The sequence below is a fragment of the Malus domestica genome, chromosome 01, assembly GCF_042453785.1.
Source record: "Malus domestica chromosome 01, GDT2T_hap1".
Classification (NCBI taxonomy): Eukaryota; Viridiplantae; Streptophyta; class Magnoliopsida; order Rosales; family Rosaceae; genus Malus; species Malus domestica.
The window spans coordinates 25708303-25769250 of record NC_091661.1 but is presented as its reverse complement, the minus strand read 5'-3'; the positions used below and the strand labels follow the sequence as shown (position 1 = coordinate 25769250).

The following is a 60948-nucleotide window of genomic DNA, read 5'->3' as shown; positions in this document are numbered from 1 at the left end:
CCAACAGCAGTTCACGAAATGCTGAGCTTTATGGATGCTTACTTCAGATACAATCAGACAAAGATAAACAAACCATAGATGAAGGCAACATCCTTCGTTATCAACCGGGGTACGTGCTGTTACAAAATTATGCCATTGCATTTAAAAATGTAAGAGCAACATTCAAAGACTTGTCAACGAATCTTCAAAGAAAAGATCGAAGACAGTACGAAAATCATGTATGGAACCTGAAACACCCCAACCCTCTTTTATATTTTAAAATTGTTTTAAAACCTTAATTGGTGAGCCCGTGGGGCCCACCTTGTTTATTTTTTTTATGTTTTCTGATCTCTCTCTTCCTTCTTCTTCGTCTCTCTCCCCCGTAACTCTCCCTTAGCTCTCTCCTTCTCAGCTCTCCCATCTCTCTCTCCCTCAACCTCTCGCATCTCTCTCTTCCCCTGGACTCACTAGGACCGAGTCACCATCGAAGAGAGGCTCGCAACGAACCCCGGACCCTGCCCTGCGAGTTCGACGGCACAGAGTAAGCTCCGGCGAGCACCGCCCCTTTCGAGGCCATTTCCGGCCAAACCATAGCGAGTTGGCCGGCGTGTAAGGTATCAATCTCTTCGTCTCATCGAGTACTACAACTTTCCTTTTTGTTTCACTTAATTGCGTTGAGTATTGAAGAAGTTATACTCATTTGAATCTTACCCAGTTTCCGGCGAGTCTGACGGCTTTCGAGGCATTTTCCAGCCAAACCACGGCGAGTTAGACGTCGTGTGAGGTACCATTCTCTTAGTCTCTTCAAGGGCTACAACTTTCATTTTTGTCTTGCTTGATTTCGTTGAGTATTGACAAAGTTATGGCCATTTAAAGTTGGGTGGTTTTCCGGCCGAAATTCCGGCCTTCTCCTTCGACAAACCCAGGCCATCCGGCCTTTCCCTCTCCCTCGGGCCTTAGGCCCGTGTTGCCTTAGCCCAGTACCCTAACCCATTCAGTTTTTATTTTTAGTTATATGTTTTTAAAACCCAAAGGGCTCGGGCCCTAGTTTTGGTTGGCCTTGGGCCGGTTTTCAACCAAGGGCTTAAAGCCCTGATTTCTGTTAGGAGGCCTTAGGGCCTTGTGTAGTGTGTGTGTGTGTATGTTTATAGTATATGTATGTGTTTGGGCTTAAACCCAAACCCCTTTCCTAACCCTAAACCATTTTAACCCAAAACCTTAGAAATCCAAACCACCCATTTTCACCCTAAACCCTTTTAACCTTAGAACCCTAAAATCAAAACCCAATAAATCCTAATCCTATTTAACCTAAACCCTAATCCGGATTTCAAGCCTAAAACCCGTTAGACCTAATTTGACCGTTGACCTCCGGTCAACATTGACTTTAGAGTTGACTTTTCGGGTTTTCGTCCGGGACCCTTCTTAGGGTAATTCGACGTTCTGAATCCGTTTCCAACGTCCGTTTTCCCAAATTCAATTGCTATTATATAGTTTTATTAATTGGACCCTTTATGTGCTTAGGGGCAATATTGGTGACGTTAGTTGCGTGGCTCTTCGGCGGCTAAGTACTGTGAGTGGACCCCTTCAAAAGCATGTTTTAATAGTAGAAATGCATACATGAAATGCATGATTTAATGATTACGTTTTATGAAACGTTTTGAGATAACATGCTTACTGAGGTTACCTTGAATTATTACTATTTTTCCTATAACCCGTGTTCTTATAGAATATCTGATGGATGACGATATGATATTTAGAACATGTTTCGAACACCTCTTTATAGTAGTAGATGATGGATGACTTTATACTATGAAGTTGTTTTTCAATATATGTATGTTCAATGGTTTTGTACTTACCTAGTGGTCCTTTCCGCTACGGGACGTAGGGATAGATTCCGGTCCGTCCCGGGCGACGGTTTGGTGTTGGCATAGGGCCTGGAGTGTGTTTCCTCTGGCTATTTAGCACAGGGACGGGGAGCCGGCATGGGGCCTGAAGTGTATTTTCCTCTGACTGTCTGCTCAGAGACGGGGAGCCGGCATGGGGCCTGCAGGTTATCGGACAATTCACTAGTGATTATTATATATGAGTTATGATTTGAGATACTGCACATCATGCTAGGTTTCGGAAAACCTATGTTCATCATTATATATTTGTTTTCATAAACCTGGGGGTTAGTATATTGATAACTGTTTTATTATATATATATCAACTTGGTCCACTCATGTTTGTTTTGCGCCCCCTTCAGGATTTAGGATCGAGGCGTACAATCCCGACAATCAAGGCACTTCCGCATCGGCATTTTCGAGTCCTCTTGGTGTGTGACTCATTCTTTTATTCATTCCATTTTATATCATTCTTTTAGTGTTCTAGTTAGTTGTATGCTCTGAACACGTTCCTTAAATGCATATTCCTTATTCTTTTACATTTATAAGTTTTATCTATCCTTTATTTTCAGCAATTGCACTCAATAAATGGCTTTCGTCACCCTCGGGTGTCGGCCAGCACGTGACCATCCTGATATCCCGAGGATATCGGGATCGGGACGTGTCAGATTGGTATCAGAGCGTGGTTTGTTCAGAGCATACTTAGGGTTCTTTTCTATTCTCTTAAAGTGCTGGTTTTGACATCATTTGGATGTCACGACTTCCGGATTTTGTGCCAGTCGGTGCAGTTGTGTGAATCTCTCTCTGATTGAATTGTCACCTTCTTGTTGAAATTCAAGAATTCGTGTCGGGATTGTGCCTCATTGGTGACGTGTTTGAATCGTTGGACGACTTTCAGCATCGGATCAATACTCAACGACGTGTTTTAGAAATCTCAATTTGAGGAATTCTGGTTAAGACCAGCTGTAGATTTGAAATGGCGATGCCACTCTGCAACATGCGTTCCCTAGGAATTGCGAGCGGAGTCGGCTCTACATTGAAATCTTGAGAAACTCCTCAGTAGCAGACGTTATTCTCATCAATTTTCAAATTGAGTTGCAATTCTTGTTGTTGTTGTAGTTGGATTTGGATGATGAATATCCAGTTTTGTTTGGATAAACAGATTCCTTGAATTTCACCTGGGTTGGGTACCTGGTGGCAAACCCTAGTTCCTCGTCCGCGTACTTTTTGGCGAAGGTGAACTTAGTCTATTGTTTGCAGCCTAAATGTTTAGTCTTGTAATTTTCATTGTAATGGCTTGAGACTCTACCATGTTTATCATTGTACGAAGATCGAACTTTACTCTAAACTTCTCTGGACTCATTGAGCTTTGGTTTGCTTAAGAGCATCACTTTAAGGTAGCCAATCGTGTCACTGCATGCATACGCAGGTTGCTTTGTATCTTTCTTCTTCGTCATTCTGCTGATTCAGAGGTTCTATGTTTAATTTCTGAACTTTGAAACAACTCTCACAAAGTATTGTGAATCTCGTAATGTTTTTGACCTCGTCAAATCTTATTATCAGTTCTTAACTATCCTTGAGCTTAGCCCTATTTCCTTTTGGCTAAGAACCAGTTGACCATACTGTGATGATTTGCAAAATAATCAGAAACAATGACTCTATTTCTGCATCTTTATCTTCCTTCGCTTGTTGGTTCTCAATGTAAAATTGAATCATGCCGGAACAATATGAGCTTGTTCTTGGCGTGGTTTCTGGTTCAAATCCTGATTTCTTGTAATCTATCTTTTTATGGACTTGTTTTGATCCTCAAATTCTTGAGTATTCTTTTAGCCTTCTCGACATGGTTTCTCGCCTAACCAGTGAGAAATTCACAATCGATCGTTTCGGTGAAAGTGGGCACCCAGTTCGTGTTGATTCGGACATGAATGTTGGGAGCATAATCTTTTCACAAGCTTACCAGACTTACCATAAAAAATTCCATGTGGGTATGAGGTTTAAGCTGTATTTTGGTAAGAGACTGGTGAAGATTTTGGTGCAGAAGGTCAGCATATTGTATCACCATCTTACTAGAATTCATAGGCATCACATCGGTTATTTTCCAACTATATGTGTTCGCCTCAACGCACATTTCCACTGCTTCATTTTTGAACCTTATTATTGTGAGTACGTGGTTGTTAAAACATTTCTAGCAGATCTATTTGGTGCATTCTGAGATGGCACTACAGGACGGTCGAAGCGAGAATTGGATAATCTTTACACTTCTCTCGAAATGTGCGTGTTGTCTTTGGTTGTTAGGATGACCATTTGTGAGTCGTTCTTCTTTCCACCAACTTTGATCTTGTTTGACTTGAAATCTGCAACTAAGTAAAAATGGAGAGGTGGATTGAGCACTACAACAGTTCGTAAGAGATACTGCGTGTTGAAGAAGATGACTTCTCGTTTTCTGCTTGCTTGATTTGAGCTTTTGGGTCTACTACTAACATGGTAGCCACTTCTCTTGAATCCCAAGGTACAATTTTCAAATGGGTTCTTTACTGGTGAAATTCTGAAGTAGTTGGTCACATTTGGAAGAACTGAGAAGGATATGATGCTTGGTGCTGGATAGAGTTTTATGACGACAGTTTCTGTTTTGTTCGGTTTGGTGTATGGTACTTTTTACGACCTGGTACGATAGTTTTTCATGGAAAACACTGGTTGACTGAAAAGTCTTGCGAACTTGTATTTGGAGGATCGATCCTACGATATGTGAAATTGTACACCATTTGAGAAATTACTACTTGCCTATCGAGACAACAAATGTGAGGTCGATATTGCGGGCTGCGGACTGTGATATCGATAGCTTATTTGGTGGGTTCGTTAAGCAAGTGGGCAAGAAGATTCGTCTACAGCAGCTGATGCAGATTCAGAATTTGTATTTCTTGGGACTCGACCTAAAGGCACATCTATTCTCGGAATATATGACATTTCGAATTCTTGGGCGAGACCCACTCTCATTTTTCAGTTTTGGTTTTCAGTATAAGTATTTTAACTTCATTTACTCTAGTTAATTGTTTTGACGTTACAAATGTTTTTGGAAAAGTATTTCTATTTTCATTTTTAAGTTGATTCGAGTTTTTGAACTATATGTTAGTACATATCTATTTTGACGTTATCTGGCCTTAAGCTATTTTGTGTTTTCAACTTTATATTTTATTAAAGTATGTGTTCTATTTTTACACTGATGAAAAAAAAAAAAAAAGTTTGAGCCTGGAGGCACGAAAGATGGAATCATTGCAGCCGATCGCGACGGCGTGGCATTTTCCCTTTTGTGAAACCGCTCTTACTTGATCTCTTCGTTACATATATATATATTATTCTTCTTCCTATTTTCAAGTATTTTCGGTGTAGTATGTTGTTTTAAATTTCGAGGACGAAATTTTTTTATAAGGGTGGTAGATTAAAACACCCCAACCTTCTTTTATATTTTAAAATTGTTTTAAAGCCTTAATTGGTGAGCCCGTGGAGCCCACCTTGTTTATTTTTTTTATGTTTTCTGATCTCTCTCTTCCTTCTTCTTCGTCTCTCTCCCCCGTAACTCTCCCTTAGCTCTCTCCTTCTCAGCTCTCCCGTCTCTCTCTCCCTCAACCTCTCGCATCTCTCTCTTCCCCTGGACTCACTAGGACCGAGTCACCATCGAAGAGAGGCTCGCAACGAACCCCGGACCCTGCCCTGCGAGTTCGACGGCACGGAGTAAGCTCTGGCGAGCACCGCCCCTTTCGAGGCCATTTCGGCCAAACCACAGCGAGTTGGCCGGCGTGTAAGGTATCAATCTCTTCGTCTCGTCGAGTACTACAACTTTCCTTTTTGTTTCACTTAATTTCGTTGAGTATTGAAGAAGTTATACGCATTTGAATCTTACCCAGTTTCCGGCGAGTCCGACGGCTTTCGAGGCATTTTCCAGCCAAACCACGGCGAGTTAGACGTCGTGTGAGGTACCATTCTCTTCGTCTCTTCAAGGGCTACAACTTTCATTTTTGTCTTGCTTGATTTCGTTGAGTATTGACAAAGTTATGGCCATTTAAAGTTGGGTGGTTTTCCGGCCGAAATTCCGGCCTTCTCCTTCGACAAACCCAGGCCATCCGGCCTTTCCCTCTCCCTCGGGCCTTAGGCCCGTGTTGCCTTAGCCCAGTACCCTAACCCATTCAGTTTTTATTTTTAGTTATATGTTTTTAAAACCGAAAGGGCTCGGGCCCTAGTTTTGGTTGGCCTTGGGCCGGTTTTCAACCAAGGGCTTAAAGCCCTGATTTCTGTTAGGAGGCCTTAGGGCCTTGTGTAGTGTGTGTGTGTGTATGTTTATAGTATATGTATGTGTTTGGGCTTAAACCCAAACCCCTTTCCTAACCCTAAACCATTTTAACCCAAAACCTTAGAAATCCAAACCACCCATTTTCACCCTAAACCCTTTTAACCTTAGAACCCTAAAATCAAAACCCAATAAATCCTAATCCTATTTAACCTAAACCCTAATCCGGATTTCAAGCCTAAAACCCGTTAGACCTAATTTGACCGTTGACCTCCGGTCAACATTGACTTTAGAGTTGACTTTTCGGGGTTTTCGTCCGGGACCCTTCTTAGGGTAATTCGACGTTCTGAATCCGTTTCCAACGTCCGTTTTCCCAAATTCAATTGCTATTATATAGTTTTATTAATTGGACCCTTTATGTGCTTAGGGGCAATATTGGTGACGTTAGTTGCGTGGCTCTTCGGCGGCTAAGTACTGTGAGTGGATCCCTTCAAAAGCATGTTTTAATAGTAGAAATGCATACATGAAATGCATGATTTAATGATTACGTTTTATGAAACGTTTTGAGATAACATGCTTACTGAGGCTACCTTGAATTATTACTATTTTTCCTATAACCCGTGTTCTTATAGAATATCTGATGGATGACGATATGATATTTAGAACATGTTTCGAACACCTCTTTATAGTAGTAGATGATGGATGACTTTATACTATGAAGTTGTTTTTCAATATATGTATGTTCAATGGTTTTGTACTTACCTAGTGGTCCTTTCCGCTACGGGACGTAGGGATAGATTCCGGTCCGTCCCGGGCGACGGTTTGGTGTTGGCATAGGGCCTGGAGTGTGTTTCCTCTGGCTATTTAGCACAGGGACGGGGAGCCGGCATAGGGCCTGAAGTGTATTTTCCTCTGACTGTCTGCTCAGAGACGGGGAGCCGGCATGGGGCCTGCAGGTTATCGGACAATTCACTAGTGATTATTATATATGAGTTATGATTTGAGATACTGCACATCATGCTAGGTTTCGGAAAACCTATGTTCATCATTATATATTTGTTTTCATAAACCTGGGGGTTAGTATATTGATAACTGTTTTATTATATATATATCAACTTGGTCCACTCATGTTTGTTTTGCGCCCCCTTCAGGATTTAGGTTCGAGGCGTACAATCCCGACAATCAAGGCACTTCCGCATCGGCATTTTCGAGTCCTCTTGGTGTGTGACTCATTCTTTTATTCATTCCATTTTATATCATTCTTTTAGTGTTCTAGTTAGTTGTATGCTCTGAACACGTTCCTTAAATGCATATTCCTTATTCTTTTACATTTATAAGTTTTATCTATCCTTTATTTTCAGCAATTGCACTCAATAAATGGCTTTCGTCACCCTCGGGTGTCGGCCAGCACGTGACCATCCTGATATCCCGAGGATATCGGGATCGGGGCGTGTCAGAACCCGCCGCCCACTTATGCACCTTCCTTAAAAAAATCAAAATTATATATGGGTCCCGCCACTAACATAATAAAAAAAGTTAACCCAACTATTTTAACTCTCTTCACATCCTTCCCAAACTGATGAACCCAGAAGTCTGCAAAAAAAGCCATTTCTGCTATCTATATGAACTTGGGTCATGGCTAAAATAGTGCAGAAGATTTAGAAATTAAAAGTTACGATAATAAATTTATTGACATAAAAAAAATCTAAAGGGAAGGAACTCAGTCAGTGCTAAATGGGTTTGCTTCTTTAATTCCACACCAACAACGTCTCATCATCTCATGCCAGCAGAAGTTGATAAAGTAGATATAGAAGCCCATTAAATAACTAAAATTTTGGATAGAGAGAAACGTATCCGATTACACAGTTCACTTTTGGGGTTTAGAGAGTTTTTTCATGGATTTGTTACAACTTGGCTGCCATGGTTATCAATTTCAGAGAGGAGTGAAACAACTTGAATTTGGGAAGCATTGCTTCTGGTTTTCATCAGGCAGAGAGAAGACGGAGAGAAAAAGAAAAAAATATCAAGTTTAATTGTGATTTTTTTTTTAATTTTTTATTGTGTTAGTGGCGGAACCCATATGCAGCATTGGAATGTTTCAGAAAAGACTCATACGTGGGGGGAGACTCACATTTCCCTAAGAGAAATCATTATGGATTGGGAGCCGTGACCTTCAATCTAGAATAACGACCCGGATTCTCTGCTCCTTTTTTATCATACATTTCTATTTTCATCTTATTTGTGTGGTCACGATTAAGCTACGTCTTTTTATCTTTTTATTTCTATAAAAAAATTAATATAAAATGTTGACATGACTTAACCGTGATCACACAAACAAAGGTAGAATGGAAGTGTATGGGAAAAAACCAGCAGAGAATCCAGATCCCTAGAATAATGGTAAGTTTAGAAATATGAGTCCTTGACTTCTTGAAGATGATCATTGCACTTGGTCAATCCCACATAGGGTCACGGCCATAATGATAACACTAACAGTGTTAAATAATGGAGAATGTTTCCCTCCACAAAGTATCTTTGTTAGGTTCATTGAACTAAGCCTAGAATTTTTGCAAAGTTTCTTCTTTTTCAAGAATTTTTGCAAGGTTTTTTCTTGTAAAAACTCAGCTTCTCTGGTTCACAACTTGAGCTTTATTTCGCAGAGTGCATATATGGGGTTCTCGAGTATTATTATTAGTATCTGGCCAATTCTCATGCAACTGTTTCTTCTGATGGTTACTTCATCCTCCTTACATCTAGGAGGGAATGAGACGGATAGAAAGTCCTTGCTTGCATTTAAAGTTGAAATCGTGAATGATCCACTAGGCATTCTGAGCTCCTGGAATGAATCCCTCCACTTTTGTCAGTGGCAAGGCATTGCTTGTGGCCACAGACACCAGAGAGTCATCGTGCTGAACCTCCAATCAAGCCGGCTGAACGGCCAGCTATCTCCCCACATTGGAAACTTGAGCTTTCTCAGAACTTTAAACCTCCAAAACAACAACTTCAACAACACCATCCCTCAAGAAATTGGTCGTTTGTTCCGTCTACAACAACTACGCCTTGAAAACAACTCCTTCAGTGGTGATATTCCATTCAACATGTCACGTTGCTCTAACCTCCAAATACTTCGGATAGCTGAAAACCATCTTATGGGCAAAATTCCAACTGAAATTGGTTCCTTGTCCAAGCTTCAGGTACTTTTTTTAAGATACAACAATTTAAGCGGGGAAATCCCACCTTCTTTCGGAAATCTTTCTTCTCTCCAGGTGTTAGATGTGTCAGAAAATAATCTGCGTGGAGGTATTCCGAATAGCCTTGGCCAGTTGAAAAGATTAAAATTTCTTTCAGTGGGTCAAAATTATTTAAATGGTACCATCCCTCCCCCGATTTACAACCTCTCATCAATTACAGTCATTTCTGTGCATCTAAACGAACTGCATGGAACTCTTCCTCCTGGGTTGGGCCACACTATATTTCCAAACCTCCAAGAATTTTATTTCTGGTCCAACCAATTCAGTGGACCAATACCAAATTCAATCTCCAATGCCTCAAACCTCTTACTTTTTGCAATCTTATCCAATGAGTTTACTGGAAAAGTGCCTAGTCTAGCACGCCTATCAAATTTGTATTTGTTAACACTTGCCAATAACAATCTTGGAAATGATGAGGAAGGTGACTTGGATTTCATCTCTTCTCTAGTTAATTGCACCAAATTAACACAGTTTGATTTTAATGACAATAATTTTGGAGGAGTGCTACCTGAATCCATCAGCAATCTCTCAACAGAGCTCAATCAAATGGTATTTGGTCGTAACCGGATACGCGGAAGAATTCCCATTGGGATCGGAAATCTAATCAACTTAGAGGTAGTAGCCTCTGAGGGAAACCTACTGATAGGCACAATACCAAGTTCTATTGGTAAACTAAAAAGGTTGGACGCTCTGGATCTGAAGGAGAATAAACTATCAGGTACCATCCCATCTTCTATTGGAAATCTAACTTCATTGACCAAGTTGATTCTCAAGTCAAACAAGTTAGAAGGCAACATACCGGAAAGTCTCGGAGAATGCAGGAATCTGCTACTTTTACTTCTTTCCCAAAATAATCTTCGCGGTCAAATTCCTAAACAAGTTATTGGTTTATCATCCATGTCACAAATTTTGGATTTATCCAGCAACAAGCTTACTGGATCCATACCAATGGAGGTAAGCAACATGATGCATCTAGATTTCTTGGATGTTTCTTGCAATCGGTTATCTGGTGAGATTCCACAAAGCTTAGGGAGTTGTACAGGTTTGACAACTCTAAATCTCAGTGAAAACTCATTGCAGGGGACCATTCCTGAATCCTTGAGCTCTTTGAGAGGGATTGAGAATTTCGACCTCTCTCGCAACAACTTGTCTGGCATAATTCCCAGCTATTTGGCAAGTTTCCGCTTCTTGCTGAATTTGAACCTCTCATTTAATGATTTTGAAGGTGCATTACCAATGAAAGGAGTTTTCGAGAATACAAGTGCACTTTCTGTCACGGGAAACTCACGAATTTGTGGAGGTATACCTTCTTTAAGATTGCCCAAATGCGTCTCCAAGCATTCTAAGCAAGGCTTATCTTCTAGGCCGAAAATAATTATCTCAGCTGCTTGTGGGGTTGTTGGATTGAGTTTTGCAATTTTGTTTGTGATTCTTTACCGATCAAGAAAAACAAGACCACTGAAGTCAACATCAGGATCATCATTGGGGGTTTCACTTTTGAAGTTGTCCTACGGAGATCTCCTTAAAGCAACTGATGGGTTCTCTGCAACCAATTTGATCGGTGCTGGTAGTTTTGGGTCCGTATATAAGGGAATACTCGATCAGTATGAAGGAATAATTGTTGCAGTGAAAGTACTCAATCTTCAAAGTGCAAGAGCTTCCAAAAGTTTCACTGCTGAATGTGAAGCTCTGAGAACAATTAGGCATCGAAATCTTGTCAAGCTACTGACTGCTTGTTCAAGCATCGATTTTCAAGGGAATGATTTCAAAGCTTTGGTTTATGACTTCATGGTGAATGGAAGTCTCGAAGAATGGCTACATAATTCAGCTCAACGGGGCGACAATCCAACCAATTCGCAGAAAAATCTGGTTCTTATTCAGAGAGTAAACATTGCAATCGACGTAGCGTGTGCTCTGGATTATTTGCACAACCGCTCTCACATGCCAATAGTTCATTGTGATTTAAAGCCAAGCAACATTCTCTTGGATGGTGACATGACTGCATGTGTTGGTGATTTTGGTTTGGCAAGGTTCCTCCCAGAGGCTTCTTGTTCATTTCCTGTGCACGAAAGCTCTTCCAATGCAATAAAAGGCTCCATAGGCTATACTGCCCCAGGTAAATTTTTGTGACATATATATACACACACAAATGAGATTTCTTTTATTTTTAGCATTAATTTCTAAAGTCATACATAAAAAAATATCTCTGTTTTTGTGAAAATAAATACACACACACACACATATATTGTTTGTGCTTGCACGATGTTTCTGTTTATGAGTTTTTGAAGTCACACATAAGAACCTAGCTGTGTTTTTGTGTATATAACTTAGAGTATGGAATGGGAAGCAAGGTGTCAACATATGGTGACCTGTATAGCTACGGAATCCTGCTGTTGGAGATGATAACAAGCAAGAGGCCAACAGATGACATGTTTAAAGATGGTATGGACTTGCACAATTTTGTTAAGATGGCTCTACCAGAACGTGTCGAAGAAATATGTGATCCACTACTTGTTCAAATAGAAGAAAGCAGCAGCAGTACTAATCCCAGAAGTAATAGGGGGAATCAAGTCCCAAATGATCAAAGACAAAGGGTTGTGGAGTGCTTGACTTCCATTGCAAGAATAGGAGTTGCTTGTTCTGCGGCAATGCCGAGAGATCGAAGGGACATGAGCAATGTTGTCGCTGAGTTGTGTCTAACAAGGGATGTGCTAACTGGAACAAGGAGGCCTAGAGAGCATCTGTGATCACGGCCGAATTAGTGAATCCCATGACAGTGCTTGTATGTTTCATTGTGATATTCTTAATGATGACGATGAGGAGTGGAACGAGTGAAGTGAACTTTTTGCAATTGTTTTTATGTATGTTTAAATGTTCTTATTAAATATGTAATTTTTCTTATTTGCATTACCATAATCTAAGTCCTGCATCCATGACTGAGTCCTCCAGCAAAACTAATAACAATCAGTTTTCGAAGTCCTCCAGCAAACAGGCCCTAAAGTTTTCTTAGGTTTCGAAGTCGTTTCTAGAAATTTTTCATAGTGAAGATTGGAGCGATTTCAGAGGGCTAGTTTAGTCTTGAACGTGTGGGCACTGGCATATGCAGATTTGTCTAAGAAATATCAAACCAAAACAAAACCAAGAACTTTCAACTGAATTGCACAAAAGAGTCAAAATTTAATTGCTATACAGAACTATTGGTTCAATTGCAAACAATCGAAATTCGAAACCCTACCTCCTCCATCCTACTGAGAGCGAAGCCCTCCTCAGGCAGCATCTCCGACGGAGGCGGCAAAATCGGATCGTCGGACCCGCCAAAACCTCCATCAAAGGCCTGTCCATTCGATTCGGCGTAGATCGACGGAGGAGAGAAGGCCTCCGACGCAGGCTGAGTGGCGAAAGCATCAACCCAGATAACAGTCGTCGTCGAACGGGCGAGTTGAACCGGTGGTGGGGACTGAGTCGTCGAGGCCATGATCAAGTCAAGTGTACTGACACGTAAGAAACGACTCTCTCTGTGTGGCTCTGAACTCCCGAGCGAAATGCTCGCAGGGGCAAAAACTACGCGGGAGAAATATCGACAGGCTGTAAGTGTGCTTATACCGGCTTATTGGGCTTTGATTAGTTCAGCCCAATATTATGTGGGCCCCATCTTCGTTTTGCCATACTTGCGTTACCGGACGATGTTCCCCAAAAAATAACCAAAATTTATTTTTTATTGTTAGGATGAGAACCAACTTTCTTCCACTACAGCCATCAACCTTCAGAAATAGAGTACTCTAGCGCCACGACTCCGTTTCCCCTTTCCATGGATAATAGCCGCCTGCGAAAGTATACCAACAAAGGCACCAGTAGCACGTGGATCATACCAGCTTTTTTCCAATGAGGGGCCATTCACCGCAAGAGTGAGGGTCCCATTGCGATACTGTGTTCCCTAGCTTTCCGGATAGTCCATATTATCCCAGTCAGCAAGATAAGCTTTCCTCCGTGAACCATTGGACACGTCAGCATTGGCACTGCTGTTGTACAGCTCATCGATCGAAGGAATTGTCGCTAATACAGTGAGTTCATATAATTTCGGGCCCTTTGGCTTTCGTCCTTCACATACGCATAATCACCAACAGAGTGCTGTTGTACACTTCATATAAAAGCAATCAGGGGCGGATCCACAGTGAGGTCGTCGGGGTCGCACGACCCTTTGGAAACCATGGAAACAACCTTGAAGCTCCCATATGCGACCTCTTGGAGCTGGGGTCGTCGGGGTCGTCAGGAAGAGGAAGAAGAAGACTCGGCAGGAAGAGGAAAGTGGAGAATATGGGTGGGAGGTTACTAGGAAAGTGGAGAATATGGGTGGGTGGGAGGTTACTGCTGTATGCTTTTTAATTATTTTTTATTTAGCCTTTTCAATATCTGGATTTTTAATTCTGTTTTTAATTTTGTTGATGTTTCACTCTGTCTAGGAGTTTGCTAGGTAGTGGTGTTAATGGAGTCGTGAACTTTGAGAAATTTAAGGGATAAGTCTTCCACTTTTCCTTTTAATAGAATCTTCCAAATGTGTTTTTTAAGTTGCGTCATAGTATTATTTTAGTAACATTTTTAATAAAAGAATGTCATTAAAAATTTTACCAAATGTCATTAAAAATTTTACCAAGTGTTAATAAAAGAGTTATAGACTATCACTGTAAAGAATATTTCTTTAGGGATGATGTTTTTTAAAGGTCCTTGAGTGATGGCTTATATCCATTTCAAGCATTCAACTCTGTAACCGATAGTCTTAAAGCTCTTGCTGCAATTACTAAAGTTTCAATGGATATTTGGCATCAAAGATTGGGCCTTCCATCTATTAAGATACTAAATAAATTGGTTTCTAACTCATGTATTTCAATATATAGTAGCTCAAATAAATCCTTTTGTTTAGATTTTGCCTTAAGGAAAAATTTTAGGCTTTCTTTTATATCTGCAACTTGTCATACAAGCAAGCCTTTAGAACTACTTCATACTGACCAACACCTATAGCCTTTGTCCATGGTTTTAGGTATTGTGTCATCTTTTGCGGATGATTACACCAAGGATTGTTGGTTCTTCCCTTTGCAATGTAAATCCGATGTGTTTTCAACATTTATGCAATTCAAAACCCTCATTAAGGATAAGTCGTGCACTAAGATAATTACTATTCGATCTGATTATGGTAGTGAATTCTTGAGTACTGGATTCTCTAATTACTTAGTTGAGCATGGAATTCAGCATCAACTTAGCTATCCTAATACTCCAAAATAGAATGGTTGTGCTAAGCGCAAACATATGCACCTAGTTGAAACTGTCATGAATATTGTTAAGGGTCCACTTAGGAACAAAATGGGAGATCAATGGTTGAGTGATATCTTGCTTGTTTATATTGAGAGAGATATTTTTGCTTGTATTGAAAATGAAGCTATAATGCTTCGTTTTCAAAATATGAAACCTCGTCGTGGACAATTATAGTTTGTAATATTGTTTCCATTATGAATTATGAATGAAAGTACTATGATTTCATTTTCAATATGTTTTTCCGTCCTAAATTTTTATTTGAACTTTTACACTGCGACCCCTTGGGGTAAGATTCCTGGATCCGCCACTGAAAGCAATACGGAATTTTTTTTGTTTTCATGGGGTTTTACAACTTGGCTGCCATGGTTATCAATTTCAGAGAGGAGTGAAACAACTGGAATTTGAGAACCATGGCTTCTGGTTTTCATCAGGTAGAGGGAAGACGGAGAGAGGGAGAAAAAATATCAAGTTTAATTGTGATTTTTGTTTTTTATTGTGTTAGTGGCGGGACCCGTATGCAATATTGGAATTTTATAGAAAAGACGGGTGAGCGAACCCCCATGGAAATTTCGAAATCATTGCACCCGAGAGAAATTATTAAAGAGGGGGATTCTCTCTTCTTTTAATCTCTCTTTTCTTCTAATCTCTCTTTCTCCTTCTATCGTCTCAATATTACATTTACATCTTGTTTTGAATTTTTTATATAAAAAATAAGATAAAGAAAAGAATGTGAGATAAGGGGATAGAATAAGATGGTAATAGAAGAAGAAAAAATATTACTTCAATTATTACGGATTGTGACCTTCGATCTAAAATAATTGTAACAGTAGTGATATGACCGCTTGACTTCTTGAAGCCCGTGGAGTCAAAGTCGCGGCCCCCAAGCCACAATGATAAGAGTGTTAAATATTGAAGTATGTCTCACTCCACAAAGTATCTATATTAGGCTCATTGAGCTAAGGCTAGAATTTTTGCAAGGTTTTTCCATGTATAAACAACTCTGGTTCTTGACTCGAGCTTTATTTTGCAGAGCACATACATGGGATTCTTGGGTATCATTATTATCATCTGGTCAATTCTCATGCAATTGTGTCTCCTGATGGTTACTTCATCCTCCTTACATCTAGGAGGGAATGAGACGGATAGACAGTCCTTACTTGCATTTAAAGCTGAAATCGTGAACGATCCACTGGGCATTCTTAGCTCCTGGAATGAATCCCTCCACTTCTGTCAGTGGCAAGGCATTGCTTGTAGCCGTAGGCACCAGAGAGTCACCGTGCTGAACCTCCAATCAAGCCGGCTGAATGGTCAGCTATCTCCCCACATTGGAAACTTGAGCTTTCTCAGAACTTTAAACCTCCAAAACAACAGCTTCAACAACACCATCCCTCAAGAAATTGGTCGTTTGTTCCGTCTGCAACAACTACGCCTTGAAAACAACTCCTTCAGCGGTGATATTCCATTCAACATATCACGTTGCTCTAACCTCCAAATACTTCGCATAGTTGGAAACCATCTTAGGGGCAAACTTCCAATTGAAATTGGCTACTTGTCCCAGCTTCAGGTACTTCATTTAAGAAACAACAATTTAAGCGGGGAAATCCCACTTTCTTTTGGAAATCTTTCTTCTCTCCAGGTGTTGTCTGTGCAAGACAATAATCTACATGGAGGTATTCCGCATAGTCTTGGCCAGTTGAAAAGATTAAAAATTCTTGCAGTGGGTTCCAATAATTTGAATGGTACCATCCCTCCCTCCATATACAACCTTTCATCAATTAGAACCATTTCTGTGCTTCTAAACGAACTGCATGGCACTCTTCCTCCTGGGTTGGGCCACACTATATTTCCAAACCTCCAAGAATTTTATTTCTGGTCCAACCAATTCAGTGGACAGATACCAACTTCAATCTCCAATGCCTCACACCTTTCATTTTTTTTTATCGAATCCAATAAGTTTACAGGAAAAGTGCCTAGTTTGGCACGCCTGTCAAATTTGTATAAGTTAACACTTGCCAATAACAGTCTTGGAAATGACGAGGAAGGTGACTTGGGTTTCATCTATTCTCTAGTTAATTGCACCAAATTAACGAAGTTTGATGTTAGTGACAATAATTTTGGAGGAGTGCTACCTGAATCCATCAGCAATCTCTCAACAGAGCTCAACCTACTAGTATTTGATCGTAACCAGATACGCGGAAGAATTCCCATTGGGATCGGAAATCTAATCAACTTAGAGGTAGTAGGCTCTCAGGGAAACCTATTAACAGGCACAATACCAAGTTCTATTGGTAAACTGAAAAGGTTGGATGGTCTATATCTGAACTTCAATAAACTATCAGGTACCATCCCATCTTCTCTTGGAAATCTAACTTTAATGACCAGGTTGATTCTCAAGTCGAACAAGTTTGAAGGCAACATACCGCAAAGTCTCGGAGAATGCAGGAGTATTCTAAATTTAGATCTTTCCCAAAATAATCTTCGTGGTCAAATTCCTAAAGAAGTTATTGGTTTAGCATCCTTGTCACAAATTTTGGATCTATCCAGCAACAAGCTTACTGGATCCATACCAATGGAGGTAAGCAACTTGATGCATGTAGTTGACTTGGATGTTTCTGACAATAGGTTATCTGGTGAGATTCCACAAAGTTTAGGGAGTTGTACAAGTTTAGCAACTCTGTATTTGAGTGGAAACTCATTGCAGGGGACCATTCCTGAATCCTTGAGCTCTTTGAGAGGGATTGAGAATTTCGACCTCTCTCGCAACAACTTGTCTGGCAGAATTCCCAACTATTTGGAGAGTTTCCGCTTCTTAGTGAATTTGAACCTCTCTTTTAATGAGTTTGAAGGTGCATTACCAATGAAAGGAGTTTTCGAGAACACTAGTGCGCTTTCTGTCACGGGAAACTCAAGGATTTGTGGAGGTATACCTTCTTTAAGATTGCCCAAATGCGTCTCCAAGCAAGGGTTATCTTCTAAGCTGAAAATAATTATCTCAGTTGCTTGTGGGGTTGTTGGATTGAGTTTATCGATTTTGTTTATGATTCTTTACCGATCAAGAAAAGCAAGAGGAGTGAAGTCAACTTCTGGATCATCACCGGGGGTTTCACTTTTGAAATTGTCCTACAGTGATCTCCTTAAAGCAACCGATGGGTTCTCTGCAGCCAATTTGATTGGTGCTGGTAGTTTTGGGTCTGTATATAAGGGAAGGGATGTGATATCCACACACCCTTTTTTACTTCTCACACACCCTTCTAATTTTGGGCCGTCGGATCGAATGAATTGAAGAAGATCAACGGACAGAAATTAACAAAGGGTGTGTGAGAAGTAAAAAGGGGTGTGTGGATAGCACACCCCATAAGGGAATACTCGATCAGTATGAAGGAAGAACTGTTGGAGTGAAAGTACTCAATCTTCAAAGTGCAAGAGCTTCCAAAAGTTTCACTGCTGAATGTGAAGCTCTGAGAACCATTAGGCACCGAAATCTTGTCAAGCTACTAACTGCCTGTTCAAGCATCGATTTTCAAGGGAATGATTTCAAAGCTTTGGTTTATGACTTCATGGTGAATGGAAGTCTCGAAGAATGGCTGCATAATTCAGCTCAACGGGGCGACAATCCAACCAATCTACAGAAGAATTTGGATCTTATTCAGAGAGTAAACATTGCAATCGACATAGCGTGTGCTCTGGATTATTTGCACAACCGCTCTCACCTGCCAATAGTTCATTGTGATTTAAAACCAAGCAACATTCTTTTGGATGGTGACATGACTGCATGTGTTGGTGATTTTGGTTTGGCAAGGTTCCTCCCAGAGGCTTCTTGTTCATTTCCTGTGCATGAAAGCTCTTCCAATGCAATAAAAGACTCCATAGGCTATACTGCCCCAGGTAATTTTTTGTAACATATATATATACACACAAAAATGAGATTTCGTTTATTTTTAGCATTAATTTTTAAAGTCATACATAAAAAAATATCTCTGTTTTTGTGAAAATACACACACACACACACATATATTGTTTGTGCTTGCACGATGTTTTCTGTTTATGAGTTTTTGAAGTCACACATAAGAACCTAGCTGTGTTTTTGTGTATATAACTTAAGAGTATGGAATGGGAAGCAAGGTGTCAACATATGGTGACCTGTATAGCTACGGAATCCTGCTGTTGGAAATGATAACAAGCAAGAGGCCAACAGATGACATGTTTAAAGATGGTATGGACTTGCACAATTTTGTTACGATGGCTCTACCAGAACGTGTGGAAGAAATATGTGATCCATTACTTGTTCAAATAGAAGAAAGCACCAGCAGTACTAATCCCAGAAGTAATAGGGGGAATCAAGTCCCAAATGATCAAAGACAAAGGGTTGTGGAGTGCTTGACTTCCATTGCAAGAATAGGAGTTGCTTGTTCTGCAGCAATGCCGAGAGATCGAAAGGACATGAGCAATGTTGTCGCTGAGTTGTGTCTAACAAGGGATGTGCTGACTGGAACAAGGAGGCCTAGAAAGCATCTGTGATCACGGCCGAATTAGTGAATCCCATGACAGTGCTTGTATGTTTCATTGTGATATTCTTAATGATGACGATGAGGAGTGGAACGTGTGAAGTGAACTTTTTGCAATTGTTTTTATGTATGTTTAAATGTTCTTATTAAATATGTAATTTTTCTTATTTGCATTACCATCATCCAAAGAATGTCTCTTGGGACCCTATCATACGCTTTTTCCAAATCTATAAAGACCATGTGTAAATCCTTTTTCCCATCTCTATATCTTTCCATCAATCTTCGTAAGAGATAGATTGCCTCCATGGTTGAGCGCCCTGGCATGAACCCGAATTGGTTGTCCGAAACCCGTGTCTCTTGCCTCAATCTATGCTCAATGACTCTTTCCCAGAGCTTCATTGTATGACTCATTAGCTTAATACCCCTATAGTTCATGCAATTTTTAAGGGCGATGTACAAAATTGCATGAACTATAGGGGTATTAAGCTAATGAGTCATACAATGAAGCTCTGGGAGAGAGTCATTGAGCATAGATTGAGGCAAGAGACACGGGTTTCGGACAACCAATTCGGGTTCATGCCAGGGCGCTCAACCATGGAGGCAATCTATCTCTTACGAAGATTGATGGAAAGATATAGAGATGGGAAAAAGGATTTACACATGGTCTTTATAGATTTGGAAAAAGCGTATGATAGGGTCCCAAGAGACATTCTTTGGAGGATTTTAGAGAAGAAAGGAGTACGAGTAGCATATATCCAAGCTATACAGGATACGTATGAAGGAGCAAAGACTGCCGTAAGAACTCATGAAGGACAAACCGAAAGCTTTCCTATAATTGTAGGATTACATCAAGGCTCATCCTTAAGTCCTTACCTTTTTGCGTTGGTAATGGATGAGTTAACAGGACATATTCAAGGTGATATTCCTTGATGTATGCTTTTCGCAGACGATATAGTGTTGATAGATGAAACTCAGGAAGGGGTAAATGCAAAGCTTAACCTTTGGAGAGAAGTGTTGGAATCTAAAGGTCTTCGCCTAAGCCGATCAAAGACATAATATATGGAGTGCAAGTTCAGTGCAAATGGAGGCCAAAACGAGTTAGGGGTGAGGATCGGAGATCAAGAAATACCAAAGAGCGACCGTTTTCTTTACCTAGGATCTATCTTGCAAAAGAACGGAGAATTAGATGGAGATCTCAACCATAGAATACAAGCTGGATGGATGAAGTGGAAGAGTGCATCCGGCGTGTTGTGTGACCGCCGTATGCCACTGAAGCTCAAGGGAAAATTTTATAGAACGGCAATAAGGCCGGCGATGCTGTATGGCACAGAATGTTGGGCGGTGAAGCATCAACACGTACACAAAATGGGTGTAGCGGAGATGAGGATGCTTCATTGGATGTGTGGGCACACGAGAAAGGATAAGATTAGGAATGAGGATATCCGGGGTAAAGTAGGAGTAGCCGAAATTGAAGGAAAGATGAGAGAAAATCGGTTACGGTGGTATGGACATGTGCAAAGAAGGCCTACTGACGCTCCGATTAGAAGATGCGACTATGGGACAAAGGTTCAAGGCCGAAGGGGTAGAGGAAGACCTAGGAAAACTTTGGAAGAGACCCTAAGAAAAGACTTAGAGTACTTGGATCTAACGGAGGACATGACACAGGACAGAACACAATGGCGTTCTAAGATTCATATAGCCGATCCCACTCAGTGACTTGGATTTTCCAAGTCTCCAACCGAGAAGTTTTCCTCACTCGGGAAATTAAGGGAACACTACCTCAACCTATATGCTCCACTCACAAAGCTTCAACATACAAGCTTCAACAAAAGAAAATTCAAAGAACTTAGCGAAGAAGGCTTTGGTGTATTTAACACAATACGTTGAAATGAAGGAAAGCTTATTTATTGATATCCCCGATAAGTTACAAATATGTACATATACTTGAGTCAAAATAAACAAACAAGAGGGAGCCTTCACAAAGGTTGCTTAGGAGAAGTCTCAGCAGTCGGTAGAGCCCCAGAAAGAGAAGGCACCGAAGGGGGATCATTCGGAGCCTTAGTACTGGACAAAACCCTAGAAGGAGGAGGCATCAGAGGTTGATCATTTGGAGCTTCATTACGCGGTACAGCCCTAGAAGACGAAGACAATAAATGCCTTTGGAACAAACCCACAAATCTCTGATGATCAAGTAAAACCTGACCATCAGATTCCTTCATCTGATCAAGCTTCCTCTTCATGTTTGTAGCATAGTCATGTGCGAGCCGGTGCAACTGTTTATTCTCATGCTTGAGCCCTCTAATCTCCTGTTTGAGACTCATCACTTCAGCCGCCAATGATTCAACTTGGCGGGTTCGAGCAAATAGGCGTTGGGCCATATTAGACACAGAACCTGCACACTGAACACTGAGAGCCAGAGAATCCTTAACAGCCAACTCATCAGACCGTTTGGAAAGTAGTCTGTTATCTTTGGGAGTGAGAAGGTTCCTGGCCACTACCGCAGCGGTCATATCATTCTTCATCACGGAATCCCCAACGGTAAGAGGACCAGTAGGGGAGACGAATGATGGGCGCCATATGTTGTCTGGAGAAGGCGGGGCTACCTCTTCAACAAGGTTCAAGTCAAAACGACGGTCGGAGGGGCCAGACATTTTCAAAGGTGTTGAAGAGAGAAGAGGTCGGACAAATCAAGATCTTAGAAGTGCAAGAATGGAGCTTCTACTGGTGGATATTCAAGTGTGCTTTGGAACTTAATGTCAGCCTCTATAAAAATCTGCACTCGATGAAGCTTCAGAAATCGAAGAGGCGCCTGCTCAGAAATCGAAGAGGCGTTTGCTTTCTCAAAAGCTGGGCTGCTCAGAGACCACGAGGGTCGATCTCAGAAATCGAAGAGGCGTTTGCTTTCTCAAAAGCTGGGCTGCTCAAAGACCACGAAGGCCGATCTTAGAAATCGAAGAGGCTTGCTTTTTCAAAAGCTGGGCTGCTCAGAGACCACGAGGGCCGATCTCAGAAATCGAAGAGGCACCTACTTTTCCAGCCTTGTCAGCACCTGTCACACGCACACTCAGCTTTACGGAAATTATGGGCATTCTGTCGAAGATTTCTGGCGAAGTAGAAAGCACATGAATCGTACTGTTCAATCACCCACTTCCCACACGCAACAGTAGCTCATGGGTACCACAGATAACTTTGCCAAAGTTCTCTGACAAAGTTGAGACACGTGAAGCTTGCAGCTCCCACTACATCGCTCTGACCAAGAAGGGTAAAAGAATTGCAAAGAAACAACACTAACAAAGTTTAGACACATAAATTTTGAAGGTCTAGCTACCATATTATTACCCACAAGGGTAAAGGAACAGTACCACTGCTGGATAATTGGAAAGTCCCGGTGTGTCAACCTTTGTGCTTCGTGGCAAGGTAGACTAGCAAACATGCCCAACCTTTACTCATATTCGAGAAAACACTCCCAACAAGATTGCTTGCTCCAAAATCGAAGAGGCACCGCTCTCCGAATCTCGAGAGTCAGACTCCCAACATGATTACTTTCTCAAAAATCGAAGAGAGGGTAAAGGAACAGTACCACTGCTGGATAATTAGAAAGTCCCTGTGTGTCAACCTTTGTGCTTCGTGGCAAGGTAGACTAGCAAACATGCCCAACCTTTACTCACATTCGAGAAAACACTCCCAACAAGATTGCTTGCTCCAAAATCGAAGAGGCACCGCCCCCGAATCTCGAGAGCCAGACTCCCAACATGATTACTTTCTCAAAAATCGAAGAGAGGGTAAAGGAACAGTACCACTGCTGGATAATTGGAAAGTCCCTGTGTGTCAACCTCTGTGCTTCGTGGCAAGGTAGACTAGCAAATATGCCCAACCTTTACTCACATTCGAGAAAACACTCCCAACAAGATTGCTTGCTCCAAAATCGAAGAGGCACCGCCCTCCGAATCTCGAGAGCCAGACTCCCAACATGATTACTTTCTCAAAAATCGAAGAGACACCGCTCTCCGAATCTCGAGAGCCAGACCCCCAGCAGGATTACTTTCTCAAAAATCGAAGAGGCATCGCTCTCCGAATCTCGAGAGCCAGATCCCCGACAGGATTGCTTGTTCGAAAACCGAAGAGGCACCACTTTCCCAACTTCAAGAGCTGGATCTCCTTGGATAAAGCTTGTCTGTAATCTTCACACGCAACATCAGCTTTCCAGATACCACAGACCACTTTTTCAAAGTGCTCTGACAGAGTTAAAACATGTGATGCTGGCAGCTCCCACTACCGTGCTATGACCAAGCAGGGTAAAGGAATAGCATTATTACTTGATGTTAGGGAGACTCCTATATATGTCGACCTCCATCCCTAATGGACAGGCAGACCTGTAAAAATGCTCAACCCTTTCTCTTATCTGAGAGGGCACTCCCAACGAAGCCTTTCGAAATATTCAGCTTTCTTTCCCCCCGATAATACCTCTGTAAACAAGCTATACTAGAGCAAGAATATCTCATATCATCAGGGTTAAAAGCAAGAGTATCCCATATCATGCTTTTTCCCTGTCTTTTCCTTTGGCCTTGTTCTTACCTGCAAGACAAAGAGAAAGAGAGCAATCAGTCAGCACTTGGAATCAAGCTTCCAGCTAGGAACTGACTGCCTGGAACCCCTTACCTGATTACTTACCTGGCATTGCTCTCGAGTACTCATCTTCAACATCTTATGCTTCCAGGGAAGATACCGCATCTGCCTGAGGAACAGATAGGGCAAGTGAGAAGGATACAAGGAAGCATGTGGAGACAAGCGTAACAGCACACGTGCCGATACATCCACTACTCTGTCAAAAGCAAAAGTATCTCATATCAGCAGGGTCGAACGTACTCTAGATTTGATGGACTTGTTTTGACCCTCAAATTCTTCAGTCGGCCTTATACTTTGGAGGAAACCAGAAAACCCTCCAGCCCAGTTCAAGAATAAGCCTGTGGAAAGTTACTTCTTCAAAAGCAAAAGTATCCCATATCATATCTTCTCATTTTTCTTCTCTTTATCCTTCATGCTGCCTGCAAGATAGGGAGAATGTGAACAATCAGCCGGAGCTCTGATTGCTTACCTTGTCTGGCACCTCTTTCAGCAGATCCCCTAGCTCGGCGACTTGGGGGACTTCTACTACATGGTTTGTATCGTGCTTGACCAAGCATGAAACTACAAGTAAGCTTCAAGTGAAATTGATACATTACCTTGTGCATCTCCACCAGTTACAGATACCATCCCTGGATGGAGGAAGAGTACTTCCAGAGAAGATGCCACATCTACCTATGAGACAGATAAGGCAAGTCAAGACGATACCACACTCCGGTACTTAGAAGTTTCGTGGCTACGAGATCATTCTCCTACAATATTTCCTAATGTCATTTGTACTAAATCATTCACTTGTACTCACTAAAGGAGAGCTTGAACCTATGTACTTATGTAAACCCTTCACAATTAATGAGAACTCCTATATTCCGTGGACGTAGCCAATCTGGGTGAACCACGTACATCTTGTGTTTGCTTTCCTATCTCTATCCATTTATATACTTATCCACATTAATGACCGGAGCAATCTAGCGAAGATCACAAAAAGTGACCGTTTTCGCTACCTAGGATCTATCTTGCAAGAGAACGGAGAATTAGATGGAGATCTCAACCATAGAATACAAGCTGGATGGATGAAGGGTAAGAGTGCATCCGGCGTGTTGTGTGACCGTCGTAGGCCACTGAAGCTCAAGGGAAAATTTTATAAGACAACAATAAGGCCAGCGATGTTGTATGGCACAGAATGTTGGGCGGTGAAGCATCAACACGTACACAAAATGGGTGTAGCGGAGATGAGGATGCTTCATGGGATGTATGGGCACACGAGAAAGGATAAGATTGGGAATGAGGATATCCGAGGTAAAGTAGGAGTAGCCAAAATTGAAGGAAATATGAGAGAAAATCGGTTCCGGTGGTTTGGACATGTGCAAAGAAGGCCTACTGACGCTCCGGTTCGAAAATGTGACTACGGGACAGAGGTTCAGGGCCGAAGGGGTAGAGGAAGACCTAGGAAAACTTTGGAAGAGACCCTAAGAAAAGACTTGAGTACTTGGATCTAACGGAGGACATGACACAAAACCGAGCGCAATGGCGTTCTAAGATTCATATAGCCGACCCCACTTAGTGGGAAAAGGCTTTGTTGTTGTTGTTGTTGTTGTTGTTGTGTTGCATTACCATCATCTAAGTCCTGCATCCATGACTGAGTCCTCCAGCAAAACTAATAACAATCAGTTTTCGAAGTCCTCCAGCAAACAGGCCCTAAAGTTTTCTTAGGTTTCAAAGTCGTTTCTCGAAATTTTTTTTAGTGAAGATTGGAGCGATTTCAGAGGGCTAGTTTAGTCTTGAACGTGTGGGCACTGGCATATGCAGATTTGTCTGTAAGAAATATCAAACCAAATCAAAACCAAGAACTTTCAACTGAATTGCACAAAAGAGTCAAAATTTAATTGCTATTTAGAACTATTGGTTCAATCGCAAACAATCGAAATTCGAAACCCTACCTCCTCCATCCTACTGAGAGCGAAGCCCTCCTCGGGTGGCATCTCCGACGGAGGAGGCAAAATTGGATCGTCGGACCCGCCAAAACCTCCATCAATGCCCTGTCCATTCGATTCGGCGTAGATCGACGGAGGAGAGAAGGCCTCCCACGCAGGCTGAGTGGCGAAAGCATCAACCCAGATAACAGTCGTCGTCGAACGGGCGAGTTGAACCGGTGGTGGGGACTGAGTCATCGAGGCCATGATCAAGTCAAGTGTACTGACACGTAAGAAACGACGCTCTCAGTGTGGCTCTGAAGTTTTGAACTCCCGAGCGAAATGCTCGCAGAGGCAAAAACTAGGCGGGAGAAATATCGACAGGCTCTAAGTGGGCTTATACCGGCTTATTGGGCTTTGATTAGTTCAGCCCAATATTATGTGGGCCGCTTCTTCGTTTTGCCATACTTGCGTAGTTGCGTTACCAGACGATGTTCCCCAAAAACATAACCAAAATTTATTGTTTATTGTTACGATGAGAACCAACTTTCTTCCACTACAGCCATCAACCTTGAGAATACTCTTTTGTTTTTAGCTCCCAGTTGCTTTGGCCCTCTAGCGCCACGACTCCGTTTCCCCTTTCCATTGGTAATAGCCGCCTGCGAAAGTATACCAACAAAGGCACCAGTAGCACGTGGATGATACCAGCTTTTTTCCAATGAGGGGCCATTCACCGCAAGAGTGAGGGTCCCATTGCGATAGTGTGTTCCCTATCTTTCCGGATAGTCCATATTATCCCAGTCAGCATTGGCAGTGCTGTTGTACAGCTCATTGATCGAAGGAATTGTCGCATAATCACCGATAATTGTCGCTAATACAGTGAGTTCATATAATTAATTAAAAAGTTACGATAATGAATTTATTAATATAAAAGCAATCCCTTTAATAATGAATTTCTCATCATCTCAATGCCTGCAGTGCTGAATCAGTGCTGAATGGGTCTGCTTCTTTTATTCCACATCTACAAGGCCCTTTCACTTTTGGTGCCTTTTCATATCTTCTGTTTATCTGATCATGGTTAAATCATTTAAATATTTTATATTATTATTTATTTTTATCTTATTATCTTTATAAAAAATAATATAAAATATTAATGTGGCTTAACCGTGACCACACAAAACGAAAGAGCATGAAAGGACATCGAAAATAGAAGGGCAGACGATCCTTTTCCCTACAGCATCTCATCATCTCACGCCAGCACAAGTTGATAAAGTAGATATAGAAGCCCATAAAATAACTAAAATTTTTTGGGAGAGAGAGAAACGTAGACTGAGATTTAGATCTTCGGAATTTGTTTGTTTTGATGGGGTTTTACACTTGGCTGCCATGGTTATCAATTTCAGAGAGGAGTGAAACAACTGGAATTTGAGAACCATGGCTTCTGGTTTTCATCAGGTAGAGGGAAGACGGAGAGAGTGAGAAAAAATACCAAGTTTAATTGTGATTTTTTTTTATTGTGTTAGTGGCGAGACCCGTATGCAATATTGGAATTTTATAGAAAAGACGGGTGAGCGAACCCCATGGAAATTTGGCTAGGAGAAATCATTGCACCCGAGAGAAATTATTATGGAGTAGGATTTTCTTTTTTTCTAATTTCTTATTTTTTTTATGTCGTCTTCTATTTAAATGATTGCAATTACATCACATTTACATCTTGTTTTGAATTTGTTATATAAAGAATAAGTTAAAAAGAAGAATGAGATGAGGAGATAGAAGAAGATGGTAATAGAAGAAGAAAGAATAGTACTCCAATTATTACGGACTGTGACCTTCGATCTAAAATAATTGTAACAGTAGTACTATGACCGCTTGACTTCTTGAAACCCGCAGAGTCAAAGTTGCGGCCCCCAAGCCACAATGATAAGAGTGTTAAATATTGAAGTATGTCTCACTCCACAAAGTATCTATATTAGGCTCATTGAGCTAAGGCTAGAATTTTTGCAAGGTTTTTCATGTATAAACAGTATCTGGTCCTTGACTCGAGCTTTACTTCGCAGAGCGCATACATGGGGTTCTCCAGTATCATTAACATTATCTGGTCAATTCTTATGCAACTGTTTCTCCTGATGAGTACTTCATCCTCCTTACATCTAGGAGGGAATGAAACGGATAGACAGTCCTTGCTTGTATTTAAAGCTAAAATCGTGAATGATCCACTGGGCATTCTTAGCTCCTGGAATGAATCCCTCCACTTCTGTCAGTGGCAAGGTATTGTTTGTGGCCGTAGGCACCAGAGAGTCACCGTGCTGGATCTCCAATCAAGCCGGCTGTACGGTCAGCTATCTCCCCACATTGGAAACTTGAGCTTTCTCAGAAATTTAAACCTCCAAAACAACAGCTTCAACAACATCATCCCTCAAGAAATTAGCCGTTTGTTCCAACAACTACTCCTTGAAAACAACTCATTCAGTGGTGATATTCCATTCAACTTATCACGTTGCTCTAACCTCCAAATACTTCGCATAGCTAGAAACCATCTTGTGGGTAAAATTCCAATTGAAATTGGTTCCTTGTCCAAGCTTCAGGTACTTAAATTAACCAAAACCAATTTAAGTGGGGAAATCCCAGCTTCTTTGGGAAATCTTTCTTTTCTCCAGGTGTTAGATGTGAAAGAAAATAATCTGCGTGGAGGCATTCCGAATAGCCTTGGCCAGTTGAAAAGACTAACATATCTTTCATTGGGTGAAAATTATTTGAATGGTACCATCCCTCCCTGCATATACAACCTCTCATCAATTACACTCATTTCTGTGCTTCTAAACGAACTGCATGGAACTCTTCCTCCTGGGTTGGGCCACACTATATTTCCAAACCTCCAACAATTTTATTTCCGGTCCAACCAATTCAGTGGATCGATACCAAATTCAATCTCCAATGCCTCAAACCTTTCACATTTTGAAATCTCAATCACTGAGTTTACTGGAAAAGTGCCTAGTCTAGCACGCCTGTCAAATTTGTATTTGTTAGGACTTGCCGATAACAATCTTGGAAATGATGAGGAAGGTGACTTGGATTTCATCTCTTCCCTAGTTAATTGCACCAAATTAACACTGTTTGATGTTCGTGGCAATAATTTTGGAGGAGTGCTACCTGAATCCATCAGCAATCTCTCAACAGAGCTCAATCAAATGGTAATTGGTCGTAACCGGATACGCGGAAGAATTCCCATTGGGATCGGAAATCTAATCAATTTAGAGGTAGTAGCCTCTGAGGGAAATCTACTGACAGGCACAATACCAAGTTCTATTGGTAAACTAAAAAGGTTGGACTCTCTGGATCTGAAGGAGAATAAACTATCAGGTACCATCCCATCTTCTATTGGAAATCTAACTTCATTAACCAGGTTGATTCTCGAGTGAAACAAGTTAGACGGCAACATACCCGAAAGTCTCGGAGAATGCAGGAATCTGCTACTTTTACTTCTTTCCCAAAATAATCTCCGCGGTCAAATTCCTAAACAAGTTATTGGTTTATCATCCATGTCACGAATTTTGGATTTATCCAGCAACAAGCTTACTGGATCCATACCAATGGAGGTAAGCAACTTGATGCATCTAGATTTCTTGGATGTTTCTCACAATCGGTTATCTGGTGAGATTCCACGAAGCTTAGGGAGTTGTACAGGTTTGACAACTCTGTATCTGAGTGAAAACTCATTGCAGGGGACCATTCCTGAATCCTTGAGCTCTTTGAGAGGGATTAAGGATTTCGACCTCTCTCGCAACAACTTGTCTGGCATAATTCCCAGCTACTTGGCGAGTTTCCGCTTCTTGCTGAATTTGAACCTCTCGTTTAATGATTTTGACGGTGCATTACCAGTGAAAGGAGTTTTCGAGAATATAAGTGCACTTTCTGTCACGGGAAACTCACGGATTTGTGGAGGTATACCTTCTTTAAGATTGCCCAAATGCGTCCCCAACCATTCTAAGCAAGGCTTATCTTCTAGGCTGAAAATAATTATATCAGCTGCTTGTGGGGTTGTTGGATTGAGTTTTGCGATTTTGTTTGTGATTCTTTACCGATCAAGAAAAGCAAGAGGAGTGAAGTCAACTTCAGGATTAACATTGGGGGTTTCATTTTTGAAGTTGTCCTACAGAGATCTCCTTAAAGCAACTGATGGGTTCTCTGCAGCCAATTTGATTGGTGTTGGTAGTTTTGGGTCCGTATATAAGGGAATACTCGATCAGTATGAAGGAAGAATTGTTGCAGTGAAAGTACTCAATCTTCAAAGTGCAAGAGCTTCCAAATTTTTCACTGCTGAATGTGAAACTCTGAGAACAATTAGGCACCGAAATCTTATCAAGCTACTAACTGCTTGTTCAAGCATCGATTTTCAAGGAAATGATTTCGAAGCTTTGGTTTATGACTTCATGGTGAATGGAAATCTCGAAAAATGGCTGCATAATTCAGCTCAACAGGGCGACAATCCAACCAATCCGCAGAAAAATCTGGATCTTATTCAGAGAGTAAACATTGCAATCGACAGAGCGTGTGCTCTGGATTATTTGCACAACCAGTCTCACATGCCAATAGTTCATTGTGATTTAAAGCCAAGCAACATTCTCTTGGATGGTGACATGACTGCATGTGTTGGTGATTTTGGTTTGGCAATGTTCCTCCCTGTGCACGAAAGCTCTTCCGATGAAATAAAAGGCTCCATAGGCTATACTGCCCCAGGTAAAATTTCCTGATATCTTTCTTTTTAGCTTTAATGTTGTGATTCACAGTCAAGACATAACTATGTTTTTGTGCATTAAATTATAGAGTACGTCATGGGATGCGAGGTGTCAACATCTGGTGATGTGTATAGCTATGGAATCTTGTTACTAGAGATGCTAACAGGCAAGAGGCCAACGGATGACATGTTCAAAGACGGTCTGAATCTGCACAGCTTTGTTGTGAATGCAGTTCCTGAACACGTGAAAGAAATATGTGATCCGCTACTTCTTCAAAATGAAGAAAAAAATGGTGGGGATCGCAGGCAAAAATTTGAGGAGTGCTTGATTTCACTTGCAAGAATAGGAGTTGCTTGTTCTGCAGAAATGTCGAGAGAGCGCAAGGACATGACCAATGTTGTTCCTGAGTTGTGTCTTATGAGGGATGTGCTGATGGGAACCAGGATGCCTTAAGAGACTGTTAGAATTTAGAAACTGGACCATTTCACTTCATTCGAATTCTTAGAATTACTTGTTTTTCATTTTTGATGCCATTTGTATTTATTTTCAGTAACACCATTTTAAAATCCAACAAAAAACCTAAGCAAGAAACATTTCCATGGCGAAAAGTACTTATCTCAATTGCCTGTGGGAGTGATATTGGAATTGTCTTCCTGTTGTGCTTTGTGCTTCTTTATCCATCAAGAAAATCATTGCGCTGTGTACTTTTTATCTATCAAGAAAATCAAGAATGAAGTCAACTTCAGGATCATCATGGGAGGTTTCACTCTTGAAAGTTTCATACGGTGATCTCCTCAAAGCGACTAATGGGTTTTCTTCTCGGAATTTGATTGGTGCTGGTAGCTTTGGGTCTGTGTACAGGGGAATTCTCAATCAGGAGGAAGAAAGAATTGTTGCAGTTAAAGTGCTTAATGTTCAAGGTTCAAGAGAGAGTTTTACAGCTGAATGTGAAGCCTTGAAAAACATTAAGCACCCGAATCTTGTCAAGCTACTCACCGTGTGTTCAAGTATCGATTTTCAAGGACATGATTTCAAAGCTTTGATATATGAATTCATGGTGAAGGGAAATCTTGAAGAGTGGCTGCATTTTCAGCTCATAGACTACCTGGGGCCCCCATCGTGCAGGGCCATTTGAACCTTATTCAGAGGGTAAACATTGCCATCGACATGGCTAATGCTCTAATTTATTTGCACAACCACTCTCACGTACCAATAATTCATTGTGATTTGAAACCCAGCAACGTTCTCTTGGAAGGCGACATGACTGCTCGCGTTGCTGATTTTGGTCTAGCAAGGTACCTCCCAGATGCTTCATGTTCACTTCCTTTGCACAGAAGCACTGCAAATGTCATTAACGGTTCCATAGGCTATATTGCCCCTGGTAAGTTGGATTGTTGTTTCAACCTCTTTCTAACATGTACAAGAGAACAATTCTCTTCTTATTTCAATTTTTAACTGTATCTTCTGTACGAAAACCTGTTGAGTATGAAATGGGAAACGAGGTTTCAACATATGGTGATGTGTATAGCTATGGAATCCTGTTGTTGGAGATGCTTACTGGAAAGAGGCCTACAGATGAAATGTTCAATGATGGTCTGAACCTCCACAAGTTCGTTCAGATAGCTTTGCCTGAACTCGTAGAAGAAATATGTGATCCGGTGATTCTTCAAATAAAAGAAAGCAGCACTCGTAGTAATGGCTCAAGCAATAGGAATCAGGTCCAAGATGATCAAAGGCAAAGAGTTAGGAAGTGCTTGGTTATCATGGCCAGGATAGGAGTTGCTTGTTCTGCAGATTTGCCGGGAGATCACGGCCTAAGCAGCATGCAATCCAACTGAGTTTGTTCGAGTACTGAATCAAGGATTCGGGCCTATTTCATAAGCTTTCTAGACTCCGAGTTACCTTTGCAGAATTGCAGACATGAACAATATTGTAAGCATCAAATAAAATCAGAAACAAAAAGTAATAATTATCAACTCAAAATTTAACTTCTTAGTTGCATTTTTTGTTTATTTCTTTCCAACATGCATCATCACTTTGTCCTTTTTCTTTTCTTCGACCTCCAGTCAACAGCGACAGCAACAGACTGTGTCATCAATTTGCTCTCTGTGTCAAGTGTTAACAGTAAGAACACTTTCAAAGTAGCACTGAAAATTTGAAGTGTGAACACAAATATAAGATTAACATATATTCTTATTAGTATGAATGAGCATAATTTATAGTCATATTCTCGGCAGTTTGCTGCATAATTTCTTTATGCCCTTCAGTCATGGTGTGAAGAATTCAACTGACTGTCTGGCAACCTGAAACCCTTGGTCATGATGTTTAACAAAGAATTGTACTTCCTGCCAACTCATAACCTGCATTTTGATACTTCACTCTGCCTTGCGTAATTTAATCACCAGAATTCCTGCATTGCCGCGTGAGGAGGAGGAGGAAAGGTAATCGTTGAAGTAGAGTTCAGCCAAAAGCTACATTTTGCATTATGTATACCTTTCCAATGAAAGGGGTTCAGCTCAACCAACATGTAACATTTCCCTCACAGCAATCAACACTAGAAGAGTTATGTGCCAAGCCCAAAGGTCCTGTAGACCCACGACATTTCCAAAGTCTTTGAGTAACCAATTTGGACTCCAGAGTTTAATCCTGTCTGCTCTTCAACTTTCAAAGTCTTTCCATCAACTTACAATGTCTTTCATCAAGACCTACATTTGCTGCAATTAATGTTTTGTTTCTGTTCATGCATATGTACTTCTGCTTCAAAACTTACGCTTTCATTTGCGGCCTCCTTGATGGAGTTCCCATCCTCCTTAGTACTAGGTTTATTTTCATACGACTCTTTCCTTTTCCCTCTGCCCCCTGCTCACGTCTAGGAGGAGATGAAGTGGATAGGCTGTCCTTGCTTGCCTCCAAAGCTGAAATTGTGATTTATCACATGGCCATCCTTAGCTCCTGGAATGCATCCCTCCACTTCTGTCAGTGGCCAGGCCTTGCTTGCGGCCGCAGACACAAGAGTTACGCTGCTCAACCTGCGATCAAGCCAATTGGAAGGTTCTGTCCTCCCACATTGGAAACTTGAGCTTTCTGAGGCTTTAACCCTCCAAAACAATAACTTCAGCCACACCATCTCTCCAGAAATTGGTCGTTTGTTCCAGCTGCAACAACTACGCCTTGTAAACAACTCCTTCAGTGGTCATTTTGGAGGTGTTTTACCCAACTCTGTAGCCAATCTTTCAACCCAACTCACTAAACTCTACCTCGGAGTCAATCAAATCTGGAAATATTCCTGCATCATTAGAAAACCTCAACAATTCAATAGTCTTAGGCATGCAGGCTAACCTGTTCACCGGCATCATTTCCACTTTTTTCGGGAAGTTCCAACAGCTGCAAATACTGTCTTTAGATGGAAATACAATATCAGGACAGATCCCTTCTTCCATAGGAAACCTCACTCAAATGTTTCAACTCTACTTATCAGAAAATAAATTAGAAGGAAGCATTCCCCTGAGCATCTGAAACTGCAAAAATTTGCAGTATATGGACATCTCAGACAATAGCCTCAGCGGAGATATACTACCACAGGTTATTGGTCTTTCCTCCTTATCTGTCCCGCTCAATTTATCACAAAATTCACTGACTGGGAGTCTGCCTGTGAGGGTGAGTAAGCTAAAGAATATCAATGCGCTCGACGTCTCTGGAAACAACCTTACTGGAGAAATTCCAAAAAGTATTGGAGACTGTCTGAGCCTTGAGTTTCTTTACCTGCAAGGAAATCTCTTTCAAGGAATCATACCTTCTTCTTTGGCTTATTTGAGTGGTCTTCAGCATTTAGATCTTTTGCTAGACAACTTATCAGGACAGATTCCAAAAGATCTACAGAGACTTCCTTTCTTGCTGTACATGAACCTGTCTTTCAATGATCTGGAGGGTGAGGTACCAAAAGAAGGCGCCTTTCAAAACACAAGCATAACATCATTGGTTGGAAATACGAAGCTTTGTGGTGGTGTCTCGGAATTTCAGCTACCAGCGTGCCCCATCAAAGGATCAGAACCTAGAAAGTTCTTCGGTCACAAACAAAAACTTATAATTGCTTTAGTGGTGGGATGTCCTATCCTGCTTTCGTTCTTGCTTGCACTTCACTGGAGGAGAAAACAGGAAAAGAAAAAACCACCATCTGCAGTCTCCTCAATCAACTTCCTTTCAAAGGTTTCATATGAAACGCTTCATCGAGCTACCAGCGGATTCATTCCAAACGCTTTAATTGGATCAGGAAGTTTTGGCTTTGTATATAAGGGGATTCTTGAAAATGAAGAAAATGTAGTTGCTATAAAGGTCCTCAACCTTCAACAAAAAGGAGCTTCCAAGAGTTTCATGGCAGAATGCAATGCACTAAGAAATATCTGGCACAGGAATCTCGTTAAGATCTAAACATGTTGCTCCAGGACGGATTACAATGGCAACGAATTCAAAGCTCTGGTTTCGAATACATGTCAAACGGAAGTTTAGAGCAGTGGCTGCACAGAGAAAACCAATCAAGGAGTTCGAGCCTTCACCAAAGATTGAAAATTGCAGTTGATGTGGCTTCTGCATTGTACTATCTCCATGACCATTGTGAACAACCAATCATTCACTGTGACTTGAAGCCGAGCAACATTCTTCTTGACAATGACATGATTGCTCGTGTAGGTGATTTTGGGTTGGCAAGACTCATTTCAGCCACCGTGGACTCCTCTCTAAGTCAAAGTAGCACAGTTGGAATAACAAAGAACGACAGGCAAATTACGAAGCAGCAACTACAGCATCGGGGGTAGCTGCGACAATTGCAGCTTTGGGGGGAGCAGAAGTACTCAGTTTTGCAACCTTGGCGGGAGCTGGGGCTGGGGGTGAAGGCTTAAGGTGGGGAGGGGTATTGTGCTTCAATTTTAGAAGTATCTGCCTCATCCTTGAAAGCTCTGTTGGCTTTCCAGGCTTTGGTCCTTGGACAACGAGAATGGAAGGCTTCTTCTTTTCCTGATCCTTCTTCCCTCTCTTCTTCTCTATAGCCGGCACCTCATTGGGAATGAGGTCAGCAATTGCCTTCCAGTAGTTCTTGTCTACCTCAGCATGAAACTTCTCTTGATTAGTCAGGAACAGCTGAGAAACGCCAAAAATACAAGTTCAAAACAATATGTTAGGAATGCACATCAACTCCTTGCTTCTTCCTACCTTAGAAGTTAGATGCCCAAGAGATTATGGATATTAAAGGCGAAGAAAACCAAAATGGTATGGCAAAGTTCAATTCCAAAATGTTTAGCGAAAAAAAAAAAAAGACAAGTTTTCAGAAACCATTAACCCAACCAAACATCCTAGTTGAGATAGCTTTGTCTGGTAAGTGAAAAAGAGATGATTCCTACGGTATTAGTAATATTTGTTTTACAATGAAGCCTAACAAGGAAACGTTGTAGCTGAGATTTATGTAGCATATCCTAAACAGTTGTGACCATCACTTAATTGAATTCAGATACGTTCAGTCCGAGTAGAGGGAATAAAGGTTATGATCTTGCAGTAAATTTATGAAAAACCTAGCCGAGTGGATGTGGTGAGCTATGTGTCAACAATTTGTGGCTCTTCTTCAACACCAATTTCGATCAATTATTCAACGTACCAGCAATTCAAGAACGAATGCATACCAACCAGAAACTTAAAAATGAGGCAGTGAAGTACGACATCCACATTACTACTCAGAAGGGCTTGTTTAAAACAAAAAAAAGCACTAATCATATTTTTCGGAAAGTTTATTTGATCTAACCTTCTCTCTTTCCCTGTTAGCAGCCTTGTTATTTTCAGTGGTGATCTTCCTCTTCTGGTAGAATCCAACCTTGAATTCATCTGCTTCCTCGATTATCTGAACCAACAACTCCTTTTCCCGCCTTTCCTTCTCCTCGAGCTGAATTGCATTCTGCCTGAATGTCACAAAAGTTCGGATTACGATAACTCCCTTACAACCTCACACAATTCAACCATTTTATTTTCCACCACCTTCTATGCAAACATAAAACCATTTTCTGATAATCAATAACTACACATTGACAACAATCACGAATCTCTTCCGCTTCAAATTGAGCTCCATATTCTTATACAAACAATCGGCATGTTAAATTCATAAAGAATTCAACAAGTCTATACATTTTTTTTTTCGATAAACATTCAAATTAACAAGTTGATATTAGAAATATAATCACTGCTCACCAGGCATGCAATTTTTGGCGCAACAGAAAGAACAAACCAAATAAAAACCAAGAACTTTCATCTGAATTGCACAAAAGAGTCAAAATTTAATTGCTATACAGAACTATTGGTTCAATCGCAAACAATCGAAATTCGAAACCCTACCTTCTCCATTCTCTGAGAGCGAAGCCCTCCTCAGGCAGCATCTCCGACGGAGGCGGCAAAATTGGATCGTCGGACCCGCCAATGCCTCCACCAAAGCCCTGTCCATTCGATTCGGCATAGATCGACGGAGGAGAAAAGGCCTCCGACGCAAACTGAGTGGCGAAAGCATCGCCTGCGGTGGAGCCGTGGAAGATTGGGGAATCGGTGGCGGAGTCCTTGAGCGACTCGGTGTCGACGAAGGAGTCGAATCGCTGGGAGGGGAGTCGGGGGTCATAACCCAGGTAACCGTCGTCGTCGAACGGGCGAGTTGACACAGTGGTTGGGACGGGGTCGTCTCTCTCACTGTCTCTCTCTCTGGCTCTAAACTGCCGACCGAAATGCTAGCAGAGGCAAAAACTACGCAGGAGAAATATCCGCGGATTCGGAAAAAAAAATATATATATCCGCGGGCTTTGAGTTGGGCTTAGACCGGCCCATTGGGCTTTCATTGGTTCAGCCCAACACAATGTTGCCCAAGAAATAACCGAAGCTCTCTCTTTCGAACATACGTAATTAGTTTACCGTTGTCTTTTCTTTGACCTCCAGGCCGGTTGAGAGCAAGTTATGCAGGATTCCGCATGACTCGTCTTTGCGCCATTTGGCCTGAAAATCCAGAGAGAACAAGACAGCCGGCTTACACGGCAGTTCTTGTCACTTGACCTCGATCACTTTGTGGTCACATTTATTTGGGTTGATCTTTATTTTCCTTGTTTTTTATATCTAAATTTCTAATTAATTGAGATCAAGTGATGACAATTTCCTTCAAGTCTTTGCGCCATTTGGCCTTAAAATCCAAACATATAGAACAAAACAGCCGGCTCACACAGACTGTTCTTATCACTGAGACCCCGACACTAACCGAATAATATAAAAAACAAGGGGGAACAGAACCAAGTACAACCCAAATAAATAGGAAGAACTTAGGCTAGATTTTTTGCAAGTTCTTTTTCTTGTAAAAACTCAGCCTCATTGGTTCACAACCCGAGCTTTATTTCACAGAGCGCATACATGGGGTTCTGGGGTATCATTATTAGCATCCGGTCTATTATCATGCAACTATTTCTCTTGATGGTCATTTCATCCTCCTTACGTCTTGGAGGGAATGAGACGGATAGACAGTCCTTGCTTGCATTTAAAGCTGAAATTGTGAACGATCCACTGGGCATTCTTAACTCCTGGAATGAATCCCTCCACTTCTGTCATTGGCAAGGCGTTGCTTGTGGCCACAGACACCAGAGACAGAGAGTCACCGTGCTGGACCTCCAATCAAGCCGGCTGAATGGTCAGCTACCCCCCCACATTGGAAACTTGAGCTTTCTTAGAAATTTAAACCTCCAAGACAACAGCTTCAACAACACCATCCCTCAAGAAATTGGTCGTTTGTTCAATCTGCAACAACTACTCCTTGATAACAACTCCTTCAGTGGTGATATTCCGTTCAACATATCACGTTGCTCTAACCTCCAAATACTTCGCATATCTGGAAACCATCTTAGGGGCAAACTTCCAATTGAAATTGGCTCCTTGTCCAACCTTCAGGTACTTACTTTAAGAAAAAACAATTTAAGTGGGGAAATCCCACCTTCTTTTGGAAATCTTTCTTCTCTCGACGAGTTAGATTTGGGAAGCAATAATCTGCGTGGAGGCATTCCGAATAGCCTTGGCCAATTGAAAAGTCTAACATATCTTGCATTGGGTCTAAATTATTATTTGAATGGTACCATTCCTCCCTCCATATACAACCTCTCATCAATTACAAGCATTTCTGTGGTTCGAAACGAACTGCATGGAACTCTTCCTCCTGGGTTGGGCCACACTATATTTCCAAACCTCCAACTATTTTATTTCTGGGGCAACCAATTCAGTGGACCGATACCAAATTCAATCTCCAATGCCTCAAGCCTTTCAAATTTTTTAATCCCATTTAATGAGTTTACTGGAAAAGTGCCTAGTCTGGCACGCCTGTCAAATTTGTATTGGTTAACACTTGCCCATAACAATCTTGGAAATGATGAGGAAAGTGACTTGGATTTCATTTCTTCTCTTGGTAATTGCACCAAATTGAGAAAGTTAGATTTTCTGGACAATAATTTTGGAGGAATGCTACCTGAATCCATCAGCAATCTCTCAACAGAGCTCAACCTACTGGTATTTGGTCGTAACCAGATACGTGGAAGAATTCCCATTGGGATCGGAAATCTAATCAACATGGAGGCTCTAGCCTCTGAGGGAAACCTATTGACAGGCACAATACCAAGTTCTATTGGGAAACTGAAAAGGTTGAATGAGCTGTATCTGAACGCGAATAAACTATCAGGTACCATCCCATCTTCTATTGGAAATCTAACTTCAATGACCAAGTTGATTCTCAGGTCAAACAAGTTAGAAGGCAACATACCGCAAAGTCTCGGAGAATGCAAGAATCTTCTACTTTTAGATCTTTCCCAAAATAATCTTCACGGTCAAATTCCTAAAGAAGTTATTGGTTTAACATCCTTGTCACAAGTTTTGGATCTATCCAGCAACAAGCTTACTGGATCCATACCAATGGAGGTAAGCAACTTGATGCATCTAGTTTACTTGGATGTTTCTGACAATAGGTTATCTGGTGAGATTCCACGAAGCTTAGGGAGTTGTACAAGTTTGGCATATCTGTATCTGAGTGGAAACTCATTGCAGGGGACCATTCCTGTATCCTTGAGCTCTTTGAGAGGGATTGAGGTTTTCGACCTCTCTCGCAACAACTTGTCTGGCAGTATTCCCAGCTATTTGGAGAGTTTCCGCTTTTTGGTGAATTTGAACCTCTCGTTTAATGATTTTGAAGGTGCATTACCAATGAAAGGAGTTTTCAAGAACCCAATTGCGCTTTCTGTCATGGGAAACTCACGGATTTGTGGAGTTATACCTTCTTTAAGATTGCCCAAATGCGTCTCCAAGCAATCTAAGCAAGGCTTATCGTCTAGGCTGGAAATAATTCTTTCAGTTGCTTGTGGGGTTATTGGGTTGATCTTACTGTTGTCCGTTGTGCTTCTTTGCCGATCAAGAAAAGTGAGAGCACTTAACTCAACTTCAGGATCGTATCAAATGGTTTCACTCTTGAAATTATCTTATAGAGATCTCCATAAAGCAACAGATGGGTTCTCGGCTGTGAATTTGATTGGTGGTGGAAGTTATGGGTCTGTATACAAGGCAACTCTCAATCAGCGTGAACAAAGAATTGTTGCAGTGAAAGTACTCAGTCAAAATTCAAGAGCTTCTAAAAGTTTCATAGCTGAATGTGAAGCCTTGAAAAGCATTAGGCACAGAAATCTTGTCAAGCTACTGACTGCTTGTTCAAGCATTGATTCTCAAGGAAACAATTTCAAGGCTCTGGTTTACGAGTTCATGGTGAACGGAAGCCTCGACGACTGGCTGCATAATTCAGCTCAACGGGTCGACAATCCAACCAACCTGCAGAAAAATCTGAATCTTATTCAGATAATCAACATTGCAATTGATGTAGCATGTGCTCTGGATTATTTGCACAACCGTTCTCACATGCCGATAGTTCATTGTGATTTAAAACCGAGCAATGTTCTCTTGGGTGGTGACATGACTGCATGTGTTGGTGATTTTGGTTTGGCAAGGTTCCTCCCGGACGTTTCTCGTCCATTTCCTGTGCACGAAAGCTCTTCCGATGCAATAAAAGGCTCCATAGGCTATACTGCCCCAGGTAAAATTTCCTGATATCTTTTGTTTTTAGCTTTAATTTTGTGATTCACAGTCAAGACATAACTATGTTTTTGTGCATTAAATTATAGAGTATGGCATGGGAAGCGAGGTGTCAACATCTGGTGATGTGTATAGCTATGGAATCTTGTTACTAGAGATGCTAACAGGCAAGAGGCCAACGGATGACATGTTCAAAGACGGTTTGAATCTGCACAGCTTTGTTGTGAATGCAGTTCCTGAACACGTGGAAGAAATATGTGATCCGGTACTTCTTCAAAATGAAGAAAAAAATGGTGGGGATCGCAGGCAAAAAGTTGAGGAGTGCTTGATTTCACTTGCAAGAATAGGAGTTGCTTGTTCTGCGGCAATGCCGAGAGAGCGCAAGGACATGACCAATGTTGTATCTGAGTTGTGTCTTATAAGGGATGTGCTGATGGGAACCAGGATGCCTTAGAGACTGTTAGAATTTAGAAATTGGATCATTTCACTTCCATTTGAATTCTTAGAATGACTAGTTTTTCATTTTTCATGCAATTTGTGTTTATTTTCAGTAACACCATTTTAAAATCAAGAAGTTGGTCGTGTTTTTGTTTAGCTGCAATCGAACTATGCCCTGATCCTCTTTTTCTTGATTTATAAGCATAGACTGTCACGCACTTTGGAACTGTTAGGAACCACATACACTAGTTCAACGATAAATTCGGCAGACCCTTACCGAACTATTCGTTGGACCCAAAAATGATTCGTTCTTTTCGCTCCCTAACATCAGTAAGAGTTTTTCGATTTAGAGTATGAATTTTGGGTTTCTTTGTGCATGCTGCACTTTCTGATTCTTTTTGTTGTGGTGTGCTTTGTCCTTCATTTTCTTCATGAATCTGTGATTCACGGATTGTTGGCTAATTTCGAGTTTGTTTGGAGGACCGAGTCATGGATGCTTTCAAATTAATTAAACTCTTGAGTTATATTTTAAAAGCTTACTGTAGCATGAAAACAACATAATCTGATTTGAAACAAATAATTAACGGAATGAATATTGAAAGCAATTAAAATTACTCTTCAACATCAACTTGAAATGTATGCGTCAATTTGTTCTTCTTGCCTCTAACGCCACGACTCCGTTTCCCCTTTCCATTGATAATGGCCGCCTGCGAAAGTATGCCAACAAGGGACGGGGCTTTTATTTTCTTCTCAGAGGTTTGAAAGTGAGATTCATCTCGATCCTTTCTTTTTAATTCCCCACCAGTAGCACGTGCAGGGCACACCACATGACCAGGTGGCGAAACTTCAGGTGCTATGGGCTGAGAGGTGGAATTCATGAGAGGTGGGCCAGGCAAAGACTCACCATTCTCAAGCTCAATGATTCTTAGCAACCCACACGGCCCAGATTTACCAACTTATGTGGGCTATCTAGTAGTCCGTTCGCATTTTTGAAGGCTTCCCAAGGGGACCTTATGTGGATCATACCAGCTTTTTCCAATGAGAGGCCATTCACCGCAAGAGTGAGGGTCCCATTGCGATAGTGAGTTCCGTAGCTTTCCGGATGGTCCATATTATCCCAGTCAACAAGATAAGCTTTCCTTGGTGAACCATTGGACACGTCCGCATTGGCAGTGCTGTTGTACAGCTCATTGCTCGCAGGAATTGTCGCATAATCACCCATATAGCGACAGAGGAGGAGGTGCTACATACGACTGAGCTAATACAGTGAGTTCATATAATTTCGGGCCCTTTCGTCCTTCACGTACGCATACCGCCGACAGAGTGCTGTTGTACAGTGCATATAATTTCGAGTATGTCGGATGCTTTCGTCCTTCACACACGTATGCCATACGCGAAATTATATGAACTTGGTCATGGCTAATATAGTGCAGAAGATTTAAAACCTAAAAGGAAGGTACTCAATCAGTGCTAAATGGGTTTGCTTCTTTTATTCCACGTGTGCAACATCTCATCATCTCATGCCAGCACAAGTTGATAAAGTAGATATAGAAGCCCATAAAATAACTAAAATTTTGGAGAGAGAGAAACATAGACTGAGATTTAGATCTCGGGAAATTTTTTTGTTTTCATGGGGTTTTACAACTTGGCTGCCATGGTTATCAATTTCAAAGAGGAGTGAAACAACTGGAATTTGGGAAGCATGGCTTCTGGTTTTCATCAAGTAGAGGGAAGACGGAGAGAGGGAGAAAAAATATCAAGTTTAATTGTGATTTTTTAAATTTTTTATTGTATTAGTGGCGGGATCCATATGCAAATTTGGAATTTAATAGAAAATACGGGTGGAGACTCGGTTTTTGAGCGAGCCCCCGTGGAATGGAGTAGAAAATACTCATTCCATTCCATTTAGAGTAGGTCTTTTGTTGCAGCTTGCTTACTTGGATCTTTCTAATAACAGTTTATCTGGTGAGATTCCAAGCTCAATAGGAAACTGCATGAGTTTGGAAAGTTTGCATTTGGAAAGAAATTTTTTGCGAGGGACCATTCCTGACTCGCAACTTCTTAACTGGAAGAATTTCATCTAAAAAATTGTAATATTCTTCATTATATTTGTTTACAAGAAGGAAGTCCTCTCTTATATATGGTCAAAACTAAACCTGTAAACGGGTCGGATTTATTGGGTTTGGGTCGGGTTGAATCCGACCCGTTAAGTTAATGGGTCACCCGAACCCAACCCGTTAAGCTAACGGGTCACCCGAACCCGACCTGTTAAGCTAACGGGTCACCCGTTTCACCCGTTAACAATTATTTTTATTTTTTATTTTTGCATAAAGTTTATTTTTTGTCATTAAGATTTTACTAAAATTACTAAAATATCCTCAACTAACGGATGCTAACGGGTGTTAACGGGTCCTAACGGGTCTAACGGGTTGACCCAAAGTGACCCGTTATTTAACGGGTTCACCCGTTAACGACCCGACCCGTTAAGCATCCACCCAAATACAAATATTAACGGGTTGGGTCGGGTCGGGTTAACGGGTTGGGTCCAAAATGCCAGGCCTAGTCAAAACTACACAATTGGTCCTAACAAGCGGACAAGCCAAATGATGATTACATGAGAAAAACACCGAAAAGGAAAATAAAGAGAAAATGAAAGTAAAGCAAAATAATGATGGCTAGCTATAAAGTAAGTAATGATGACTAGCTAGAGGAATAATTACAAGTCTATTGTATATACCAATAATGTCTAGCAGCTATTGTTGACACTCCCCCTCAAGTTGGTGCATATATGTCATGAATGCCCAACTTGCTTAGTGAGTTGTGAAATACTAAACTTGTGACTGCTTTGGTGAGCATGTCTGCTAATTGATCTTCAGATTTAACGAATGAAACTTCAATAAGTCTTGCCTTTTTTTATTTAATAAAATGTCTATCCACCTCCACATGTTTGGTTCAATCATGTTGAACCGGATTGTGAGCAATGTCAATTGCAGCCTTGTTGTCACAATGTAGACGCATAGCATGCTTAGGCCTAAATCCCAAATCTCTCAGTAAATTCTTCACCCAAAGCAGTTCACATACCCATGTGCCATGCTCTGATATTCTGCTTCAGCACTTGATCTAGCAACAACCTTTTGTTTCTTATTACGCCAAGAGACTAGATTTCCTTCAACAATAACAAAGTATCTTGATGTTGATCGTATGTTAGTTACATCACTAGCCCAATCAGTATCAGTGTAGTCTTTAACGTCTAGATGATAATGTTTTGAAAACATTAATGATTTCCCAGGAGCTGACTTTAAATACCTCAAGATATGGTTTACAACATCCATGTGTGTTTCACTTGGTGCATGCATAAACTGGCTTACCATGCTGACTGCATATGCTATATCTGGTCTAGTATGTGCAAGATATATTAGCTTACCAACAAGTCGTTGATATCTCTCTTTGTTGGTAGGTATCTGATCAGGATATTCACCAAGTTTGTGATTCAGCTCAATTGGGGTATCTGCTGGTTTGCATGCTAGCATCCCAGTTTCCGTCAAAATATCATGAACATATTTCCGTTGTGATAGAAATATTCCTTGTTGTGAGCGGGCCACCTCAATGCCCAAGAAATACTTTAAGGCACTGAGATCTTTCATCTCAAATTCACTTGCTAGATACTTCTGCAGTGCTGCCTTCTCTTCTGGATCATTTTCTGTAACCACCATGTCATCCACATATACAATAAGAGCGGTGATTTTACCTTTCTTATGCTTTAAGAAAAGAGTATGATCTGAGTTGCTTTGCTTGTATCAAAAAAATTTCATCGATTTGGTAAATCTCCCAAACTAAGCTCTCGGTGATTGCTTTAAACCATACAATTACTTTTTTAGTTTACAAACATTGTTGGTCTGATTGGGATCCAGCTTGCATCCTGGGGGAAGCTCTATATAAACTTCTTCTTCTAAATCTCCATGCAAGAAAGCATTTTTGACATCGAATTGTTGCAAAGGCCAGTCAAGGTTTGCTGCTAGGGATAAGAGTACATGAATAGTGCTTATCTTAGCTACAGGGGCAAAAGTCTCTCCGTAGTCAATGCCATATATCTGCGTGTAGCATTTTGCCAATAATCTTGCTTTGTATCGCTCAATAGTGCCATCTGCATTGAATTTTACTGTGTATATCTAGCAACCAACTGATTTCTTCCCTTTGGGTAGGTTAGTTAACTCCCAAGTGGAATTTTTCTAGAGTGCCTCCATTTCTTCATTCATTGCACGAGTCCACCTAGGATCTTTCATAGCATCCTCTACACTACAAGGAATAGATACAGTGGATAATTGATTTACAAATGCCTCACATGATGTAGATAGCCTATGGAGGGACACATGGTTAGCAATTGGGTATTTAACATTGGCTCTAGGATTAGGATCATATAACTATTTAGGAATCCCTCGTGATTTTCAAGGGGGAAGTTGATAATTAGTGGACTCAATTTGACTTGACTCAGGTACGATCTCAATAGAATTAGATTGATCAGTTACCTGTTGATTGTGTTTAGGGGCTGATTGATCATGTGGTACTGTCGAAGAAGGCAATCCCAAGCCATTTGGACTTAACGTTGCTGGATGTACTTCTGTGTCTGATGTTGGAGTCGATGATTCTGTTTCCGCGTATTGTTTGATTACAGTCATCTACCGACTTATCAACATTTATCTCAGTTTCCGAAATATTTGCAACAATTTTAATGTTGCTAATGTCTTGGGTATCCCCTTCAAACATACTATTCTCCTCCTGAAGGGGATACTCAATGTCTCCCTTTGAAAAATATGTTTCTCCTTCTTGAAACTGGACATCTGCAGTGATGTATAGAGTTTGGGTAGGAGGATGAAAACATTTGTATCCTTTTTTTGTATCAGAATAACCCAAGAATACTCATCGGAGGGCACATGGATCAAACTTCCCCCGTTGATGTGGATAAACCTATACATAAGCCACACACCTAAAGACACATGGTTCTAAGTTTGGGATAGATGGAATGGTGAGAAGGTGGTTAAGTGTTTGGAATGGTGTTTGATATTGGAGAGTACTGGATGGTGTTCGATTTATGAGATATGTTGCAGAACATAGTGCCTCCCCCCAAAACTTATGATGCATGTTGGCACCATATAAAGATGCACGAACCACTTCTAAGAGATGTCAATTCTTCCTCTCTGCTACACTGTTTTGTTGAGGTGTAAAGGCACATGTGGTTTGATGAACAATACCATGCTCTTGCAAATAGTTATGCATAGCATGATTGACATATTCGCCTCCATTATCAGACCTGAGTGTCTGAATTTTCTTGTCAAACTATGTTGCAACATATTGATGAAAAATATTGAACTTGGTAGGAACTTCACTCTTGTGCTTCATTGGAAACACCCAGGTCATTCTAGTACAGTCATCTATAAATGTCACAAACCATCTAAATCCAAAAGTGATAAGAATTCTGGCAGGACCCCAAACGTTAGAATGAACGACCATGAATGGCACAGAACTTTTATTTAATCTTAATGGATAGGAAACACGATGACTTTTGGCCAAAATACAAATTTCACAATGGAAATCGGATTCTTTGAATTGGGGAAAAAGTTCAGGGAATAAAAGTTTAAGATAACCAAATGAGGGATGTCCTAATCGCCTGTGCCATAACCAAATCTTCTTCATTCGGGTTGATTCGTCTCTGCTTACATGATGCACTTGACTCAATCTATTGCTGCATTCTTCTGTTAAGTCCAAATAATATAGTTTTCCCCTTCTAGTACCACAACCAATCACGGCTCTGCTGAGCAGATCCTGGAAAAGAAAATATAGTGGCAAAAAAGAAACAGAACAATTAAGGGAGTCAATAATTTGAGAAACAGATAAAAGATCGTAATCTAGGGATGGTACAACTAGGACATGATCAAGATTGAGTGAGGAAGTTAATGAAAGAGAGCCTTCTCCAGTAACCAGAGAGATTGAACCATTGACACTGGTAATGAATGTCTGGTTGGCTGTTTTTAGTGAGTGAATAATGTTAGCATCAGATGTCATGTGATATGTGGCACCTGTATCAATAATCCACGATCTATTACAATTATTAGCGGATGTAGAATTAGATATACCTAAGGTGTTCAAGGCTTTTGGGACATGGTCAGATGAGCTAACATCTTGAGAAGACTCGGAGGTGATGAATGATGCTCTGCTGGATTCCTTCTTTCGTCCTTTGTGAACCCATCCTTTTGGATAGCCAATAATCTCATAACAACCTTGAATAGTATGATTTTTCAATCCGCATTTGGTGCACTACATAGGTGGTCGATTACGAAATCGATCAGCTGTTGAGGAGTTTATGTTTTGAAGTCGAGGTCCTTGTGGAGATCGAGAATTTATGGTAAAGAGCACAATAGCTTCAGGCATGGTGGCACTTTCTGACATGGTTCCTTGTTGGTTGCTTTCACGTTTGACATGAGAGTACGCTCCTTCAAGACCAGGTTTGGGCTCCATCCTCAAAATCTCACCACGAATTTGATCAAACTTGTTATCTAATCTTGCAAGAAAAATATAGACTCGAAGTCGCTCAATTTCTTACTGCCTTGATGAGATATTATCTGGGTCCTTCATGTTAGTAGGACTAAGTTGATCAAGTTCTTGAAAAATCTCGGTGAGATTCCTGTAATAGTTAGCAATAGGAGCTCCATTTTGCTTCATGGTAAATGACTTTTTATGAAGATCATAAATTTTGGCTTCATCAGAACCATCTAAGTAAGTCTTTTTTATGGCATCCCATACCTGCATGGCTGTGTTGTAACGGATGAACTGCTTCATCTGATTGGGTGTCATAGCATCAAATAACCAACTTTTGACTTAGCAATTTTCAGCTCGCCACTTGTTATACAGTGGGTCTGTGATTGCAGGCTGCTTGGTATCACCGGAAAGATGCCCATGTTTTTCTCGGCCAGCAATTTTCATCTCTATGACTTGATGCCATAGAGAATAGTTGTTCTCATCAAGTTTAATTCCTGCAGAGAAATTGGAATTATCATTTTGAATGGTGACCACTTGTGTGGTGGAGTTTGATTCACCTGGTGTGAAAGACTGAATTGGTGGGTCTGATACTTCGTCATCACTAGCCATTGTATAGGCTTAAGATCAGTGAAGTTGAAATAAAAATAAAATTGATATGATGATTGAGATATGATATGACGGAAGCTTATTTCTATTTTTGAGGTTCAAGAGTCAGTCATGATTGACTGCTCTGATACCATCTCAGAAATTGTAATATTCTTCATCATATTTGTTTACAAGAGGGAAGTCATCTCTTATAGATGGCCAAAACTACACAATTGGTCCTAACAAGTGTACAAGCCAAATGATGATTACATGAGGAAAACACCGAAAAGGAAAATAAGGAGAAAAGGAAAGTAAAGCAAAGTAATGATGGCTAGCTATAAAGTAAAGTAATGATGGCTAGCTAGAGGAATAATTACAAGTCTATTCTCTATACCAATAATGTCTAGCCGCTATTGTTGATATTCCAAGCTATTCATGGAGTTTCCGCTTCTTACGGAAGTTAAACCTACCATTCAATGATTTAGAAGGTGCAGCACCGATAAAATGAGTTTTCCAGAATTCAACTTCGTTTTCTATCATTGGAAATAAACGGCTATGTGGAGGCATATCTCAGTTAGTGTTGCCACCATGCATCTCCAACAAATCTAACAAAAAACCCAAGCAAGAAACATTTCCATGGCGAAAAGTACTTATCTCAATTGCCTGTGGAAGTGTTATTGGAGTTGTCTTCCTGTTGTGCTTTGTGCTTCTTTATCCATCAAGAAAATCATTGCGATGTGTACTTCTTTATCTATCAAGAAAATCAAGAAGGAAGTCAACTTCAGGACCATCATGGGAGGTTTCACTCTTGAAAGTTTCTTACGGTGATCTCCTGAAAGTGACTAATGGGTTTTCTTCTCGGAATTTGATTGGTGCTGGTAGCTTCGGGTCTGTGTACAGGGGAATTCTCAATCAGGAAGAAAGAATTGTTGCAGTTAAAGTGCTTAATGCTCAAGGTTCAAGAGAGAGTTTTACAGCTGAATGTGAAGCCTTGAAAAACATTAAGCACCGGAATCTTGTCAAGCTATGAATACCTTCCTCCCTTTTTAACATCTCATCTATGAATACCTTATCACTTACGGATAATGAATTTGAGGGCATTATTCCACCTGACATTGACCTCAAAATGCCTAATCCATTCTCAATTCAATCGCAAACAATCGAAATTCGAAACCCTACCTCCTCCATTCTCTGAGAGCGAAGCCCTCCTCAGGCAGCATCTCCGACGGAGCGGCAAATCGGACCGTCGGACCCGCCAAAACCTCCATCAAAGCCTTGTCCATTCGACTCGGCGTAGATCGACGAAGGAGAGAAGGCCTCCGACGCAGGCTGAGTGGCAAGCATCGCCTGCGGCGGAGCCGTGGAAGATTGGGGAATCGGTGGCGGAGTCCTTGAGCGACTTGGAGTCGAATCGCTGAGAGGGGAGTCGGGGGTCGTAACCCAGATAACCGTCGTCGTCGAACGGGCGAGTTGAACCGGTGGTCGGGACTGAGTCGTCTTCTGCCTAAGTGAACGAGGCAATGATCAAGTCAAGTGTAGCTCTGAACTCCCCAGCGAAGGCTCGCAGAGGCAAAAACTACGCAGGAGAAATATCGAACAGGCTCTAAGTGGGCTTATACCGGCTTATTGGGCTTTGATTAGTTCAGCCCAATATTATGTGGGCCCCTTCTTCATTTTGCCATACTTGAGTTACTAGACAACTTTCCCCAAAAAATAACCAATTTTTTTTTATATTTTATTGTTATGATGAGAACCAGCTTTCTTCCACTACAGCCATCAACGACGGCATGCATGCATAAACTATTGGAATTTAAGATTATTTTATTATTTGAATTTGAGCTTAGCCCGTTAGTATTAAGGTTTCGTTTTCTTACTTATTAGAGACTAGAGTTAGTTTATTATAAATAGAGAGCTTTGTTATTCAGAGATAATAAGTTAGTCGCAATGTAGCATTTTAGGGTTTTGTAATCTTTTCAGCATTCTCATTCATTTAATAATATTCTTATTATTCTAGTTAGTCTTGTTCGTTGCGCATGTTGAATAAGTGGCCAAGTGGACAACAAAACAAAACAACTTTCGGCTAATAAACAAACCAAAAGAAAAAAAAAGTGAAAGACAAATGATTATATTTGTTGAAAAGAAAAAAGGAAAGTCATGATGATGTTTGTAAAGTAATCATTATGTCTTTACTTTGGTTTTGTTTATTGGGTGTTTAGAATGGATGAATGTGTGCATACGGAAGTAAGAGAGTGGAAGGAAGAGTGCACCATTTTTTCTGTTTTAGTAGCCCATCTTTGAGAGAGCAAAGTGAGCTGCAGAGAGCAGAAAATTGAGAGCAGAAAAGAAGAAGAAGGTGCTCTTCTATTTGGTTAGTAATCATTCACCAAAGTAGTTGTTGTTGTAATAGCTTTGAGTTATATGTATAGAGAAGAAATTATTCATTATATTTCTTTCTCTATTTGTTTATGTGGTGTATGAGAGCTATTGGGTGTATTGGGTTATTTGGGTTGTGAGATTGCCAACACTTTGTAAACTCTCATTTGGTTGATAGTGGATTATTGGGTGAGCTCCTACTGCTCCGAGGACGTACTCCAGTTACACTGACTGTTGAGGAACCTCGTTAAAATCTTGGTGTCTTTTATATTTTGTTCTTGCATTCCATTTGATATATTTCCTGTGGGTTAGCTTGAGTGGGTTCCAATTAGGTTTGGTGCTGTCATAGCACAACAATTGGTATCAGAGCACTGGTTGCTCTTGGGTACTGTCTAATTGCCAAAGATGTCAGACGGGCAAGATGAGAATCCTTTTGGAAGTAGCTCCGGGTTTGCAAGAACTACGGTGCAAAATGCAAAGTTCGAAGTGGAAAAGTTTGATGGCACAAACAACTTCGGGATGTGGCAATGTGAGGTCAAAGATGTGTTGGCTCAACAAGATCTTCTTGCCGCTTTGGGAGAGAAGCCGGAAGCTATGTCGAAGCCGGAATGGGAGAAATTAAATTTGTGGGCTTGCTCTTCAATTCGGTTGTGCCTTGCAAAACCTCAGAAGTATTTTGTGATGCGGGAGACATTAGTAAGTGTGTTGTGGCAAAAATTGGAAGACAAGTATATGACGAAGAGTGCAGAGAACCGGCTACACTTGAAGAAAAAGCTCTATCGCTTCCAATACAAAGAAGGTACAAAAATGATTTGACACCTTGATGCTTTTAATAAGTTGATTGCCGACTTATTAAATTTAGATGAGGATATTAAGGATGAAGTAAGGCCTTAATATTGTTGAATTCCTTGCCGAACTCTTATGAGCATTTTGTTACCACTATTATGCATGGTAAAGAAACTGTGAAATTTGAAGATGTGTCAAATGCCTTGATGAATTATGAAATGAGGCATAGAGATAAAAATCATGATAGTACCTCTGAAGCTTTATTTGTTAGAGGTAGATCATCGGAGAGGAAGTCATCTTCTAGTAGGAAAAAATCACAGTCTCAACCTAGAGGAAACTCTAAAGGTAGAAAACCTTTGGAAAGGGATGAATGTGCCTTTTGTCGTAATAAGGGCCATTGGAAGAAAGATTGTCCTAAATTGAAGACCAAAGGCAAAGAAAGTTCTGAAGCTAATGTTGCTGAGGTTGAAACAGATTTTTTAGATTTTGCTTTAACCACTTCCTCATCATTTGATTGTGCTACTAAGTGGGTGTTGGATACGGGTTGTACTCATCATATGACTCCTCACAAGGATTGGTTTTCAAGCTTGAAAGAGTTTGATGGTGGCGTTGTGTTCATGGGAGATGGCAATCCTTGCACAACAAAAAGGATTGGTACAGTTCGTTTGAAGTTGCATGATGGCATGGTTAAAGAGTTGACAGGTGTTCGATATGTACCAAATTTGAAGAAAAATCTTATTTCTTTGGGTACTTTGGAATCCAAGGGCTTCAGGTTTCATTCAGATTGACAGACATTGAAAGTTACTTATGGTGCACTTATTGTGATGAAAGCTCCTCGATGTGGCCATTTGTATTTATTGCAGGGAAGCACTGTGACAAGTGAAGCATCTGTAGTCTCTGAAAATATGGGCACATCTGATTCAAATACTACTAGACTGTGGCATATGAGATTAGGCCATGCCGGTGAGAAAGCTCTACAAGGGCTTGTGAAACAAGGTCTTCTAAAAGGTGCCACGACTTGCAAGCTTGATTTCTGCGAGCATTGTGTCTTGGGGAAGCAAACTAGAGTGAAGTTTGGTACTGCTGTACATCAGACGAAGGGCATTCTTGATTATGTGCATTCGGATGTTTGGGGTCCTACAAAAACTTCCTCTTTGAGTGGTAGACATTGGTTCGTGACCTTTGTTGATGATTATTCAAGAAGGTCTTGGGTCTACACTATGAAGCACAAGAGTGAGGTGTTTAGCATTTTCTTGGGTTGGAAGAAAATGGTTGAGAACCAGACTAGTAGAAAGATTAAGATTTTGAGATCGGATAATGGTGGTGAATACACATCCGACCCTTTCTTTAAAGTTTGCAAAGAGGAAGGAATTGTGAGACATTTTAGTGTTCGGGGAACTCCACAACAAAATGGAGTTGCAGAAAGATTGAATCGAACCTTGCTTGAGAAGGTTAGTTGTATGTTGTCTCAGTCAGGTTTAAGCAAGTCATTTTGGGCAGAAGCAGTTAATTATGCATGTCACATCATCAACAGGTTACCCTCAGCCGCTGTTCAGGGTAAGACACCAATGGAGGTATGGACTGGAAAACCTTCTTCTGATTATGACTATATCCGTATTTTTGGTTCACCTGCTTATTTTCATGTGACTGAAAATAAACTTGATCCTAGAGCCAAAAAGGCTATCTTTCTTGGTTTTAGTAGTGGTGTCAAAGGTTACAGGTTGTGGTGCCCAGAGATGAAAAAACTTGTAATCAGCAGAGATGTGACATTTAATGAAGAAAGTATGTTCAAGGACTCTGAGAAGAATGTGAAAGATGTCCAACATGTGGAGCTTGAGAAAGTTGCCTCTGGTACTTCAAATCCTATTTCCGCTAATGTCGAAGCCACTACAATTGAAGAAGTTGGAGACCATGAGAATGTTGAAGAAGTTGAACTTGAAGATTCTATTCAAGTTGAAGAGCAAGTTTCACCTCAAGAGTCTATTGCCAAGAACAGAGGAAAGAGACAAATTACCAAGCCAGCTCGGTATAGTGATTATGTTGCTTTTGCTCTTCCTATTATCACTGAAGAGATTCCATCCAATTTTGAGGAAGCTATTGAGAGTGAAGAAAAGGAGAGGTGGTGCAATGTTATGGGTGATGAGATGAATTCTCTCTTGAAGAACAAGACTTGGGAGTTAGCTAAATTGCCTAAGGGCAAGAAAGCTATTGGTTGCAAATGGGTGTATGCCAAGAAGGAAGATGCTGATGAGAAAAGCAATGTGAGATTCAAAGCAAGATTAGTTGCTAAAGGGTATGCACAAAAAGAGGGCATTGACTACAATGAAATCTTTTCTCCGGTTGTGAAACACTCCTCAATTCGCATTATGTTAGCTCTTGTTGCACAGTATGATCTTGAGCTTGTGCAACTTGATGTGAAGACGGCTTTCCTACATGGTGATTTGAATGAAGAGATTTATATGTGTCAACCGGATGGGTATATAGTGAAAGGGAAGGAAAATTTGTTTTGCAAATTGAAGAAATCACTTTATGGCTTGAAGCAATCTCCAAGGCAATGGTATTTGAGGTTTGATAAATTTATGAGAGGCCAAAATTATTCTAGAAGTCAATATGATCATTGTGTGTACTTCAAGAAGTTGCAAGATGGGTCTTTCATTTATTTATTGATATATGTTGATGATATGTTGATTGCCTCAAAGAATGTTGAAGAGATTGAGAAATTGAAGAAACAAATGAAGAACGAGTTCGAGATGAAGGATCTTGGTGAAGCGAAGAAGATCCTTGGCATGGAGATCACTAGAGATAGAGAGAAGGGTTTGGTCAGTTTGAATCAAAGACAATACCTTGAGAAGTTGATCCGGAAGTTTGGAGTTCATGATTCAACCAAACCGGTTAGTACCCCTTTGGCTTCTCATTTTAAATTAAGTTCTCTACAATGTCCTAAAACTGATAAAGAGAAGCTGCAAATGAAAAATATACCATATGCAAATTTGGTTGGTAGTTTGATGTATGCAATGGTATGCTCTAGACCGGATATTGCTCATGCAGTTGGCATGGTGAGTCGATATATGCATAATCCAGGTAAAGAGCATTGGCAAGCAGCTAAGTGGATATTGAGATATCTTCATGGTACTTAAGATGTTGGTTTATGCTTTGAAAGAGATGACTCTGGTATTGGTCATTTTGCAGTTGGTTATGTTGATTCAGATTATGCAGGTGATCTGGATGGAATGAAGTCTACTACAGGCTATGTGTTTACTATGGCTAAAGGGCCAGTTTGTTGGAGGTCCATTTTACAGTCGTCTGTTGCCTTGTCTACTACAGAGGCTGAATATATGGCAGTTGCTGAAGCTATAAAGGAGGCCATTTGGATACATGGGCTGATTAGAGATTTGAGGGTTGATCAGAAGCAGGTGGAGGTACATTGTGATAGTCAGAGTGCCATTTATTTGGCTAAGTATCGGGTTTATCATGCGAGGACCAAGCACATAGATGTGCGTTATCACTTTGTTCGTGAAATTGTTAGTGAAGGGGAAATCATTCTCCAGAAGATTCCAACTAAAGACAACCCCGCTGATATGTTGACTAAGGTTGTTGGTGTAGCCAAGTTTGTTCATTGCTTGAACTTGGCTCACATTTTGCCTATATAATGAAGACGTTGAGCAGTAGGAGTTTTGGAGCATTTGGCTCGGCATGAGTTGTTCTCTTGCTAGTGTTTGGGAGTGATATTGTGTGTTAATTGTGTTGGTTGGCTTATCATGGCGTTTTTCGGAACTTGGCCAAGGTGGAGATTGTTGAATAAGTGGCCAAGTGGCCAAGTGGCCAAGTGGACAACAAAACAAAACTTTCGGCTAATAAACAAACCAAAAGAAAAAAAAAAGTGAAAGACAAATGATTATATTTGTTGAAAAGAAAAAAGGAAAGTCATGATGATGTTTGTAAAGTAATCATTATGTCTTTACTTTGGTTTTGTTTATTGGGTGTTTAGAATGGATGAATGTGTGCATACGGAAGTAAGAGAGTGGAAGGAAGAGTGCACCATTTTTTCTGTTTTAGTAGCCCATCTTTGAGAGAGCAAAGTGAGCTGCAGAGAGCAGAAAATTGAGAGCAGAAAAGAAGAAGAAGGTGCTCTTCTATTTGGTTAGTAATCATTCACCAAAGTAGTTGTTGTTGTAATAGCTTTGAGCTATATGTATAGAGAAGAAATTATTCATTATATTTCTTTCTCTATTTGTTTATGTGGTGTGTGAGAGCTATTGAGTGTATTGGGTTATTTGGGTTGTGAGATTGCCAACACTTTGTAAACTCCCATTTGGTTGATAGTGGATTATTGGGTGAGCTCCTACTGCTTCGAGGACGTACTCCAGTTACACTAACTGTTGAGGAACCTCGTTAAAATCTTGGTGTCTTTTATATTTTGTTCTTGCATTCCATTTGATATATTTCCTGTGGGTTAGCTTGAGTGGGTTCCAATTAGGTTTGGTGCTATCATAGCACAACAGCGCATTCTGATATTCAACTTGGTATTAAAGCAGGTTAAATCCTTCGGGAATTAATCTGTTTTGGGGTTGATATCGATTTGTTTGTCTGTTCAATATTAGTTTTGTTGTTCAAAAAAAAAAAAAAAACAAAAGAAGGTTGAATTTGTTGCTTGGGAGGAACCCACAACCCCAGTTCGAGACCACCGCCACACCAGATCGATTCCGCTCATACTCGAATTACCACCCACACTTCACTACCTGCCTGAACCTTCCACTACATCATCACCCATCCACCAGCTTTCATACCAGGTCTGCCCCCGTCATCTGTATGTGAACCATTCCGCAATACGCCATTGTTGCACCACTCGTCTCCCGCAACCACCATCTCGCACCACCAGCCATCGGTTTGCCGCCGTTCTGTCCAACGCCATCTTCGTACGCGCATCACTGACCATCTGACATACCTGCATCGAACTCACGGCCGACCATCAAGTTTGTTGTGCTTGTTTTACAGGCATGAAGAAGACCACATAAGGAAGGAGACCTTCGCAAAGAGAACAAAGAAAAAGAAGAAAAAAAAAGGAAAAAAAAAAGAACGGAGCTTGCTTGCTTGCCTTGTTGTGTCCGTCTAATGAAGCTTGCTTTGTCGTGTCCGCCTAATGGAGTTTGCATCCGCATCTTCTTGTTGCAAACTCTTGCCGTATACCGCCATGAGTTTGACAGGAAGTGTTGGAATTTAGGCTTATTTTATTGTTTGAATTTGGGCTTAGCCCGTTAGTATTAGGGTTTCGTTTTCTTGCTTATTAGGGACTAGGGTTAGTTTATTATAAATAAAGAGCTTTGTTATTAAGAGATAATAAGTTATTCACAATGTAGCCTTTTAGCGTTTTGTAACCGTTTCGGCATTCTCGTTCATTTAATAATATTCTTATTATTCTTGTTAGACTTGTTCGTTGCGCACTCTGATATTCAACTGAAACTATTGAAATATCCTACCTGAGTAGAATGAGAGAGAAACAAAGAACTTAAATATCCTAATTTCATTTCAATTAATACTTAGACTTTTGTGATAAAATTCTTCACATGTCAGACTGTGTATCTGGTAATTAATAAGTTTGAAACCATATCAGTATTGTTTGAAACGCATCTTTGGCGCCAGTCTCTCTGTTAATTTAACAAAAACTTAACCGTTTGCTGTGCAAACAAATTTACTCCTTTCCTTGCGTCAACTTACGATGACTTCAATTACATATAGTATAATTAACTGGTCTTAAATATTTAGACACATTTCATAGCTTGGAGAGATGAATGGTACTGTAGCATGAAAACAACACAATCAGAATCGAACAAACACTATTTTCAACTGGTTATGGGGTCAGTAAAGAGGTCTAATAAATTAAAGGAGGATTTCCAAGTTCCAACTTCTTGCCTTCAGTTTTAATTTGTTCTATTCAGATCTCTCTTTCGAACATATATACATAATCAGTTTACCGTTGTCTTTTCCATGGCCACCAGTCCGGTTGAGAGCAAGTGATGCCTTTGACAATTTCCTTTAAGTCTTCGCGCCACTTGGCCTTAAAATCCAAACATATAGAACAATACAGCGGGCTTACAGACAGTCCTTGTGTGAGACCCCGGAAATAACCGAATATAATTAAAAAGAAGGGGGGAAGCAGACCAAGTACAACCCAAATAAATAGGAAGAACTAAGGCTGGAAGTTTTGGAAGTTTTTTTCTTGTATAAACTCGGCATCTGGCTCACAACTCGAGCTTTATTTCGCAGCCCGCATACATGGGGTTTCGGGTATCATTATTAGCATATGGTATATTCTCATGCAATTGTTCATCTTGATGGTCACTTCATCCTCCTTATGTCTAGGAGTGAATAAGACGGATAGACAGTCATTGCTTTCATTTAAAGCTAAAATCGTGAATGACCCACTGGGCATTCTTAGCTCCTGCAATGAATCCCTCCACTTTTGTCAGTGGCAAGGCATTGCTTGTGGCCGCAAACACCAGAGAGTCATTGTGCTGGACCTCCAATCAAGCCGGCTGAACGGTCAGCTACATTGGAAACTTGAGCTTTCTCATAACTTTAAACCTCCAAAACAACAACTTTAACAACACCATCTTTCAAGAAATTGGTCGTTTGTTCTGTTTGCAACAACTACGCCTTCAAAACAACTCCTTCAATGGTGATATTCCATTCAACATATCACATTGCTCTAAACTCCAAATACTTCGCATAGCTGGAAACCATCTTAGGGGCAAACTTCCAATTGAAATTGTCTCCTTGTCCAAGCTTCAGGTACTCAATTTAAGTGGGGAAATCCCACATTCTTTTGGAAATTTTTCTTTCTCTCCAGGCGTTAGATGTGGAAGAAAATAATCTGTGTGGAGGCATTCCAAATAGTTTTGGCCAGTTGAAAAGTCTAACATATCTTTCATTGGGTCAAAATTATTTGAATGGTACCATCCCTCCCTCCATATACAACCTCTCATCAATTACAATCATTTGAATGGAGCTCTTCCTTCTGGGTTGGGCCACACTATATTGCCAAACCTCCAACAATTTTATTTCTGGTCCAACCAATTCAATGGACCGATACCAAATTCAATCTCCAATGCCTCAAACCTTTCACTTTTTTCATCTCATTCAATAAGTTTACTGGAAAAGTGCTACCTGAATCCATCAGCAATCTCTCAACAGAGCTCAAGGATATTTTTCTTCCTTTTGTCATTTTCTTCCACCTTTTGTGCATTTTTTTCTGCTGCAATCATGCAACACGTATGATGAAGGCAAAAATGTCCAATTCACTATAAAATCCCACCAAAATTAGAAAACGTCGAAGAAAATAAGGGTCAAATGAGAATTCCTCTTGTTAAAGGGCCTGTATATATATATATGCTTGGTGGCAGTGAGACCGAATGGAAAGCACAAAAGAAAAGAAAGGCAGAAGTAGCCAAAGTAAGCCGAGTAGAGAGAAGACGACAACGCACGATTATATAAAAGCAACACGTGTCTCCTACCTTTTTCATCAATGACAAAAGGAAGAAAAAAATGCACAAAAGGTGGAAAAATGGACGGGAGAGAGGAAAGGTTTCTAGTAGGGGTGGGCATAAAAACCGTCAAACCGCAAAACCGCATCGAACCGTATGAAAAAAAACCGAAAAAAACCGTGTTGATTGGAAAAGTCAACTTTGAGTGAAAAACCGAGCCGGACCGTTCAAACCGGTTCCGGTTTCAATTTCGAATGATTAAGAACTGGCCAAACCGAACAGAACCGTTTTATTAATAATTAATTAATTAATTAATTATATACACACATGTCATGGTATAATAGGTTGAAAAATTGGTTTCACTAAATTGCAAAATAAAGGAGCCTATCCCAATTAGGGTTCACTTTCCCTCACACTGTCACACACACGACTTCACACACACACACCTCATTCATTCCTGAATCCTGATTCCCCCATTTCACACAAAAACAGTCGACCCCACCGACCCCTACTCACGACCTCTCATCCTTAACTGCGACGGCCCTCATCTTATCCCTCCTCCGCGACAGCTCACGGTACTTCGTCCTCTGTCCTCCCTCCTTGGTATTTTCTCTATCTATATCTAATTGTACATGCTTAAAATAATTGGTGAAATTGCAAAGATCATGTGCGTTTCTGGGTCATCTGTGCATATGTTGGTTTATGGTTAATCGAGTTTGCGATTTGCAGCCCAATATAGAGATTTTTTCTCTTACATTACATGCCTACATGCGAATGTGTAACCTGTTGTATCCTATGAGCTAATGTTTGTTGACGATGTTAGGGCATTTGCATTTGGAAGACAAGAGAGTGTTGTGATGTCATTTGTGTTACTGCTATTTGAGATGTGGATTCTTTGTCTATAGTAATCGTAGTTTCTTTTGCTAGCTTTCTATGTGATTGTTTAGGCCAAGATTCTACATTTCTGGTATTCTGGTATTCTAGTTGTGAAATGTTGATGCTCTCTACTTGTAATGCGTAATCTTTTTTCGTCGAATGAATTGGAATATGAAGCTTTTGTAGAGTGGTAATTGCTCCTCGTTAATGCTTCTCTCCTTGTATTTTCCCCTCTGTCTCAAACATGTTAGCTATTGTTCCCTTAGTTGATGTCTTCTATGTTGAAAATTAGTAATATCTTGACAAGCCAAAAAGGAATTTGATGCATTTAACGAACATGAACCAACTAACCAAGTGTAGAAGACAAACTTAAGGATAATGTTAGACCTACTTCTACTTGAGCTTGCTGACAGATAATTGACTTTGTATGTGCAACTTATCAATGGCATTTATCAATGGCTTGGGCTAGTATATTCTTTTGAATTGCTTCTTGACGTCTCTGCCGCTAAATATGAGGTTTTGTGAAGAATTGCATTCGCTGAATTTGTGAACATGCATTGAATTTCAAGGTAACAAATATAGGTATAGCGCACCTGGTGAAGGACTGCAAACATATAGTTGATTTGAACGTAAGTGGTTGTAAGGTACTTGTCACTTGGTCCCATCCTATTTTAGTGCTTTGTGAGTTGCAAACTATACGCTTTGAAACGTATATGCATAATCTGTATAGTTTCTATTCAACCTTATCTTTGCAAAAGATTGGTTTTTATTGTCCTCAAGTAGGTTATGGTATGCTTCAGATGTATCCCTTATTTAAGTAGGTACCGTAGGTGACTGACTGATATGTTATATTGGCTAGTCAACCTTTGAGTTTTAATAATTATTTGTTAAGAATTTATTTCAATTGTTTATTTTGATGTGGAAATCACAGAACCTTTCAGACAAAAGCTTGCAATTAATTATTAAAGACAAGGTAATATATTTGAAGGTCTAGCAGTAATAGATTCTAATTGCATTGCATGAACATTCAAACTGCTTAGACATACATGTATGTTTTTGTTGATGCTTAACAGTAGCATTTTTATTTTTGTCTATTTTAGGGATGACGAACCAATAAACATCACATGGTTTTTGTTCTTTTGTTGCATCTGTTTCTTCATCATCGCCTTCATCATTACCGGGTCCAACACCATCACCACCAACTCAAACAAAATCCCAACCACCAACTCCACCACAACCCGAATCACCAATTCCACCCCAAGCACAATCACCAACCCAAC

The 60948-nt window shown here is 40.6% G+C and overlaps 7 protein-coding genes, 2 long non-coding RNA genes and 1 pseudogene across 11 annotated transcripts; 8 read left to right on the top strand and 2 right to left on the bottom strand.

Annotated features, from left to right (window-relative positions):
• Positions 1-292: 292 nt before the first annotated feature.
• LOC139194588 (uncharacterized) lies at positions 293-2541 on the top strand. 2 transcript variants are annotated; one of them, XR_011579561.1, is made up of 4 exons: positions 293-593; positions 695-763; positions 1501-1549; positions 2225-2403. It is a non-coding gene; the product is annotated as an uncharacterized lncRNA (long non-coding RNA). The 2 variants fall into 2 exon arrangements; XR_011579560.1 differs by lacking the exon at positions 293-593 and adding an exon at positions 2435-2541 and having other exon boundaries at positions 2225-2293.
• Positions 2542-8565: 6024 nt separating this feature from the next.
• LOC103438083 (putative receptor-like protein kinase At3g47110) lies at positions 8566-12325 on the top strand. Its single transcript, XM_029106431.2, has 2 exons — positions 8566-11508; positions 11724-12325. The coding sequence occupies exons 1-2, from the start codon at positions 8622-8624 to the stop codon at positions 12137-12139; spliced, it is 3303 nt and encodes a 1100-aa protein (XP_028962264.2). The 5' UTR covers positions 8566-8621; the 3' UTR covers positions 12140-12325.
• On the bottom strand, positions 11531-12957 carry LOC139194587 (uncharacterized). The gene is made up of 2 exons (XR_011579559.1): positions 12628-12957; positions 11531-12133 (listed from the first exon to the last, which is right to left on the bottom strand). It is a non-coding gene; the product is annotated as an uncharacterized lncRNA (long non-coding RNA).
• Positions 12958-15738: 2781 nt separating this feature from the next.
• LOC114824722 (putative receptor-like protein kinase At3g47110) lies at positions 15739-19461 on the top strand. Its single transcript, XM_070809710.1, has 3 exons — positions 15739-17888; positions 18046-18584; positions 18802-19461. Exons 1-3 carry the CDS (start codon positions 15739-15741, stop codon positions 19215-19217), a joined length of 3105 nt encoding a protein of 1034 aa, XP_070665811.1. The 3' UTR covers positions 19218-19461.
• An 8342-nt stretch (positions 19462-27803) lies between these two features.
• On the top strand, positions 27804-29156 carry LOC114826322 (putative receptor-like protein kinase At3g47110). The gene has a single exon (XM_029106427.1). The coding sequence runs from the start codon at positions 27804-27806 to the stop codon at positions 29154-29156; it is 1353 nt and encodes a 450-aa protein (XP_028962260.1).
• Positions 29157-29276: 120 nt separating this feature from the next.
• LOC114824720 (probable LRR receptor-like serine/threonine-protein kinase At3g47570) lies at positions 29277-32461 on the top strand. The gene is made up of 2 exons (XM_070819432.1): positions 29277-30474; positions 30562-32461. The coding sequence occupies exons 1-2, from the start codon at positions 29277-29279 to the stop codon at positions 30924-30926; spliced, it is 1563 nt and encodes a 520-aa protein (XP_070675533.1). The 3' UTR covers positions 30927-32461.
• LOC114824721 (probable LRR receptor-like serine/threonine-protein kinase At3g47570) lies at positions 31204-31986 on the top strand (annotated as a pseudogene).
• On the bottom strand, positions 32443-49690 carry LOC114826313 (clathrin light chain 2-like). Of its 2 annotated transcripts, XM_070819436.1 has the most exons (4): positions 49593-49690; positions 49332-49499; positions 36262-36415; positions 32443-35606 (listed from the first exon to the last, which is right to left on the bottom strand). In XM_070819436.1, the coding sequence occupies exons 2-4, from the start codon at positions 49433-49435 to the stop codon at positions 35253-35255; spliced, it is 612 nt and encodes a 203-aa protein (XP_070675537.1). In that variant the 5' UTR covers positions 49436-49499; positions 49593-49690; the 3' UTR covers positions 32443-35252. The 2 variants fall into 2 exon arrangements, with proteins under 2 accessions (XP_070675537.1, XP_028962249.2); XM_029106416.2 differs by lacking the exons at positions 49332-49499; positions 49593-49690 and adding an exon at positions 36846-37260.
• On the top strand, positions 33431-34901 carry LOC114826317 (receptor kinase-like protein Xa21). The gene is made up of 2 exons (XM_070809632.1): positions 33431-33694; positions 34008-34901. The coding sequence occupies exons 1-2, from the start codon at positions 33431-33433 to the stop codon at positions 34899-34901; spliced, it is 1158 nt and encodes a 385-aa protein (XP_070665733.1).
• Positions 37893-41196, top strand: LOC103424480 (putative receptor-like protein kinase At3g47110). Its single transcript, XM_070821895.1, has 3 exons — positions 37893-39437; positions 39564-40596; positions 40685-41196. The coding sequence occupies exons 1-3, from the start codon at positions 37893-37895 to the stop codon at positions 41047-41049; spliced, it is 2943 nt and encodes a 980-aa protein (XP_070677996.1). The 3' UTR covers positions 41050-41196.
• Positions 49691-60948: the final 11258 nt, after the last annotated feature.

Coding starts and splice junctions, on each gene's coding strand:
- LOC114824720 (XM_070819432.1), top strand. CDS start 29,277: ATGTCACGAATTTTGGATTTATCCAGCAACAAGCTTACTGGATCCATA. Junction 30,475..30,561: donor CATAGGCTATACTGCCCCAG/GTAAAATTTCCT, acceptor ATTAAATTATAG/AGTACGTCATGGGATGCGAG.
- LOC114826322 (XM_029106427.1), top strand. CDS start 27,804: ATGGGGTTCTCCAGTATCATTAACATTATCTGGTCAATTCTTATGCAA.
- LOC114826317 (XM_070809632.1), top strand. CDS start 33,431: ATGCATCCCTCCACTTCTGTCAGTGGCCAGGCCTTGCTTGCGGCCGCA. Junction 33,695..34,007: donor GAGGTGTTTTACCCAACTCT/GTAGCCAATCTT, acceptor AAAAATTTGCAG/TATATGGACATCTCAGACAA.
- LOC114826313 (XM_070819436.1), bottom strand. CDS start 49,435: ATGGACAAGGCTTTGATGGAGGTTTTGGCGGGTCCGACGGTCCGATTT. Junction 36,416..49,331: donor GCTCTCAGAGAATGGAGGAG/GTAGGGTTTCGA, acceptor TGTGACATTCAG/GCAGAATGCAATTCAGCTCG. Junction 35,607..36,261: donor CTAACAGGGAAAGAGAGAAG/GTTAGATCAAAT, acceptor GGCGTTTCTCAG/CTGTTCCTGACTAATCAAGA.
- LOC114824722 (XM_070809710.1), top strand. CDS start 15,739: ATGGGATTCTTGGGTATCATTATTATCATCTGGTCAATTCTCATGCAA. Junction 17,889..18,045: donor ATTGGTGCTGGTAGTTTTGG/GTCTGTATATAA, acceptor GTGTGTGGATAG/CACACCCCATAAGGGAATAC. Junction 18,585..18,801: donor CATAGGCTATACTGCCCCAG/GTAATTTTTTGT, acceptor ATATAACTTAAG/AGTATGGAATGGGAAGCAAG.
- LOC103424480 (XM_070821895.1), top strand. CDS start 37,893: ATGGGGTTCTGGGGTATCATTATTAGCATCCGGTCTATTATCATGCAA. Junction 39,438..39,563: donor CTGGATCCATACCAATGGAG/GTAAGCAACTTG, acceptor AACTCATTGCAG/GGGACCATTCCTGTATCCTT. Junction 40,597..40,684: donor CATAGGCTATACTGCCCCAG/GTAAAATTTCCT, acceptor ATTAAATTATAG/AGTATGGCATGGGAAGCGAG.
- LOC103438083 (XM_029106431.2), top strand. CDS start 8,622: ATGATAACACTAACAGTGTTAAATAATGGAGAATGTTTCCCTCCACAA. Junction 11,509..11,723: donor CATAGGCTATACTGCCCCAG/GTAAATTTTTGT, acceptor TATATAACTTAG/AGTATGGAATGGGAAGCAAG.